Genomic DNA, 60,948 nt, shown 5'->3' with positions numbered 1-60,948 from the left:
TTTATTTGGCTTCAGTTTACTCTTTACGTTCTTTTTGTTTTCTCAGCTTTTTAAATACGGCAGTAACTTAGGGATTTTTTCTCCTTGATCAGTTTTCATAATTCTTGTATTTCTTCCTCTTTGTTCTCACCTTCGATCCCCGGATTTGCTCGGGTAGTTGATGGCCAGAGCACGGGCTTTGCTTCCGCTCTCTGAGTTGACTAGCAGTCCGTTGCAGGGCTGGGCTCTTTCGAGGTCTCATCTCCCATTCAAATGTACACAAACCACCTAGAAAGTTTATTTCTGGGAGCAAAGGCGTTTGTTATCAGTAGGAAAATGCGGAGAGGGTTCATACAGATTGTATGGAGTACTTGAAACAGAACAAGAACTGACAAAGCTGTTGTTTTTGTCATTTAACATTATGTAAAGTGTATTTTTTAATGCTCTTTGTGTCACTGAGTAATTGATGTTACCCAGCTGTATGACAGGGGCGTAGCTTCCATTGTTGCAGCAGGTGCAGTGGCACTGGCGCCCACAGACCTGCGGGACCCACTGAACCCCGATTATTGCGGTATTTTATATTTCAAACATGAATAAGGGGTCCTATTTCCTTGCTTGCCCTAGGGCCCATTTTTTCACCTGAGAGCCATGAAAGGCTGCGTGGATCCTCCCTGATTTGAATCGGTGACAATGAGGTCACGCAAAGAGCTCTTGCGTGGCTGCATCAGCCCAACTGGGCTACATGATCCGGGAAAATTTGTATGCTGCATGCCGACTGAGACACACAACGTACACACAGCCATTTACAGGGCACATATAAAAATCTGTATTGTGGCGCAGCTGCGGCGTAAATGTTACGGCCCTTTTACAATGTGACGCATCTAGGGAGATGCGTCACATTATAAAGCCCTGCATCACATTATACCTGCGTCAGGCATAATGTATGCAGGGTGGGCGTTTCCACGAAAAAAGCCTTGTAGAACTCCCGCACTGAAATCTACAAGATTTCACTGCGTCACTTTACGCCTTCACTGCGGCAAAATCCCTACGCCTGCACAGACCAAGCGTTTGGAATGACTCATGGCTTTTTGCTTCACTTTCATGATCAACTTCAGCAATGCGTCACTTTTGTGCCAACACATGTGTCAGAATTTCTGATGCATCTGTTAATCCTTGCACCATGGAGCACTGTATTGTAAATACAGCACATCCATAGTGGCACAAGGACATTCAGCACTGACGCAAGGAAAAGTATGCATCTATGCAGATGTGTCAGATCCTTGTGAATCTTCCCCTAGAATGTTTTGAAAACCAGGAAACCAGTATATTGTACCCCCTAAAGCTAAAAATGAAATGCAGCAAATGCAACTATGTTGTGCAATGAAATGGCAGACTTCCAGTATGGAAAATGGAAAAATGTAGCTATGATTTATTTTCCTTTAAATTATTGCTGTTCCTCCTCTAGTAAACATTTGAAGACAGTGGGCCCTATGAGGATGCTATTATGAATTTGTACTTCTTATATTTTCCACAACCCATGGCTAGCAGCTTAGATCTCATCTTTGTGTGAAGGGATATCTGTCTGAGCATCAAATCCATACCTAGGGAGGGTGCCGCTTACCTGAAGAGCTATTTAGCATACAATTTCCCAGAATTCTCTGCGTGTGGCTAGCGACGGTTTGGGGCAGAGAGCTGATGGAAATTAGTAAAACAACGCCAACATATGTCTTACATTGCCTGTCAGAAGCAGTGGAGGTGTAGTTATGCATAAATAGATTAAATCTTTTGAAAAGGGTTCATGTTCTTTGTAACATGAGGTACTAGGGCGAGTGGGCATGAAATTCACACTATAATTGGTTAGCTTTGCGCAGTGACAGTATCGTAGCCAATGAGGTTTAACCGAGGCGCGATTATTGCTTATTGAAAACTTTACCCAATACCCCGTCATGGAGACTTGAAATATAGTTGAAATGACAATTTTTGACAGTCTCTTCAGAGACTGGAGAATATGTAATAAAAAAATAAGATAGTTTATTTTTCAATGCGATTTACTTGCATAATTGTTATCTGTGACAAGGAGAAAACTGTGACTTTATTTGGCTTCAGTTTACTCTTTACGTTCTTTTTGTTTTCTCGGCTTTTTAAATACGGCAGTAACTTATGGATTTTTTCTCCTTGATCAGTTTTCATAATTCTTGTATTTCTTCCTCTTTATTCTCACCTTCGATCCCCGGATTCGCTCGGGTAGTTGATGGCCAGAGTACGGGCTTTGTTTCCGCTCTCTGAGTTGACTCGCAGTCCGTTGCAGGGCTGGGCTCTTTCGAGGTCTCATCTCCCATTCAAATGTACACAAACCACCTAGAAAGTTTATTTCTGGGAGCAAAGGCGTTTGTTATCAGTAGGAAAATGCGGAGAGGGTTCATACAGATTGTATGGAGTGCTTGAAACAGAACAAGAACTGACAAAGCTGTTGTTTTTGTCATTTAACATTATGTAAAGTGTATTTTTTAATGCTCTTTGTGTCACTGAGTAATTGATGTTACCCAGCTGTATGACAGGGGCGTAGCTTCCATTGTTGCAGCAGGTGCAGTGGCACTGGCGCCCACAGACCTGCCGGACCCACTGAACCCCGATTATTGCGGTATTTTATATTTCAAACATGAATAAGGGGTCCTATTTCCTTCCTTGCCCTAGGGCCCATTTTTTCACCTGAGAGCCATGAAAGGCTGCGTGGATCCTCCCTGATTTGAATCGGTGACAATGAGGTCACGCAAAGAGCTCTTGCGTGGCTGCATCTGCCCAACTGGGCTACATGATCCGGGAAAATTTGTATGCTGCATGTCGACGGAGACACACAACGTACACACAGCCATTTACAGGGCACATATAAAAATCTGTATTGTGGCGCAGCTGCGGCGTAAATGTTGCGGCCCTTTTACAATGTGACGCATCTAGGGAGATGCGTCACATTATAAAGCCCTGCATCACATTATACCTGCGTCAGGCATAATGTATGCAGGGTGGGCGTTTCCACGAAAAAAAGCCTTGTAGAACTCACGCACTGAAATCTACAAGATTTCACTGCGTCACTTTACGCCTTCACTGCGGCAAAATCCCTACGCCTGCACAGACCAAGCGTTTGGAATGACTCATGGCTTTTTGCTTCACTTTCATGATCAACTTCAGCAATGCGTCACTTTTGTGCCAACACATGTGTCAGAATTTTTGATGCATCTGTTAATCCTTGCACCATGGAGCACTGTATTGTAAATACAGCACATCCATAGTGGCACAAGGACATTCAGCACTGACGCAAGGAAAAGTATGCATCTATGCAGATGCGTCAGATCCTTGTGAATCTTCCCCTAGAATGTTTTGAAAACCAGGGAACCAGTATATTGTACCCCCTAAAGCTAAAAATGAAATGCAGCAAATGCAACTATATAGTGCAATGAAATGGCAGACTTGCAGTATAGAAAATCGAAAAATGTAGCTATGATTCATTTTCCTTTAAATTATTGCTGTTCCTCCTCTAGTATTCATTTGAAGACAGTGGGCCCTATGAGGATGCTATTATGAATTTGTGCTTCTTATATTTTCCACAACCCATGGCTAGCAGCCTAGATCTCATCTTTGTGTGAAGGGATATCTGTCTGAGCATCAAATCCATAACTATGGAGGGTGCTGCTTACCTGAAGAGCTATTTAGCATACACTTTCCCAGAATTCTCTGCGTGTGGCTAGCGACGGTTTGGGGCAGAGAGCTGATGGAAATTAGTAAAACAACGCCAACATATGTCTTACATTGCCTGTCAGAAGCAGTGGAGGTGTAGTTATGCATAAACAGATAAAATCTTTTGAAAAGGGTTCATGTTCTTTGTAACATGAGGTACTAGGGCGAGTGGGCATGAAATTCACACTATACTTGGTTAGCTTTGCGCAGTGGCAGTATCGTAGCCAATGAGGTTTAACCGAGGCGCGATTATTGCTTATTGAAAACTTTACCCAATACCTTGTCATGGAGAATTGAAATATAGTTGAAATGACAGTTTTTGACAGTCTCTTTGGAGACTGGAGAATATGTAATAAAAAAATAAGATAGTTTATTTTTCAATGCGATTTACTTGCATAATTGTTATCTGTGACAAGGAGAAAACTGTGACTTTATTTGGCTTCAGTTTACTCTTTACGTTCTTTTTGTTTTCTCAGCTTTTTAAATACGGCAGTAACTTAGGGATTTTTTCTCCTTGATCAGTTTTCATAATTCTTGTATTTCTTCCTCTTTGTTCTCACCTTCGATCCCCGGATTCGCTCGGGTAGTTGATGGCCAGAGTACGGGCTTTGTTTCCGCTCTCTGAGTTGACTCGCAGTCCGTTGCAGAGCTGGGCTCTTTCGAGGTCTCATCTCCCATTCAAATGTACACAAACCACCTAGAAAGTTTATTTCTGGGAGCAAAGGCGTTTGTTATCAGTAGGAAAATGCGGAGAGGGTTCATACAGATTGTATGGAGTGCTTGAAACAGAACAAGAACTGACAAAGCTGTTGTTTTTGTCATTTAACATTATGTAAAGTGTATTTTTAATGCTCTTTTTGTCACTGAGTAATTGATGTTACCCAGCTGTATGACAGGGGCGTAGCTTCCATTGTTGTAGCAGGTGCAGTGGCACTGGCGCCCACAGACCTGCGGGACCCACTGAACCCCGATTATTGCGGTATTTTATATTTCAAACATGAATAAGGGGTCCTATTTCCTTCCTTGCCCTAGGGCCCATTTTTTCACCTGAGAGCCATGAAAGGCTGCGTGGATCCTCCCTGATTTGAATCGGTGACAATGAGGTCACGCAAAGAGCTCTTGCGTGGCTGCATCAGCCCAACTGGGCTACATGATCCGGGAAAATTTGTATGCTGCATGCCGACGGAGACACACAACGTACACACAGCCATTTACAGGGCACATATAAAAATCTGTATTGTGGCGCAGCTGCGGCGTAAATGTTGCGGCCCTTTTACAATGTGACGCATCTAGGGAGATGCGTCACATTATAAAGCCCTGCATCACATTATACCTGCGTCAGGCATAATGTATGCAGGGTGGGCGTTTCCACGAAAAAAAGCCTTGTAGAACTCACGCACTGAAATCTACAAGATTTCACTGCGTCACTTTACGCCTTCACTGCGGCAAAATCCCTACGCCTGCACAGACCAAGCGTTTGGAATGACTCATGGCTTTTTGCTTCACTTTCATGATCAACTTCAGCAATGCGTCACTTTTGTGCCAACACATGTGTCAGAATTTCTGATGCATCTGTTAATCCTTGCACCATGGAGCACTGTATTGTAAATACAGCACTTCCATAGTGGCACAAGGACATTCAGCACTGACGCAAGGAAAAATATGCATCTATGCAGATGCGTCAGATCCTTGTGAATCTTCCCCTAGAATGTTTTGAAAACCAGGAAACCAGTATATTGTACCCCCTAAAGCTAAAAATGAAATGCAGCAAATGCAACTATGTAGTGCAATGAAATGGCAGACTTGCAGTATGGAAAATGGAAAAATGTAGCTATGATTTATTTTCCTTTAAATTATTGCTGTTCCTCCTCTAGTAAACATTTGAAGACAGTGGGCCCTATGAGGATGCTATTATGAATTTGTGCTTCTTATATTTTCCACAACCCATGGCTAGCAGCCTAGATCTCATCTTTGTGTGAAGGGATATCTGTCTGAGCATCAAATCCATACCTAGGGAGGGTGCTGCTTACCTGAAGAGCTATTTAGCATACAATTTCCCAGAATTCTCTGCGTGTGGCTAGCGACGGTTTGGGGCAGAGAGCTGATGGAAATTAGTAAAACAACGCCAACATATGTCTTACATTGCCTGTCAGAAGCAGTGGAGGTGTAGTTATGCAGAAATAGATAAAATCTTTTGAAAAGGGTTCATGTTCTTTGTAACATGAGGTACTAGGGCGAGTGGGCATGAAATTCACACTATAATTGGTTAGCTTTGCGCAGTGGATGTATCGTAGCCGATGAGGTTTAACCGAGGCGCGATTATTGCTTATTGTAAACTTTACCCAATACCTCGTTATGGAGACTTGAAATATAGTTGAAATGACAATTTTGGACAGTCTCTTCGGAGACTGGAGAATATGTAATAAAAACATAAGATAGTTTATTTTTCAATGCGATTTACTTGCATACTTGTTATCTGTGACAAGGAGAAAACTGTGACTTTATTTGGCTTCAGTTTACTCTTTACGTTCTTTTTGTTTTCTCAGCTTTTTAAATACGGCAGTAACTTAGGGATTTTTTCTCCTTGATCAGTTTTCATAATTCTTGTATTTCTTCCTCTTTGTTCTTACCTTCTATCCCCGGATTCGCGCGGGTAGTTGATGGCCAGAGTACGGGCTTTGTTTCCGCTCTCTGAGTTGAATCGCAGTCCGTTGCAGAGCTGGGCTCTTTCGAGGTCTCATCTCCCATTCAAATGTACACAAACCACCTAGAAAGTTTATTTCTGGGAGCAAAGGCGTTTGTTATCAGTAGGAAAATGCGGAGAGGGTTCATACAGATTGTATGGAGTGCTTGAAACAGAACAAGAACTGACAAAGCTGTTGTTTTTGTCATTTAACATTATGTAAAGTGTATTTTTAATGCTCTTTTTGTCACTGAGTAATTGATGTTACCCAGCTGTATGACAGGGGCGTAGCTTCCATTGTTGCAGCAGGTGCAGTGGCACTGGCGCCCACAGACCTGCGGGACCCACTGAACCCCGATTATTGCGGTATTTTATATTTCAAACATGAATAAGGGGTCCTATTTCCTTCCTTGCCCTAGGGCCCATTTTTTCACCTGAGAGCCATGAAAGGCTGCGTGGATCCTCCCTGATTTGAATCGGTGACAATGAGGTCACGCAAAGAGCTCTTGCGTGGCTGCATCAGCCCAACTGGGCTACATGATCCGGGAAAATTTGTATGCTGCATGCCGACGGAGACACACAACGTACACACAGCCATTTACAGGGCACATATAAAAATCTGTATTGTGGCGCAGCTGCGGCGTAAATGTTGCGGCCCTTTTACAATGTGACGCATCTAGGGAGATGCGTCACATTATAAAGCCCTGCATCACATTATACCTGCGTCAGGCATATTGTATGCAGGGTGGGCGTTTCCACGAAAAAAAGCCTTGTAGAACTCACGCACTGAAATCTACAAGATTTCACTGCGTCACTTTACGCCTTCACTGCGGCAAAATCCCTACGCCTGCACAGACCAAGCGTTTGGAATGACTCATGGCTTTTTGCTTCACTTTCGTGATCAACTTCAGCAATGCGTCAATTTCGTGCCAACACATGTGTCAGAATTTTGGATGCATCTGTTAATCCTTGCACCATGGAGCACTGTATTGTAAATACAGCACATCCATAGTGGCACAAGGACATTCAGCACTGACGCAAGGAAAAGTATGCATCTATGCAGATGCGTCAGATCCTTGTGAATCTTCCCCTACAATGTTTTGAAAACCAGGAAACCAGTATATTGTACCCCCTAAAGCTAAAAATGAAATGCAGCAAATGCAACTATGTAGTGCAATGAAATGGCAGACTTGCAGTATGGAAAATGGAAAAATGTAGCTATGATTTATTTTCCTTTAAATTATTGCTGTTCCTCCTCTAGTAAACATTTGAAGACAGTGGGCCCTATGAGGATGCTATTATGAATTTGTGCTTCTTATATTTTCCACAACCCATGGCTAGCAGCCTAGATCTCATATTTGTGTGAAGGGATATCTGTCTGAGCATCAAATCCATACCTAGGGAGGGTGCTGCTTACCTGAAGAGCTATTTAGCATACAATTTCCCAGAATTCTCTGCGTGTGGCTAGCGACGGTTTGGGGCAGAGAGCTGATGGAAATTAGTAAAACAACGCCAACATATGTCTTACATTGCCTGTCAGAAGCAGTGGAGGTGTAGTTATGCAGAAATAGATAAAATCTTTTGAAAAGGGTTCATGTTCTTTGTAACATGAGGTACTAGGGCGAGTGGGCATGAAATTCACACTATAATTGGTTAGCTTTGCGCAGAGGCAGTATCGTAGCCAATGAGGTTTAACCGAGGCGCGATTATTGCTTATTGAAAACTTTACCCAATACCCCGTCATGGAGACTTGAAATATAGTTGAAATGACAATTTTTGACAGTCTCTTCGGAGACTGGAGAATATGTAATAAAAAAATAAGATAGTTTATTTTTCAATGCGATTTACTTGCATAATTGTTATCTGTGACAAGGAGAAAACTGTGACTTTATTTGGCTTCAGTTTACCCTTTACGTTCTTTTTGTTTTCTCGGCTTTTTAAATACGGCAGTAACTTATGGTTTTTTTCTCCTTGATCAGTTTTCATAATTCTTGTATTTCTTCCTCTTTATTCTCACCTTCGATCCCCGGATTCGCTCGGGTAGTTGATGGCCAGAGTACGGGCTTTGTTTCCGCTCTCTGAGTTGACTCGCAGTCCGTTGCAGGGCTGGGCTCTTTCGAGGTCTCATCTCCCATTCAAATGTACACAAACCACCTAGAAAGGTTATTTCTGGGAGCAAAGGCGTTTGTTATCAGTAGGAAAATGCGGAGAGGGTTCATACAGATTGTATGGAGTGCTTGAAACAGAACAAGAACTGACAAAGCTGTTGTTTTTGTCATTTAACATTATGTAAAGTGTATTTTTTAATGTTCTTTGTGTCACTGAGTAATTGATGTTACCCAGCTGTATGACAGGGGCGTAGCTTCCATTGTTGCAGCAGGTGCAGTGGCACTGGCGCCCACAGACCTGTGGGACCCACTGAACCCCGATTATTGCGGTATTTTATATTTCAAACATGAATAAGGGGTCCTATTTCCTTCCGTGCCCTAGGGCCCATTTTTTCACCTGAGAGCCATGAAAGGCTGCGTGGATCCTCCCTGATTTGAATCGGTGACAATGAGGTCACGCAAAGAGCTCTTGCGTGGCTGCATCTGCCCAACTGGGCTACATGATCCGGGAAAATTTGTATGCTGCATGCCGACGGAGACACACAACGTACACACAGCCATTTACAGGGCACATATAAAAATCTGTATTGTGGCGCAGCTGCGGCGTAAATGTTGCGGCCCTTTTACAATGTGACGCATCTAGGGAGATGCGTCACATTATAAAGCCCTACATCACATTATACCTGCGTCAGGCATAATGTATGCAGGGTGGGCGTTTCCACGAAAAAAAGCCTTGTAGAACTCACGCACTGAAATCTACAAGATTTCACTGCGTCACTTTACGCCTTCACTGCGGCAAAATCCCTACGCCTGCACAGACCAAGCGTTTGGAATGACTCATGGCTTTTTGCTTCACTTTCATGATCAACTTCAGCAATGCGTCACTTTTGTGCCAACACATGTGTCAGAATTTTTGATGCATCTGTTAATCCTTGCACCATGGAGCACTGTATTGTAAATACAGCACATCCATAGTGGCACAAGGACATTCAGCACTGAGGCAAGGAAAAATATGCATCTATGCAGATGCGTCAGATCCTTGTGAATCTTCCCCTAGAATGTTTTGAAAACCAGGAAACCAGTATATTGTACCCCCTAAAGCTAAAAATGAAATGCAGCAAATGCAACTATGTAGTGCAATGAAATGGCAGACTTTCAGTATGGAAAATGGAAAAATGTAGCTATGATTTATTTTCCTTTAAATTATTGCTGTTCCTCCTCTAGTAAACATTTGAAGACAGTGGGCCCTATGAGGATGCTATTATGAATTTGTGCTTCTTATATTTTCCACAACCCATGGCTAGCAGCCTAGATCTCATATTTGTGTGAAGGGATATCTGTCTGAGCATCAAATCCATACCTAGGGAGGGTGCTGCTTACCTGAAGAGCTATTTAGCATACAATTTCCCAGAATTCTCTGCGTGTGGCTAGCGACGGTTTGGGGCAGAGAGCTGATGGAAATTAGTAAAACAACGCCAACATATGTCTTACATTGCCTGTCAGAAGCAGTGGAGGTGTAGTTATGCATAAATAGATAAAATCTTTTGAAAAGGGTTCATGTTCTTTGTAACATGAGGTACTAGGGCGAGTGGGCATGAAATTCACACTATACTTTGTTATCTTTGCGCAGTGGCAGTATCGTAGCCAATGAGGTTTAACTGAGGCGCGATTATTGCTTATTGTAAACTTTACCCAATACCCCGTCATGGAGACTTGAAATATAGTTGAAATGACAATTTTTGACAGTCTCTTCGGAGACTGGAGAATATGTAATAAAAAAATAACATAGTTTATTTTTCAATGCGATTTACTTGCATAATTGTTATCTGTGACAAGGAGAAAACTGTGACTTTATTTGGCTTCAGTTTACTCTTTACGTTCTTTTTGTTTTCTCAGCTTTTTAAATACGGCAGTAACGTAGGGATTTTTTCTCCTTGATCAGTTTTCATAATTCTTGTATTTCTTCCTCTTTGTTCTCACCTTCGATCCCCGGATTCGCTCGGGTAGTTGATGGCCAGAGTACGGGCTTTGTTTCCGCTCTCTCAGTTGACTCGCAGTCCGTTGCAGAGCTGGGCTCTTTCGAGGTCTCATCTCCCATTCAAATGTACACAAACCACCTAGAAAGTTTATTTCTGGGAGCAAAGGCGTTTGTTATCAGTAGGAAAATGCGGAGAGGGTTCATACAGATTGTATGGAGTGCTTGAAACAGAACAAGAACTGACAAAGCTGTTGTTTTTGTCATTTAACATTATGTAAAGTGTATTTTTAATGCTCTTTTTGTCACTGAGTAATTGATGTTACCCAGCTGTATGACAGGGGCGTAGCTTCCATTGTTGCAGCAGGTGCAGTGGCACTGGCGCCCACAGACCTGCGGGACCCACTGAACCCCGATTATTGCGGTATTTTATATTTCAAACATGAATAAGGGGTCCTATTTCCTTCCTTGCCCTAGGGCCCAGTTTTTTCACCTGAGAGCCATGAAAGGCTGCGTGGATCCTCCCTGATTTGAATCGTTGACAATGAGGTCACGCAAAGAGCTCTTGCGTGGCTGCATCAGCCCAACTGGGCTACATGATCCGGGAAAATTTGTATGCTGCATGCCGACGGAGACACACAACGTACACACAGCCATTTACAGGGCACATATAAAAATCTGTATTGTGGCGCAGCTGCGGCGTAAATGTTGCGGCCCTTTTACAATGTGACACATCTAGGGAGATGCGTCACATTATAAAGCCCTGCATCACATTATACCTGCGTCAGGCATAATGTATGCAGAGTGGGCGTTTCCACGAAAAAAAGCCTTGTAGAACTCACGCACTGAAATCTACAAGATTTCACTGCGTCACTTTACGCCTTCACTGCGGCAAAATCCCTACGCCTGCACAGACCAAGCGTTTGGAATGACTCATGGCTTTTTGCTTCACTTTCATGATCAACTTCAGCAATGCGTCACTTTTGTGCCAACACATGTGTCAGAATTTCTGATGCATCTGTTAATCCTTGCACCATGGAGCACTGTATTGTAAATACAGCACATCCATAGTGGCACAAGGACATTCAGCACTGACGCAAGGAAAAATATGCATCTATGCAGATGCGTCAGATCCTTGTGAATCTTCCCCTAGAATGTTTTGAAAACCAGGAAACCAGTATATTGTACCCCCTAAAGCTAAAAATGAAATGCAGCAAATGCAACTATGTAGTGCAATGAAATGGCAGACTTGCAGTATGGAAAATGGAAAAATTTAGCTATGATTTATTTTCCTTTAAATTATTGCTGTTCCTCCTCTAGTAAACATTTGAAGACAGTGGGCCCTATGAGGATGCTATTATGAATTTGTGCTTCTTATATTTTCCACAACCCATGGCTAGCAGCCTAGATCTCATCTTTGTGTGAAGGGATATCTGTCTGAGCATCAAATCCATACCTAGGGAGGGTGCCTCTTACCTGAAGAGCTATTTAGCATACAATTTCCCAGAATTCTCTGCGTGTGGCTAGCAACGGTTTGGGGCAGAGAGCTGATGGAAATTAGTAAAACAACGCCAACATATGTCTTACATTGCCTGTCAGAAGCAGTGGAGGTGTAGTTATGCATAAATAGATAAAATCTTTTGAAAAGGGTTCATGTTCTTTGTAACATGAGGTACTAGGGCGAGTGGGCATGAAATTCACACTATAATTGGTTAGCTTTGCGCAGTGGCAGTATCGTAGCCAATGAGGTTTAACCGAGGCGTGATTATTGCTTATTGAAAACTTTACCCAATACCCCGTCATGGAGACTTGAAATATAGTTGAAATGACAATTTTTGACAGTCTCTTCGGAGACTGGAGAATATGTAATAAAAAATTAAGATAGTTTAATTTTCAATGCGATTTACTTGCATAATTGTTATCCGTGACAAGGAGAAAACTGTGACTTTATTTGGCTTCAGTTTACTCTTTACGTTCTTTTTGTTTTCTCAGCTTTTTAAATACGGCAGTAACTTAGGGATTTTTTCTCCTTGATCAGTTTTCATAATTCTTGTATTTCTTCCTCTTTGTTCTCACCTTCGATCCCCGGATTCGCTCGGGTAGTTGATGGCCAGAGTACGGGCTTTGTTTCCGCTCTCTGAGTTGACGCGCAGTCCGTTGCAGAGCTGGGCTCTTTCGAGGTCTCATCTCCCATTCAAATGTACACAAACCACCTAGAAAGTTTATTTCTGGGAGCAAAGGCGTTTGTTATCAGTAGGAAAATGCGGAGAGGGTTCATACAGATTGTATGGAGTGCTTGAAACAGAACAAGAACTGACAAAGCTGTTGTTTTTGTCATTTAACATTATGTAAAGTGTATTTTTAATTCTCTTTTTGTCACTGAGTAATTGATGTTACCCAGCTGTATGACAGGGGCGTAGCTTCCATTGTTGCAGCAGGTGCAGTGGCACTGGCGCCCACAGACCTGCGGGACCCACTGAACCCCGATTATTGCGGTATTTTATATTTCAAACATGAATAAGGGGTCCTATTTCCTTCCTTGCCCTAGGGCCCATTTTTTCACCTGAGAGCCATGAAAGGCTGCGTGGATCCTCCCTGATTTGAATCGGTGACAATGAGGTCACGCAAAGAGCTCTTGCGTGGCTGCATCAGCCCAACTGGGCTACATGATCCGGGAAAATTTGTATGCTGCATGCCGACGGAGACACACAACGTACACACAGCCATTTACAGGGCACATATAAAAATCTGTATTGTGGCGCAGCTGCGGCGTAAATGTTGCGGCCCTTTTACAATGTGACGCATCTAGGGAGATGCGTCACATTATAAAGCCCTGCATCACATTATACCTGCGCCAGGCATAATGTATGCAGGGTGGGCGTTTCCACGAAAAAAAGCCTTGTAGAACTCACGCACTGAAATCTACAAGATTTCACTGCGTCACTTTACGCCTTCACTGCGGCAAAATCCCTACGCCTGCAGAGACCAAGCGTTTGGAATGACTCATGGCTTTTTGCTTCACTTTCATGATCAACTTCAGCAATGCGTCACTTTTGTGCCAACACATGTGTCAGAATTTTGGATGCATCTGTTAATCCTTGCACCATGGAGCACTGTATTGTAAATACAGCACATCCATAGTGGCACAAGGACATTCAGCACTGACGCAAGGAAAAGTATGCATCTATGCAGATGCGTCAGATCCTTGTGAATCTTCCCCTAGAATGTTTTGAAAACCAGGAAACCAGTATATTGTACCCCCTAAAGCTAAAAATGAAATGCAGCAAATGCAACTATATAGTGCAATGAAATGGCAGACTTGCAGTATGGAAAATGGAAAAATTTAGCTATGATTTATTTTCCTTTAAATTATTGCTGTTCCTCCTCTAGTATACATTTGAAGACAGTGGGCCCTATGAGGATGCTATTATGAATTTGTGCTTCTTATGTTTTCCACAACCCATGGCTAGCAGCCTAGATCTCATCTTTGTGTGAAGGGATATCTGTCTGAGCATCAAATCCATAACTAGGGAGGGTGCTGCTTACCTGAAGAGCTATTTAGCATACAATTTCCCAGAATTCTCTGCGTGTGGCTAGCGATGGTTTGGGGCAGAGAGCTGATGGAAATTAGTAAAACAGTGCCAACATATGTCTTACATTGCCAGTCAGAAGCAGTGGAGGTGTAGTTATGCATAAACAGATAGAATCTTTTGAAAAGGGTTCAAGTTCTTTGTAACATGAGGTACTAGGGCGAGTGGGCATGAAATTCACACTATAATTGGTTAGCTTTGCGCAGTGGCAGTATCGTAGTCAATGAGGTTTAACCGAGGCGCGATTATTGCTTATTGAAAACTTTACCCAATACCCCGTCATGGAGACTTGAAATATAGTTGAAATGACAATTTTTGACAGTCTCTTCGGAGACTGGAGAATATGTAATAAAAAAATAAGATAGTTTATTTTTCAATGCGATTTACTTGCATAATTGTTATCTGTGACAAGGAGAAAACTGTGACTTTATTTGGCTTCAGTTTACTCTTTACGTTTTTTTTGTTTTCTCAGCTTTTTAAATACGGCAGTAACTTAGGGATTTTTTCTCCTTGATCAGTTTTCATAATTCTTGTATTTCTTCCTCTTTGTTCTCACCTTCGATCCCCGGATTCGCTCGGGTAGTTGATGGCCAGAGTACGGGCTTTGTTTCCGCTCTCTGAGTTGACTCGCAGTCCGTTGCAGAGCTGGGCTCTTTCGAGGTCTCATCTCCCATTCAAATGTACACAAACCACCTAGAAAGTTTATTTCTGGGAGCAAAGGCGTTTGTTATCAGTAGGAAAATGCGGAGAGGGTTCATACAGATTGTATGGAGTGCTTGAAACAGAACAAGAACTGACAAAGCTGTTGTTTTTGTCATTTAACATTATGTAAAGTGTATTTTTTAATGCTCTTTGTGTCACTGAGTAATTGATGTTACCCAGCTGTATGACAGGGGCGTAGCTTCCATTGTTGCAGCAGGTGCAGTGGCACTGGCGCCCACAGACCTGTGGGACCCACTGAACCCCGATTATTGCGGTATTTTATATTTCAAACATGAATAAGGGGTCCTATTTCCTTCCTTGCCCTAGGGCCCATTTTTTCACCTGAGAGCCATGAAAGGCTGCGTGGATCCTCCCTGATTTGAATCGGTGACAATGAGGTCACGCAAAGAGCTCTTGCGTGGCTGCATCTGCCCAACTGGGCTACATGATCTGGGAAAATTTGTATGCTGCATGTCGACGGAGACACACAACGTACACACAGCCATTTACAGGGCACATATAAAAATCTGTATTGTGGCGCAGCTGCGGCGTAAATGTTGCGGCCCTTTTACAATGTGACGCATCTAGGGAGATGCGTCACATTATAAAGCCCTGCATCACATTATACCTGCGTCAGGCATAATGTATGCAGGGTGGGCGTTTCCACGAAAAAAAGCCTTGTAGAACTCACTCACTGAAATCTACAAGATTTCACTGCGTCACTTTACGCCTTCACTGCGGCAAAATCCCTACGCCTGCACAGACCAAGCGTTTGGAATGACTCATGGCTTTTTGCTTCACTTTCATGATCAACTTCAGCAATGCGTCACTTTTGTGCCAACACATGTGTCAGAATTTTTGATGCATCTGTTAATCCTTGCACCATGGAGCACTGTATTGTAAATACAGCACATCCATAGTGGCACAAGGACATTCAGCACTGACGCAAGGAAAAGTATGCATCTATGCAGATGCGTCAGATCCTTGTGAATCTTCCCCTAGAATGTTTTGAAAACCAGGGAACCAGTATATTGTACCCCCTAAAGCTAAAAATGAAATGCAGCAAATGCAACTATATAGTGCAATGAAATGGCAGACTTGCAGTATAGAAAATCGAAAAATGTAGCTATGATTCATTTTCCTTTAAATTATTGCTGTTCCTCCTCTAGTATTCATTTGAAGACAGTGGGCCCTATGAGGATGCTATTATGAATTTGTGCTTCTTATATTTTCCACAACCCATGGCTAGCAGCCTAGATCTCATCTTTGTGTGAAGGGATATCTGTCTGAGCATCAAATCCATAACTATGGAGGGTGCTGCTTACCTGAAGAGCTATTTAGCATACACTTTCCCAGAATTCTCTGCGTGTGGCTAGCGACGGTTTGGGGCAGAGAGCTGATGGAAATTAGTAAAACAACGCCAACATATGTCTTACATTGCCTGTCAGAAGCAGTGGAGGTGTAGTTATGCATAAACAGATAAAATCTTTTGAAAAGGGTTCATGTTCTTTGTAACATGAGGTACTAGGGCGAGTGGGCATGAAATTCACACTATACTTGGTTAGCTTTGCGCAGTGGCAGTATCGTAGCCAATGAGGTTTAACCGAGGCGCGATTATTGCTTATTGAAAACTTTACCCAATACCTTGTCATGGAGAATTGAAATATAGTTGAAATGACAGTTTTTGACAGTCTCTTTGGAGACTGGAGAATATGTAATAAAAAAATAAGATAGTTTATTTTTCAATGCGATTTACTTGCATAATTGTTATCTGTGACAAGGAGAAAACTGTGACTTTATTTGGCTTCAGTTTACTCTTTACGTTCTTTTTGTTTTCTCAGCTTTTTAAATACGGCAGTAACTTAGGGATTTTTTCTCCTTGATCAGTTTTCATAATTCTTGTATTTCTTCCTCTTTGTTCTCACCTTCGATCCCCGGATTCGCTCGGGTAGTTGATGGCCAGAGTACGGGCTTTGTTTCCGCTCTCTGAGTTGACTCGCAGTCCGTTGCAGAGCTGGGCTCTTTCGAGGTCTCATCTCCCATTCAAATGTACACAAACCACCTAGAAAGTTTATTTCTGGGAGCAAAGGCGTTTGTTATCAGTAGGAAAATGCGGAGAGGGTTCATACAGATTGTATGGAGTGCTTGAAACAGAACAAGAACTGACAAAGCTGTTGTTTTTGTCATTTAACATTATGTAAAGTGTATTTTTAATGCTCTTTTTGTCACTGAGTAATTGATGTTACCCAGCTGTATGACAGGGGCGTAGCTTCCATTGTTGTAGCAGGTGCAGTGGCACTGGCGCCCACAGACCTGCGGGACCCACTGAACCCCGATTATTGCGGTATTTTATATTTCAAACATGAATAAGGGGTCCTATTTCCTTCCTTGCCCTAGGGCCCATTTTTTCACCTGAGAGCCATGAAAGGCTGCGTGGATCCTCCCTGATTTGAATCGGTGACAATGAGGTCACGCAAAGAGCTCTTGCGTGGCTGCATCAGCCCAACTGGGCTACATGATCCGGGAAAATTTGTATGCTGCATGCCGACGGAGACACACAACGTACACACAGCCATTTACAGGGCACATATAAAAATCTGTATTGTGGCGCAGCTGCGGCGTAAATGTTGCGGCCCTTTTACAATGTGACGCATCTAGGGAGATGCGTCACATTATAAAGCCCTGCATCACATTATACCTGCGTCAGGCATAATGTATGCAGGGTGGGCGTTTCCACGAAAAAAAGCCTTGTAGAACTCACGCACTGAAATCTACAAGATTTCACTGCGTCACTTTACGCCTTCACTGCGGCAAAATCCCTACGCCTGCACAGACCAAGCGTTTGGAATGACTCATGGCTTTTTGCTTCACTTTCATGATCAACTTCAGCAATGCGTCACTTTTGTGCCAACACATGTGTCAGAATTTCTGATGCATCTGTTAATCCTTGCACCATGGAGCACTGTATTGTAAATACAGCACATCCATAGTGGCACAAGGACATTCAGCACTGACGCAAGGAAAAATATGCATCTATGCAGATGCGTCAGATCCTTGTGAATCTTCCCCTAGAATGTTTTGAAAACCAGGGAACCAGTATATTGTACCCCCTAAAGCTAAAAATGAAATGCAGCAAATGCAACTATATAGTGCAATGAAATGGCAGACTTGCAGTATGGAAAATGGAAAAATGTAGCTATGATTTATTTTCCTTTAAATTATTGCTGTTCCTCCTCTAGTAAACATTTGAAGACAGTGGGCCCTATGAGGATGCTATTATGAATTTGTGCTTCTTATATTTTCCACAACCCATGGCTAGCAGCCTAGATCTCATCTTTGTGTGAAGGGATATCTGTCTGAGCATCAAATCCATACCTAGGGAGGGTGCTGCTTACCTGAAGAGCTATTTAGCATACAATTTCCCAGAATTCTCTGCGTGTGGCTAGCGACGGTTTGGGGCAGAGAGCTGATGGAAATTAGTAAAACAACGCCAACATATGTCTTACATTGCCTGTCAGAAGCAGTGGAGGTATAGTTATGCATAAATAGATAAAATCTTTTGAAAAGGGTTCATGTTCTTTGTAACATGAGGTACTAGGGCGAGTGGGCATGAAATTCACACTATAATTAGTTAGCTTTGCGCAGTGGCAGTATTGTAGCAAATGAGGTTTAACCGAGGCGCGATTATTGCTTATTGAAAACTTTACCCAATACCCCGTCATGGAGACTTGAAATATAGTTGAAATGACAATTTTTGACAGTCTCGTCGGAGACTGGAGAATATGTAATAAAAAAATAAGATAGTTTATTTTTCAATGCGATTTACTTGCATAATTGTTATCTGTGACAAGGAGAAAACTGTGACTTTATTTGGCTTCAGTTTACTCTTTACGTTCTTTTTGTTTTCTCAGCTTTTTAAATACGGCAGTAACTTAGGGATTTTTTCTCCTTGATCAGTTACATAATTCTTGTATTTCTTCCTCTTTGTTCTCACCTTCGATCCCTGGATTCGCTCGGGTAGTTGATGGCCAGAGTACGGGCTTTGTTTCCGCTCTCTGAGTTGACTCGCAGTCCGTTGCAGAGCTGGGCTCTTTCGAGGTCTCATCTCCCATTCAAATGTACACAAACCACCTAGAAAGTTTATTTCTGGTGGCAAAGGCGTTTGTTATCAGTAGGAAAATGCGGAGAGGGTTCATACAGATTGTATGGAGTGCTTGAAACAGAACAAGAACTGACAAAGCTGTTGTTTTTGTCATTTAACATTATGTAAAGTGTATTTTTAATGCTCTTTTAGTCACTGAGTAATTGATGTTACCCAGCTGTATGACAGGGGCGTAGCTTCCATTGTTGCAGCAGGTGCAGTGGCACTGGCGCCCACAGACCTGCGGGACCCACTGAACCCCGATTATTGCGGTATTTTATATTTCAAACATGAATAAGGGGTCCTATTTCCTTCCTTGCCCTAGGGCCCATTTTTTCACCTGAGAGCCATGAAAGGCTGCGTGGATCCTCCCTGATTTGAATCGGTGACAATGAGGTCACGCAAAGAGCTCTTGCGTGGCTGCATCAGCCCAACTGGGCTACATGATCCGGGAAAATTTGTATGCTGCATGCCGACGGAGACACACAACGTACACACAGCCATTTACAGGGCACATATAAAAATCTGTATTGTGGCGCAGCTGCGGCGTAAATGTTGCGGCCCTTTTACAATGTGACGCATCTAGGGAGATGCGTCACATTATAAAGCCCTGCATCACATTATACCTGCGTCAGGCATAATGTATGCAGGGTGGGCGTTTCCACGAAAAAAAGCCTTGTAGAACTCACGCACTGAAATCTACAAGATTTCACTGCGTCACTTTACGCCTTCACTGCGGCAAAATCCCTACGCCTGCACAGACCAAGCGTTTGGAATGACTCATGGCTTTTTGCTTCACTTTCATGATCAACTTCAGCAATGCGTCACTTTTGTGCCAACACATGTGTCAGAATTTTTGATGCATCTGTTAATCCTTGCACCATGGAGCACTGTATTGTAAATACAGCACATCCATAGTGGCACAAGGACATTCAGCACTGACGCAAGGAAAAGTATGCATCTATGCAGATGCGTCAGATCCTTGTGAATCTTCCCCTGGAATGTTTTGAAAACCAGGAAACCAGTATATTGTACCCCCTAAAGCTAAAAATGAAATGCAGCAAATGCAACTATGTAGTGCAATGAAATGGCAGACTTGCAGTATGGAAAATGGAAAAATGTAGCTATGATTTATTTTCCTTTAAATTATTGCTGTTCCTCCTCTAGTAAACATTTGAAGACAGTGGGCCCTATGAGGATGCTATTATGAATTTGTGCTTCTTATATTTTCCACAACCCATGGCTAGCAGCCTAGATCTCATCTTTCTGTGAAGGGATATCTGTCTGAGCATCAAATCCATACCTAGGGAGGGTGCTGCTTACCTGAAGAGCTATTTAGCATACAATTTCCCAGAATTCTCTGCGTGTGGCTAGCGACGGTTTGGGGCAGAGAGCTGATGGAAATTAGTAAAACAACGCCAACATATGTCTTACATTGCCTGTCAGAAGCAGTGGAGGTGTAGTTATGCATAAATAGATAAAATCTTTTGAAAAGGGTTCATGTTCTTTGTAACATGAGGTGCTAGGGCGAGTGGGCATGAAATTCACACTATAATTGGTTAGCTTTGCGCAGTGGCAGTATCGTAGCCAATGAGGTTTAACCGAGGCGTGATTATTGCTTATTGAAAACTTTACCCAATACCCCGTCATGGAGACTTGAAATATAGTTGAAATGACAATTTTTGACAGTCTCTTCGGAGACTGGAGAATATGTAATAAAAAAATAAGATAGTTTATTTTTCAATGCGATTTACTTGCATAATTGATATCTGTGACAAGGAGAAAACTGTGACTTTATTTGGCTTCAGTTTACTCTTTACGTTCTTTTTGTTTTCTCAGCTTTTTAAATACGGCAGTAACTTAGGGATTTTTTCTCCTTGATCAGTTTTCATAATTCTTGTATTTCTTCCTCTTTGTTCTCACCTTCGATCCCCGGATTCGCTCGGGTAGTTGATGGCCAGAGTACGGGCTTTGTTTCCGCTCTCTGAGTTGACTCGCAGTCCGTTGCAGAGCTGGGCTCTTACGAGGTCTCATCTCCCATTCAAATGTGCACAAACCACCTAGAAAGTTTATTTCTGGGAGCAAAGGCGTTTGTTATCAGTAGGAAAATGCGGAGAGGGTTCATACAGATTGTATGGAGTGCTTGAAACAGAACAAGAACTGACAAAGCTGTTGTTTTTGTCATTTAACATTATGTAAAGTGTATTTTTAATGCTCTTTTTGTCACTGAGTAATTGATGTTACCCAGCTGTATGACAGGGGCGTAGCTTCCATTGTTGCAGCAGGTGCAGTGGCACTGGCGCCCACAGACCTGCGGGACCCACTGAACCCCGATTATTGCGGTATTTTATATTTCAAACATGAATAAGGGGTCCTATTTCCTTCCTTGCCCTAGGGGCCATTTTTTCACCTGAGAGCCATGAAAGGCTGCGTGGATCCTCCCTGATTTGAATCGGTGACAATGAGGTCACGCAAAGAGCTTTTGCGTGGCTGCATCAGCCCAACTGGGCTACATGATCCGGGAAAATTTGTATGCTGCATGCCGACCGAGACACACAACGTACACACAGCCATTTACAGGGCACATATAAAAATCTGTATTGTGGCGCAGCTGCGGCGTAAATGTTGCGGCCCTTTTACAATGTGACGCATCTAGGGAGATGCGTCACATTATAAAGCCCTGCATCACATTATACCTGCGTCAGGCATAATGTATGCAGGGTGGGCGTTTCCACGAAAAAAAGCCTTGTAGAACTCACGCACTGAAATCTACAAGATTTCACTGCGTCACTTTACGCCTTCACTGCGGCAAAATCCCTACGCCTGCACAGACCAAGCGTTTGGAATGACTCATGGCTTTTTGCTTCACTTTCATGATCAACTTCAGCAATGCGTCACTTTTGTGCCAACACATGTGTCAGAATTTTGGATGCATCTGTTAATCCTTGCACCATGGAGCACTGTATTGTAAATACAGCACATCCATAGTGGCACAAGGACATTCAGCACTGACGCAAGGAAAAGTATGCATCTATGCAGATGCGTCAGATCCTTGTGAATCTTCCCCTAGAATGTTTTGAAAACCAGGAAACCAGTATATTGTACCCCCTAAAGCTAAAAATGAAATGCAGCAAATGCAACTATATAGTGCAATGAAATGGCAGACTTGCAGTATGGAAAATGGAAAAATGTAGCTATGATTTATTTTCCTTTAAATTATTGCTGTTCCTCCTCTAGTATACATTTGAAGACAGTGGGCCCTATGAGGATGCTATTATGAATTTGTGCTTCTTATATTTTCCACAACCCATGGCTAGCAGCCTAGATCTCATCTTTGTGTGAAGGGATATCTGTCTGAGCATCAAATCCATAACTAGGGAGGGTGCTGCTTACCTGAAGAGCTATTTAGCACACAATTTCCCAGAATTCTCTGCGTGTGGCTAGCGACGGTTTGGGGCAGAGAGCTGATGGAAATTAGTAAAACAACGCCAACATATGTCTTACATTGCCTGTCAGAAGCAGTGGAGGTGTAGTTATGCATAAACAGATAAAATCTTTTGAAAAGGGTTCAAGTTCTTTGTAACATGAGGTACTAGGGCGAGTGGGCATGAAATTCACACTATAATTGGTTAGCTTTGCGCAGTGGCAGTATCGTAGCCAATGAGGTTCAACCGAGGCGCGATTATTGCTTATTGAAAACTTTACCCAATACCTCGTCATGGAGACTTGAAATATAGTTGAAATGACAATTTTTGACAGTCTCTTCGGAGACTGGAGAATATGTAATAAAAAAATAAGATAGTTTATTTTTCAATGCGATTTACTTGCATAATTGTTATCTGTGACAAGGTGAAAACTGTGACTTTATTTGGCTTCAGTTTACTCTTTACGTTCTTTTTGTTTTCTCAGCTTTTTAAATACGGCAGTAACTTAGGGATTTTTTCTCCTTGATCAGTTTTCATAATTCTTGTATTTCTTCCTCTTTGTTCTCACCTTCGATCCCCGGATTCGCTCGGGTAGTTGATGGCCAGAGTACGGGCTTTGTTTCCGCTCTCTGAGTTGACTCGCAGTCCGTTGCAGAGCTGGGCTCTTTTGAGGTCTCATCTCCCATTCAAATGTACACAAACCACCTAGAAAGTTTATTTGTGGGAGCAAAGGCGTTTGTTATCAGTAGGAAAATGCGGAGAGGGTTCATACAGATTGTATGGAGTGCTTGAAACAGAACAAGAACTGACAAAGCTGTTGTTTTTGTCATTTAACATTATGTAAAGTGTATTTTTAATGCTCTTTTTGTCACTGAGTAATTGATGTTACCCAGCTGTATGACAGGGGCGTAGCTTCCATTGTTGCAGCAGGTGCAGTGGCACTGGCGCCCACAGACCAGCGGGACCCACTGAACCCCGATTATTGCTGTATTTTATATTTCAAACATGAATAAGGGGTCCTATTTCCTTCCTTGCCCTAGGGCCATTTTTTTTCCTGAGAGCCATGAAAGGCTGCGTGGATCCTCCCTGATTTGCATCGGTGACAATGATGTCACGCAAAGAGCTCTTGCGTGGCTGCATCAGCCCAACTGGGCTACATGATCCGGGAAAATTTGTATGCTGCATGCCGACGGAGACACACAACGTACACACAGCCATTTACAGGGCACATATAAAAATCTGTATTGTGGCGCAGCTGCGGCGTAAATGTTGCGGCCCTTTTACAATGTGACGCATCTAGGGAGATGTGTCACATTATAAAGCCCTGCATCACATTATACCTGCGTCAGGCATAATGTATGCAGGGTGGGCGTTTCCACGAAAAAAAGCCTTGTAGAAATCACGCACTGAAATCTACAAGATTTCACTGCGTCACTTTACGCCTTCACTGCGGCAAAATCCCTACGCCTGCACAGACCAAGCATTTGGAATGACTCATGGCTTTTTGCTTCACTTTCATGATCAACTTCAGCAATGCGTCACTTTTGTGCCAACACATGTGTCAGAATTTCTGATGCATCTGTTAATCCTTGCACCATGGAGCACTGTATTGTAAATACAGCACATCCATAGTGGCACAAGGACATTCAGCACTGACGCAAGGAAAAATATGCATCTATGCAGATGCGTCAGATCCTTGTGAATCTTCCCCTAGAATGTTTTGAAAACCAGGAAACCAGTATATTGTACCCCCTAAAGCTAAAAATGAAATGCAGCAAATGCAACTATGTAGTGCAATGAAATGGCAGACTTGCAGTATGGAAAATGGAAAAATGTAGCTATGATTTATTTTCCTTTAAATTATTGCTGTTCCTCCTCTAGTAAACATTTGAAGACAGTGGGCCCTATGAGGATGCTATTATGAATTTGTGCTTCTTATATTTTCCACAACCCATGGCTAGCAGCCTAGATCTCATCTTTGTGTGAAGGGATATCTGTCTGAGCATCAAATCCATAACTAGGGAGGGTGCTGCTTACCTGAAGAGCTATTTAGCATACAATTTCCCAGAATTCTCTGCGTGTGGCTAGCGACGGTTTGGGGCAGAGAGCTGATGGAAATTAGTAAAACAACGCCAACATATGTCTTACATTGCCTGTCAGAAGCAGTGGAGGTGTAGTTATGCATAAATAGATAAAATCTTTTGAAAAGGGTTCATGTTCTTTGTAACATGAGGTACTAGGGCGAGTGGGCATGAAATTCACACTATAATTGGTTAGCTTTGCGCAGTGGCAGTATCGTAGCCAATGAGGTTTAACCGAGGCGCGAATATTGCTTATTGAAATCTTTACCCAATACCCCGTCATGGAGACTTGAAATATAGTTGAAATGACAATTTTTGACAGTCTCTTCGGAGACTGGAGAATATGTAATAAAAAATAAGATAGTTTATTTTTCAATGCGATTTACTTGCATAATTGTTATCTGTGACAAGGAGAAAACTGTGACTTTATTTGGCTTCAGTTTACTCTACGTTCTTTTTGTTTTCTCAGCTTTTTAAATACGGCAGTAACTTAGGGATTTTTTCTCCTTGATCAGTTTTCATAATTCTTGTATTTCTTCCTCTTTGTTCTCACCTTCGATCCCCGTATTCGCTCGGGTAGTTGATGGCCAGAGTACGGGCTTTGTTTCCGCTCTCTGAGTTGACTCGCAGTCCGTTGCAGGGCTGGGCTCTTTCGAGGTCTCATCTCCCATTCAAATGTACACAAACCACCTAGAAAGTTTATTTCTGGTGGCAAAGGCGTTTGTTATCAGTAGGAAAATGCGGAGAGGGTTCATACAGATTGTATGGAGTGCTTGAAACAGAACAAGAACTGACAAAGCTGTTGTTTTTGTCATTTAACATTATGTAAAGTGTATTTTTAATGCTCTTTTAGTCACTGAGTAATTGATGTTACCCAGCTGTATGACAGGGGCGTAGCTTCCATTGTTGCAGCAGGTGCAGTGGCACTGGCGCCCACAGACCTGCGGGACCCACTGAACCCCGATTATTGCGGTATTTTATATTTCAAACATGAATAAGGGGTCCTATTTCCTTCCTTGCCCTAGGGCCCATTTTTTCACCTGAGAGCCATGAAAGGCTGCGTGGATCCTCCCTGATTTGAATCGGTGACAATGAGGTCACGCAAAGAGCTCTTGCGTGGCTGCATCAGCCCAACTGGGCTACATGATCCGGGAAAATTTGTATGCTGCATGCCGACGGAGACACACAACGTACACACAGCCATTTACAGGGCACATATAAAAATCTGTATTGTGGCGCAGCTGCGGCGTAAATGTTGCGGCCCTTTTACAATGTGACGCATCTAGGGAGATGCGTCACATTATAAAGCCCTGCATCACATTATACCTGCGTCAGGCATAATGTATGCAGGGTGGGCGTTTCCACGAAAAAAAGCCTTGTAGAACTCACGCACTGAAATCTACAAGATTTCACTGCGTCACTTTACGCCTTCACTGCGGCAAAATCCCTACGCCTGCACAGACCAAGCGTTTGGAATGACTCATGGCTTTTTGCTTCACTTTCATGATCAACTTCAGCAATGCGTCACTTTTGTGCCAACACATGTGTCAGAATTTTTGATGCATCTGTTAATCCTTGCACCATGGAGCACTGTATTGTAAATACAGCACATCCATAGTGGCACAAGGACATTCAGCACTGACGCAAGGAAAAGTATGCATCTATGCAGATGCGTCAGATCCTTGTGAATCTTCCCCTGGAATGTTTTGAAAACCAGGAAACCAGTATATTGTACCCCCTAAAGCTAAAAATGAAATGCAGCAAATGCAACTATGTAGTGCAATGAAATGGCAGACTTGCAGTATGGAAAATGGAAAAATGTAGCTATGATTTATTTTCCTTTAAATTATTGCTGTTCCTCCTCTAGTAAACATTTGAAGACAGTGGGCCCTATGAGGATGCTATTATGAATTTGTGCTTCTTATATTTTCCACAACCCATGGCTAGCAGCCTAGATCTCATCTTTGTGTGAAGGGATATCTGTCTGAGCATCAAATCCATACCTAGGGAGGGTGCTGCTTACCTGAAGAGCTATTTAGCATACAATTTCCCAGAATTCTCTGCGTGTGGCTAGCGACGGTTTGGGGCAGAGAGCTGATGGAAATTAGTAAAACAACGCCAACATATGTCTTACATTGCCTGTCAGAAGCAGTGGAGGTGTAGTTATGCATAAATAGATAAAATCTTTTGAAAAGGGTTCATGTTCTTTGTAACATGAGGTGCTAGGGCGAGTGGGCATGAAATTCACACTATAATTGGTTAGCTTTGCGCAGTGGCAGTATCGTAGCCAATGAGGTTTAACCGAGGCGTGATTATTGCTTATTGAAAACTTTACCCAATACCCCGTCATGGAGACTTGAAATATAGTTGAAATGACAATTTTTGACAGTCTCTTCGGAGACTGGAGAATATGTAATAAAAAAATAAGATAGTTTATTTTTCAATGCGATTTACTTGCATAATTGATATCTGTGACAAGGAGAAAACTGTGACTTTATTTGGCTTCAGTTTACTCTTTACGTTCTTTTTGTTTTCTCAGCTTTTTAAATACGGCAGTAACTTAGGGATTTTTTCTCCTTGATCAGTTTTCATAATTCTTGTATTTCTTCCTCTTTGTTCTCACCTTCGATCCCCGGATTCGCTCGGGTAGTTGATGGCCAGAGTACGGGCTTTGTTTCCGCTCTCTGAGTTGACTCGCAGTCCGTTGCAGAGCTGGGCTCTTTTGAGGTCTCATCTCCCATTCAAATGTACACAAACCACCTAGAAAGTTTATTTGTGGGAGCAAAGGCGTTTGTTATCAGTAGGAAAATGCGGAGAGGGTTCATACAGATTGTATGGAGTGCTTGAAACAGAACAAGAACTGACAAAGCTGTTGTTTTTGTCATTTAACATTATGTAAAGTGTATTTTTAATGCTCTTTTTGTCACTGAGTAATTGATGTTACCCAGCTGTATGACAGGGGCGTAGCTTCCATTGTTGCAGCAGGTGCAGTGGCACTGGCGCCCACAGACCTGCGGGACCCACTGAACCCCGATTATTGCTGTATTTTATATTTCAAACATGAATAAGGGGTCCTATTTCCTTCCTTGCCCTAGGGCCATTTTTTTTCCTGAGAGCCATGAAAGGCTGCGTGGATCCTCCCTGATTTGCATCGGTGACAATGATGTCACGCAAAGAGCTCTTGCGTGGCTGCATCAGCCCAACTGGGCTACATGATCCGGGAAAATTTGTATGCTGCATGCCGACGGAGACACACAACGTACACACAGCCATTTACAGGGCACATATAAAAATCTGTATTGTGGCGCAGCTGCGGCGTAAATGTTGCGGCCCTTTTACAATGTGACGCATCTAGGGAGATGTGTCACATTATAAAGCCCTGCATCACATTATACCTGCGTCAGGCATAATGTATGCAGGGTGGGCGTTTCCACGAAAAAAAGCCTTGTAGAAATCACGCACTGAAATCTACAAGATTTCACTGCGTCACTTTACGCCTTCACTGCGGCAAAATCCCTACGCCTGCACAGACCAAGCATTTGGAATGACTCATGGCTTTTTGCTTCACTTTCATGATCAACTTCAGCAATGCGTCACTTTTGTGCCAACACATGTGTCAGAATTTCTGATGCATCTGTTAATCCTTGCACCATGGAGCACTGTATTGTAAATACAGCACATCCATAGTGGCACAAGGACATTCAGCACTGACGCAAGGAAAAATATGCATCTATGCAGATGCGTCAGATCCTTGTGAATCTTCCCCTAGAATGTTTTGAAAACCAGGAAACCAGTATATTGTACCCCCTAAAGCTAAAAATGAAATGCAGCAAATGCAACTATGTAGTGCAATGAAATGGCAGACTTGCAGTATGGAAAATGGAAAAATGTAGCTATGATTTATTTTCCTTTAAATTATTGCTGTTCCTCCTCTAGTAAACATTTGAAGACAGTGGGCCCTATGAGGATGCTATTATGAATTTGTGCTTCTTATATTTTCCACAACCCATGGCTAGCAGCCTAGATCTCATCTTTGTGTGAAGGGATATCTGTCTGAGCATCAAATCCATAACTAGGGAGGGTGCTGCTTACCTGAAGAGCTATTTAGCATACAATTTCCCAGAATTCTCTGCGTGTGGCTAGCGACGGTTTGGGGCAGAGAGCTGATGGAAATTAGTAAAACAACGCCAACATATGTCTTACATTGCCTGTCAGAAGCAGTGGAGGTGTAGTTATGCATAAATAGATAAAATCTTTTGAAAAGGGTTCATGTTCTTTGTAACATGAGGTACTAGGGCGAGTGGGCATGAAATTCACACTATAATTGGTTAGCTTTGCGCAGTGGCAGTATCGTAGCCAATGAGGTTTAACCGAGGCGCGAATATTGCTTATTGAAATCTTTACCCAATACCCCGTCATGGAGACTTGAAATATAGTTGAAATGACAATTTTTGACAGTCTCTTCGGAGACTGGAGAATATGTAATAAAAAATAAGATAGTTTATTTTTCAATGCGATTTACTTGCATAATTGTTATCTGTGACAAGGAGAAAACTGTGACTTTATTTGGCTTCAGTTTACTCTTTACGTTCTTTTTGTTTTCTCAGCTTTTTAAATACGGCAGTAACTTAGGGATTTTTTCTCCTTGATCAGTTTTCATAATTCTTGTATTTCTTCCTCTTTGTTCTCACCTTCGATCCCCGGATTCGCTCGGGTAGTTGATGGCCAGAGTACGGGCTTTGTTTCCGCTCTCTGAGTTGACTCGCAGTCCGTTGCAGGGCTGGGCTCTTTCGAGGTCTCATCTCCCATTCAAATGTACACAAACCACCTAGAAAGTTTATTTCTGAGAGCAAAGGCGTTTGTTATCAGTAGGAAAATGCGGAGAGGGTTCATACAGATTGTATGGAGTGCTTGAAACAGAACAAGAACTGACAAAGCTGTTGTTTTTGTCATTTAACATTATGTAAAGTGTATTTTTTAATGCTCTTTGTGCCACTGAGTAATTGATGTTACCCAGCTGTATGACAGGGGCGTAGCTTCCATTGTTGCAGCAGGTGCAGTGGCACTGGCGCCCACAGACCTGTGGGACCCACTGAACCCCGATTATTGCGGTATTTTATATTTCAAACATGAATAAGGGGTCCTATTTCCTTCCTTGCCCTAGGGCCCATTTTTTCACCTGAGAGCCATGAAAGGCTGCGTGGATCCTCCCTGATTTGAATCGGTGACAATGAGGTCACGCAAAGAGCTCTTGCGTGGCTGCATCAGCCCAACTGGGCTACATGATCCGGGAAAATTTGTATGCTGCATGCCGACGGAGACACACAACGTACACACAGCCATTTACAGGGCACATATAAAAATCTGTATTGTGGCGCAGCTGCGGCGTAAATGTTGCGGCCCTTTTACAATGTGACGCATCTAGGGAGATGCGTCACATTATAAAGCCCTGCATCACATTATACCTGCGTCAGGCATAATGTATGCAGGGTGGGCGTTTCCACGAAAAAAAGCCTTGTAGAACTCACGCACTGAAATCTACAAGATTTCACTGCGTCACTTTACGCCTTCACTGCGGCAAAATCCCTACGCCTGCACAGACCAAGCGTTTGGAATGACTCATGGCTTTTTGCTTCACTTTCATGATCAACTTCAGCAATGCATCACTTTTGTGCCAACACATGTGTCAGAATTTTTGATGCATCTGTTAATCCTTGCACCATGGAGCACTGTATTGTAAATACAGCACATCCATAGTGGCACAAGGACATTCAGCACTGACGCAAGGAAAAGTATGCATCTATGCAGATGCGTCAGATCCTTGTGAATCTTCCCCTAGAATGTTTTGAAAACCAGGAAACCAGTATATTGTACCCCCTAAAGCTAAAAATGAAATGCAGCAAATGCAACTATGTAGTGCAATGAAATGGCAGACTTGCAGTATGGAAAATGGAAAAATGTAGCTATGATTTATTTTCCTTTAAATTATTGCTGTTCCTCCTCTAGTAAACATTTGAAGACAGTGGGCCCTATGAGGATGCTATTATGAATTTGTGCTTCTTATATTTTCCACAACCCATGGCTAGCAGCCTAGATCTCATCTTTGTGTGAAGGGATATCTGTCTGATCATCAAATCCATACCTAGGGAGGGTGCTGCTTACCTGAAGAGCTATTTAGCATACAATTTCCCAGAATTCTCTGCGTGTGGCTAGCGACGGTTTGGGGCAGAGAGCTGATGGAAATTAGTAAAACAACGCCAACATATGTCTTACATTGCCTGTCAGAAGCAGTGGAGGTGTAGTTATGCATAAATAGATAAAATCTTTTGAAAAGGGTTCATGTTCTTTGTAACATGAGGTGCTAGGGCGAGTGGGCATGAAATTCACACTATAATTGGTTAGCTTTGCGCAGTGGCAGTATCGTAGCCAATGAGGTTTAACCGAGGCGTGATTATTGCTTATTGAAAACTTTACCCAATACCCCGTCATGGAGACTTGAAATATAGTTGAAATGACAATTTTTGACAGTCTCTTCGGAGACTGGAGAATATGTAATAAAAAAATAAGATAGTTTATTTTTCAATGCGATTTACTTGCATAATTGTTATCTGTGACAAGGAGAAAACTGTGACTTTATTTGGCTTCAGTTTACTCTTTACGTTCTTTTTGTTTTCTCAGCTTTTTAAATACGGCAGTAACTTAGGGATTTTTTCTCCTTGATCAGTTTTCATAATTCTTGTATTTCTTCCTCTTTGTTCTCACCTTCGATCCCCGGATTTGCTCGGGTAGTTGATGACCATAGTACGGGCTTTGTTTCCGCTCTCTGAGTTGACTCGCAGTCCGTTGCAGAGCTGGGCTCTTTCGAGGTCTCATCTCCCATTCAAATGTACACAAACCACCTAGAAAGTTTATTTCTGGGAGCTAAGGCGTTTGTTATCAGTAGGAAAATGCGGAGAGGGTTCATACAGATTGTATGGAGTGCTTGAAACAGAACAAGAACTGACAAAGCTGTTGTTTTTGTCATTTAACATTATGTAAAGTGTATTTTTAATGCTCTTTTTGTCACTGAGTAATTGATGTTACCCAGCTGTATGACAGGGGCGTAGCTTCCATTGTTGCAGCAGGTGCAGTGGCACTGGCGCCCACAGACCTGCGAGACCCACTGAACCCCGATTATTGCGGTATTTTATATTTCAAACATGAATAAGGGGTCCTATTTCCTTCCTTGCCCTAGGGGCCATTTTTTCACCTGAGAGCCATGAAAGGCTGCGTGGATCCTCCCTGATTTGAATCGGTGACAATGAGGTCACGCAAAGAGCTCTTGCGTGGCTGCATCAGCCCAACTGGGCTACATGATCCGGGAAAATTTGTATGCTGCATGCCGACGGAGACACACAACGTACACACAGCCATTTACAGGGCACATATAAAAATCTGTATTGTGGCGCAGCTGCGGCGTAAATGTTGCGGCCCTTTTACAATGTGACGCATCTAGGGAGATGCGTCACATTATAAAGCCCTGCATCACATTATACCTGCGTCAGGCATAATGTATGCAGGGTGGGCGTTTCCACGAAAAAAAGCCTTGTAGAACTCACGCACTGAAATCTACAAGATTTCACTGCGTCACTTTACGCCTTCACTGCGGCAAAATCCCTACGCCTGCACAGACCAAGCGTTTGGAATGACTCATGGCTTTTTGCTTCACTTTCATGATCAACTTCAGCAATGCGTCACTTTTGTGCCAACACATGTGTCAGAATTTTGGATGCATCTGTTAATCCTTGCACCATGGAGCACTGTATTGTAAATACAGCACATCCATAGTGGCACAAGGACATTCAGCACTGACGCAAGGAAAAGTATGCATCTATGCAGATGCGTCAGATCCTTGTGAATCTTCCCCTAGAATGTTTTGAAAACCAGGAAACCAGTATATTGTACCCCCTAAAGCTAAAAATGAAATGCAGCAAATGCAACTATATAGTGCAATGAAATGGCAGACTTGCAGTATGGAAAATGGAAAAATGTAGCTATGATTTATTTTCCTTTAAATTATTGCTGTTCCTCCTCTAGTATACATTTGAAGACAGTGGGCCCTATGAGGATGCTATTATGAATTTGTGCTTCTTATATTTTCCACAACCCATGGCTAGCAGCCTAGATCTCATCTTTGTGTGAAGGGATATCTGTCTGAGCATCAAATCCATAACTAGGGAGGGTGCTGCTTACCTGAAGAGCTATTTAGCATACAATTTCCCAGAATTCTCTGCGTGTGGCTAGCGACGGTTTGGGGCAGAGAGCTGATGGAAATTAGTAAAACAACGCCAACATATGTCTTACATTGCCTGTCAGAAGCAGTGGAGGTGTAGTTATGCATAAACTGATAAAATCTTTTGAAAAGGGTTCAAGTTCTTTGTAACATGAGGTACTAGGGCGAGTGGGCATGAAATTCACACTATAATTGGTTAGCTTTGCGCAGTGGCAGTATCGTAGCCAATGAGGTTTAACCGAGGCGCGATTATTGCTTATTGAAAACTTTACCCAATACCTCGTCATGGAGACTTGAAATATAGTTGAAATGACAATTTTTGACAGTCTCTTCGGAGACTGGAGAATATGTAATAAAAAAATAAGATAGTTTATTTTTCAATGCGATTTACTTGCATAATTGTTATCTGTGACAAGGAGAAAACTGTGACTTTATTTGGCTTCAGTTTACTCTTTACGTTCTTTTTGTTTTCTCAGCTTTTTAAATACGGCAGTAACTTAGGGATTTTTTCTCCTTGATCAGTTTTCATAATTCTTGTATTTCTTCCTCTTTGTTCTCACCTTCGATCCCCGGATTCGCTCGGGTAGTTGATGGCCAGAGTATGGGCTTTGTTTCCGCTCTCTGAGTTGACTCGCAGTCCGTTGCAGAGCTGGGCTCTTTTGAGGTCTCATCTCTCATTCAAATGTACACAAACCACCTAGAAAGTTTATTTGTGGGAGCAAAGGCGTTTGTTATCAGTAGGAAAATGCGGAGAGGGTTCATACAGATTGTATGGAGTGCTTGAAACAGAACAAGAACTGACAAAGCTGTTGTTTTTGTCATTTAACATTATGTAAAGTGTATTTTTAATGCTCTTTTTGTCACTGAGTAATTGATGTTACCCAGCTGTATGACAGGGGCGTAGCTTCCATTGTTGCAGCAGGTGCAGTGGCACTGGCGCCCACAGACCTGCGGGACCCACTGAACCCCGATTATTGCGGTATTTTATATTTCAAACATGAATAAGGGGTCCTATTTCCTTCCTTGCCCTAGGGCCCATTTTTTAACCTGAGAGCCATGAAAGGCTGCGTGGATCCTCCATGATTTGAATCGGTGACAATGAGGTCACGCAAAGAGCTCTTGCATGGCTGCATCAGCCCAACTGGGCTACATGATCCGGCAAAATTTGTATGCTGCATGCCGACGGAGACACACAACGTACACACAGCCATTTACAGGGCACATATAAAAATCTGTATTGTGGCGCAGCTGCGGCGTAAATGTTGCGGCCCTTTTACAATGTGACGCATCTAGGGAGATGCGTCACATTATAAAGCCCTGCATCACATTATACCTGCGTCAGGCATAATGTATGCAGGGTGGGCGTTTCCACGAAAAAAAGCCTTGTAGAACTCACGCACTGAAATCTACAAGATTTCACTGCGTCACTTTACGCCTTCACTGCGGCAAAATCCCTACGCCTGCACAGACCAAGCGTTTGGAATGACTCATGGCTTTTTGCTTCACTTTCATGATCAACTTCAGCAATGCGTCACTTTTGTGCCAACACATGTGTCAGAATTTTGGATGCATCTGTTAATCCTTGCACCATGGAGCACTGTATTGTAAATACAGCACATCCATAGTGGCACAAGGACATTCAGCACTGACGCAAGGAAAAGTATGCATCTATGCAGATGCGTCAGATCCTTGTGAATCTTCCCCTAGAATGTTTTGAAAACCAGGAAACCAGTATATTGTACCCCCTAAAGCTAAAAATGAAATGCAGCAAATGCAACTATATAGTGCAACTAGCGGCCCGTCCCGACGTTGTCCGGGTAAAAAAAGGCTAGGCAGCAATGGTTTTAGTATCATTGTACATTCGTCCCACATGATAAGAGACACATTTTGAAGCAGTGTCCCCAAAGGTCCGTTTTTCCGAATAGAGCATATTGAATCCATTTCAAGGGAAACTGTTAGAGGCAGTTCAAAGGTAGAATGTGCTGTTTTCCCAGCTGTTAGCAAAGTGGCAGCTATTCCAGATGAAGCAACAGCTAGAGCCAAATTCCCAGAAGATCGAACTTTGGCAAGTATGAGGTTGATTAGGTAAGTCTTTCCTGTGCCACCGGGGGCGTCTATGAACAATAGTTTGCCTTGCTTCTTTTCAACACTATCAACTATGGTGTTGTAGGTGAGTTGTTGATCGGGAACTAAGTTAGGCAAGTGTTAAGCAAGGTAGTTATTTAGCTCTGGAATATTGTGTGCGGTAGCGATATTGTGGTATCCAGTTAGGTTAGTTCGGACCGCTGGCGGCAGGCTGAAATCTTGTAAGGACTTCTCGCTTAATAGATACAGTGAGTCTTCGATTTCTATAAGTCCTTGGTTTATGATTTCATTGTTGATAGCAGCCCGTGCCGACGTTGTCCGGGTATGAATTGCTGCCGGCCAGTAGTATATTGTTTTGTAGGATTTCGTTTTGATAGCATTTCTTATCTGTGAAAGGCCTGTGAAACGCTCCGATTCACAGTGCACTGCTGATGCACTTAAGAGTGCGCGTTCAGTAGTGTGTGAACTCGAGTTTCCCTACTTTATATTTCTTTGCAATATTATATAGCGCAAACTCGACAACATGGCATGAGCACAATTTACATTACAGAAGAACACATTCATTTGTGGTAGGCACGGGGAGACAAAGCGATTTGCCTGGAATCACAGGATGTTGAGCTGATGCCTAGATTCGAACGTTGCTCCCCAGCTCCAAAGTTCGCAATTCTAGAACTTGTGGCGGGAGGTGTGTCTAAAAGTGTATGTTGGTGCTGGCCATCAATTAGAGAGACCTGTGCATTTTTCAAATGGGTGGTGAAAAAATATGAGTATGTTGCTGGAGATGTGGGCCGCCATGCCACCAATGTACTTACCGGGGAAGGGTAAACACCGATTATTCCACAACTTTCTTTCCGCATACCGTCACTCCGCATACTTTCATTACTTTTATTAATACTTTTACTACGCGTACATTTACAACGAAATTCGATGTAAATGCATGAATGGTAAAAGCATGTTTTTTTAATATTTGGATAAGGTAAGTATGGGTATAGGGGTATATGTTTTGGGGTACTGAGGTATATCTTTTGGGGTGTTTTAAGGGTTCAGATATAGTTTTGGGTTATGGGGTACAGGGGTAGTTTTAGGGTTTAGGGATAGGTATGGGTTTTGGGGTACAGGGGTATTTTTAGGGTTCAGGGCTAGGTTTGGGTTTTGGGGTAAAGAGGTATTTGTAGGGTTCAGGGGTAGGTTTGGGTTTTGGGGTACAGGGGTATTTTAAGGGTTCAGGGCTAGGTTTGGGTTTTGGGGTACAAGGGTATTTTTAGGGTTCAGGGCTAGGTTTGGGTTTTGGGGTACAGAGGTATTTTAGGGTTCAGGGGTAGGTTTGGGTTTTGGGGTACAGGGGTATTTTTAGGGTTCAGGGCTAGGTTTGGGTTTTGGGGTACAGGGGTATTTTTAGGGTTCAGGGGTAGGTTTGGGTTTTGGGGTACAGGGAAATTAAGGGTTCAGGGCTAGGTTTGTGTTTTGGGGTACAGGGGTATTTTAGGGTTCAGGGGTAGGTTTGGGTTTTGGGGTACAGTGGTATTTTTAGAGTTCATGGCTAGGTTTGGGTTTTGGGGTACAGGGGTATTTTTAGGGTTCAGGGGTAGGTTTGGGTTTTGGGGTACAGGGGTATTTTAAGGGTTCAGATATCGTTTTGGGTTTGGGGTGTAGGGGTATTTTTAGGGTTCAGGGGTAGGTTTGGGTTTTGGGGTACAGGGGTATTTTAAGGGTTCAGGGCTAAGTTTGGGTTTTGGGGTACAGGGGTATTTTTAGGGTTCAGGGCTAGGTTTGGGTTTTGGGGTACAGAGGTATTTTAGGGTTCAGGGGTAGGTTTGGGTTTTGGGGTACAAAGGGTATTTTTAGGGCTCAGGGCTAGGTTTGGGTTTTGGGGTACAGGGGTATTTTTAGGGTTCAGGTGTAGGTTTGGGTTTTGGGGTACAGGGGTATTTTAAGGGTTCAGGGCTAGGTTTGTGTTTTGGGGTACAGGGGTATTTTAGGGTTCAGGGGTAGGTTTGGGTTTTGGGGTACAGTGGTATTTTTAGGGTTCAGGGCTAGGTTTGGGTTTTGGGGTACAGGGGCATTTTTAGGGTTCAGGGGTAGGTTTGGGTTTTGAGGTACAGGGGTATTTATAGGGTTTAGGGATAGGTTTGGGTTTTGGGGTACAGGGTATATTTATAGGGTTAAGATGGGTAAGTGTTTAAGGACGTTGGGGTATTTTAAGGAGTAAGGGTGGGTTATGATCATGGGGTGCAGGGGTATTTAAAGGGAGCAGGGTGGGATTAGCACACAATATGAGACATGGCATGAAGGGTGGAATGTACCACACGCCCCCAGTGTTTGTCACGCCCTCAGCACACGCCCCCAGCACACGCCCACAGCACACCGCAGACACGCCCACAAGGGACTACTTTGCTGGCACTGTTCTTTTACCTTTTAAATGTATATGGTGGGAGTCTGTATAGCCTATGTCCTTCTGCTGCAACTGCCCTTTCCAACGCTGTATTGGGTGTTGTGATTGGTGCTGTGGTTCCTGAGATTACCCGCCTCAAAGGTTTGGGCTCTCTCTTTATATTATTAGTATGGATGAAATGGCAGACTTGCAGTATGGAAAATGGAAAAATGTAGCTATGATTTATTTTCCTTTAAATTATTGCTGTTCCTCCTCTAGTATACATTTGAAGACAGTGGGCCCTATGAGGATGCTATTATGAATTTGTGCTTCTTATATTTTCCACAACCCATGGCTAGCAGCCTAGATCTCATCTTTGTGTGAAGGGATATCTGTCTGAGCATCAAATCCATAACTAGGGAGGGTGCTGCTTACCTGAAGAGCTATTTAGCATACAATTTCCCAGAATTCTCTGCGTGTGGCTAGCGACGGTTTGGGGCAGAGAGCTGATGGAAATTAGTAAAACAACGCCAACATATGTCTTACATTGCCTGTCAGAAGCAGTGGAGGTGTAGTTATGCATAAACAGATAAAATCTTTTGAAAAGGGTTCAAGTTCTTTGTAACATGAGGTACTAGGGCGAGTGGGCATGAAATTCACACTATAATTGGTTAGCTTTGCGCAGTGGCAGTATCGTAGCCAATGAGGTTTAACCGAGGCGCGATTATTGCTTATTGAAAACTTTACCCAATACCTCGTCATGGAGACTTGAAATATAGTTGAAATGACAATTTTTGACAGTCTCTTCAGAGACTGGAGAATATGTAATAAAAAAATAAGATAGTTTATTTTTCAATGCAATTTACTTGCATAATTGTTATCTGTGACAAGGAGAAAACTGTGACTTTATTTGGCTTCAGTTTACTCTTTACGTTCTTTTTGTTTTCTCAGCTTTTTAAATACGGCAGTAACTTAGGGATTTTTTCTCCTTGATCAGTTTTCATAATTCTTGTATTTCTTCCTCTTTGTTCTCACCTTCGATCCCCGGATTCGCTCGGGTAGTTGATGGCCAGAGTACGGGCTTTGTTTCCGCTCTCTGAGTTGACTCGCAGTCCGTTGCAGAGCTGGGCTCTTTTGAGGTCTCATCTCCCATTCAAATGTACACAAACCACCTAGAAAGTTTATTTGTGGGAGCAAAGGCGTTTGTTATCAGTAGGAAAATGCGGAGAGGGTTCATACAGATTGTATGGAGTGCTTGAAACAGAACAAGAACTGACAAAGCTGTTGTTTTTGTCATTTAACATTATTTAAAGTGTATTTTTAATGCTCTTTTTGTCACTGAGTAATTGATGTTACCCAGCTGTATGACAGGGGCGTAGCTTCCATTGTTGCAGCAGGTGCAGTGGCACTGGCGCCCACAGACCTGTGGGACCCACTGAACCCCGATTATTGCGGTATTTTATATTTCAAACATGAATAAGGGGTCCTATTTCCTTCCTTGCCCTAGGGCCCATTTTTTCACCTGAGAGCCATGAAAGGCTGCGTGGATCCTCCCTGATTTGAATCGGTGACAATGAGGTCACGCAAAGAGCTCTTGCGTGGCTGCATCTGCCCAACTGGGCTACATGATCCGGGAAAATTTGTATGCTGCATGCCAACGGAGACACACAACGTACACACAGCCATTTACAGGGCACATATAAAAATCTGTATTGTGGCGCAGCTGCAGCGTAAATGTTGCGGCCCTTTTACAATGTGACGCATCTAGGGAGATGCGTCACATTATAAAGCCCTGCATCACATTATACCTGCGTCAGGCATAATGTATGCAGGGTGGGCGTTTCCACGAATAAAAGCCTTGTAGAACTCACGCACTGAAATCTACAAGATTTCACTGCGTCACTTTACGCCTTCACTGCGGCAAAATCCCTACGCCTGCACAGACCAAGCGTTTGGAATGACTCATGGCTTTTTGCTTCACTTTCATGATCAACTTCAGCAATGCGTCACTTTTGTGCCAACACATGTGTCAGAATTTTTGATGCATCTGTTAATCCTTGCACCATGGAGCACTGTATTGTAAATACAGCACATCCATAGTGGCACAAGGACATTCAGCACTGACGCAAGGAAAAGTATGCATCTATGCAGATGCGTCAGATCCTTGTGAATCTTCCCCTAGAATGTTTTGAAAACCAGGGAACCAGTATATTGTACCCCCTAAAGCTAAAAATGAAATGCAGCAAATGCAACTATATAGTGCAATGAAATGGCAGACTTGCTGTATAGAAAATCGAAAAATGTAGCTATGATTCATTTTCCTTTAAATTATTGCTGTTCCTCCTCTAGTATTCATTTGAAGACAGTGGGCCCTATGAGGATGCTATTATGAATTTGTGCTTCTTATATTTTCCACAACCCATGGCTAGCAGCCTAGATCTCATCTTTGTGTGAAGGGATATCTGTCTGAGCATCAAATCCATAACTAGGGAGGGTGCTGCTTACCTGAAGAGCTATTTAGCATACAATTTCCCAGAATTCTCTGCGTGTGGCTAGCGACGGTTTGGGGCAGAGAGCTGATGGAAATTAGTAAAACAACGCCAACATATGTCTTACATTGCCTGTCAGAAGCAGTGGAGGTGTAGTTATGCATAAACAGATAAAATCTTTTGAAAAGGGTTCATGTTCTTTGTAACATGAGGTACTAGGGCGAGTGGGCATGAAATTCACACTATACTTGGTTAGCTTTGCGCAGTGGCAGTATCGTAGCCAATGAGGTTTAACCGAGGCGCGATTATTGCTTATTGAAAACTTTACCCAATACCTTGTCATGGAGAATTGAAATATAGTTGAAATGACAATTTTTGACAGTCTCTTTGGAGACTGGAGAATATGTAATAAAAAAATAAGATAGTTTATTTTTCAATGCAATTTACTTGCATAATTGTTATCTGTGACAAGGAGAAAACTGTGACTTTATTTGGCTTCAGTTTACTCTTTACGTTCTTTTTGTTTTCTCAGCTTTTTAAATACGGCAGTAACTTAGGGATTTTTTCTCCTTGATCAGTTTTCATAATTCTTGTATTTCTTCCTCTTTGTTCTCACCTTCGATCCCCGGATTCGCTCGGGTAGTTGATGGCCAGAGTACGGGCTTTGTTTCCGCTCTCTGAGTTGACTCGCAGTCCGTTGCAGAGCTGGGCTCTTTTGAGGTCTCATCTCCCATTCAAATGTACACAAACCACCTAGAAAGTTTATTTCTGGGAGCAAAGGCGTTTGTTATCAGTAGGAAAATGCGGAGAGGGTTCATACAGATTGTATGGAGTGCTTGAAACAGAACAAGAACTGACAAAGCTGTTGTTTTTGTCATTTAACATTATGTAAAGTGTATTTTTAATGCTCTTTTTGTCACTGAGTAATTGATGTTACCCAGCTGTATGACAGGGGCGTAGCTTCCATTGTTGCAGCAGGTGCAGTGGCACTGGCGCCCACAGACCTGCGGGACCCACTGAACCCCGATTATTGCGGTATTTTATATTTCAAACATGAATAAGGGGTCCTATTTCCTTCCTTGCCCTAGGGCCCATTTTTTCACCTGAGAGCCATGAAAGGCTGCGTGGATCCTCCCTGATTTGAATCGGTGACAATGAGGTCACGCAAAGAGCTCTTGCGTGGCTGCATCAGCCCAACTGGGCTACATGATCCGGGAAAATTTGTATGCTGCATGCCGACGGAGACACACAACGTACACACAGCCATTTACAGGGCACATATAAAAATCTGTATTGTGGCGCAGCTGCGGCGTAAATGTTGCGGCCCTTTTACAATGTGACGCATCTAGGGAGATGCGTCACATTATAAAGCCCTGCATCACATTATACCTGCGTCAGGCATAATGTATGCAGGGTGGGCGTTTCCACGAAAAAAAGCCTTGTAGAACTCACGCACTGAAATCTACAAGATTTCACTGCGTCACTTTACGCCTTCACTGCAGCAAAATCCCTACGCCTGCACAGACCAAGCGTTTGGAATGACTCATGGCTTTTTGCTTCACTTTCATGATCAACTTCAGCAATGCGTCACTTTTGTGCCAACACATGTGTCAGAATTTCTGATGCATCTGTTAATCCTTGCACCATGGAGCACTGTATTGTAAATACAGCACATCCATAGTGGCACAAGGACATTCAGCACTGACGCAAGGAAAAATATGCATCTATGCAGATGCGTCAGATCCTTGTGAATCTTCCCCTAGAATGTTTTGAAAACCAGGAAACCAGTATATTGTACCCCCTAAAGCTAAAAATGAAATGCAGCAAATGCAACTATGTAGTGCAATGAAATGGCAGACTTGCAGTATGGAAAATGGAAAAATGTAGCTATGATTTATTTTCCTTTAAATTATTGCTGTTCCTCCTCTAGTAAACATTTGAAGACAGTGGGCCCTATGAGGATGCTATTATGAATTTGTGCTTCTTATATTTTCCACAACCCATGGCTAGCAGCCTAGATCTCATCTTTGTGTGAAGGGATATCTGTCTGAGCATCAAATCCATACCTAGGGAGGGTGCTGCTTACCTGAAGAGCTATTTAGCATACAATTTCCCAGAATTCTCTGCGTGTGGCTAGCGACGGTTTGGGGCAGAGAGCTGATGGAAATTAGTAAAACAACGCCAACATATGTCTTACATTGCCTGTCAGAAGCAGTGGAGGTGTAGTTATGCATAAATAGATAAAATCTTTTGAAAAGGGTTCATGTTCTTTGTAACATGAGGTACTAGGGCGAGTGGGCATGAAATTCACACTATAATTGGTTAGCTTTGCGCAGTGGATGTATCGTAGCCAATGAGGTTTAACCGAGGCGCGATTATTGCTTATTGAAAACTTTACCCAATACCTCGCTATGGAGACTTGAAATATAGTTGAAATGACAATTTTGGACAGTCTCTTCGGAGACTGGAGAATATGTAATAAAAAAATAAGATAGTTTATTTTTCAATGCGATTTACTTGCATAATTGTTATCTGTGACAAGGAGAAAACTGTGACTTTATTTGGCTTCAGTTTACTCTTTACGTTCTTTTTGTTTTCTCAGCTTTTTAAATACGGCAGTAACTTAGGGATTTTTTCTCCTTGATCAGTTTTCATAATTCTTGTATTTCTTCCTCTTTGTTCTCACCTTCGATCCCCGGATTCGCTCGGGTAGTTGATGGCCAGAGTATGGGCTTTGTTTCCGCTCTCTGAGTTGACTCGCAGTCCGTTGCAGAGCTGGGCTCTTTCGAGGTCTCATCTCCCATTCAAATGTACACAAACCACCTAGAAAGTTTATTTCTGGGAGCAAAGGCGTTTGTTATCAGTAGGAAAATGCGGAGAGGGTTCATACAGATTGTATGGAGTTCTTGAAACAGAACAAGAACTGACAAAGCTGTTGTTTTTGTCATTTAACATTATGTAAAGTGTATTTTTAATGCTCTTTTTGTCACTGAGTAATTGATGTTACCCAGCTGTATGACAGGGGCGTAGCTTCCATTGTTGCAGCAGGTGCAGTGGCACTGGCGCCCACAGACCTGCGGGACCCACTGAACCCCGATTATTGCGGTATTTTATATTTCAAACATGAATAAGGGGTCCTATTTCCTTCCTTGCCCTAGGGCCCATTTTTTCACCTGAGAGCCATGAAAGGCTGCGTGGATCCTCCCTGATTTGAATCGGTGACAATGAGGTCACGCAAAGAGCTCTTGCGTGGCTGCATCAGCCCAACTGGGCTACATGATCCGGGAAAATTTGTATGCTGCATGCCGACGGAGACACACAACGTACACACAGCCATTTACAGGGCACATATAAAAATCTGTATTGTGGCGCAGCTGCGGCGTAAATGTTGCGGCCCTTTTACAATGTGACGCATCTAGGGAGATGCGTCACATTATAAAGCCCTGCATCACATTATACCTGCGTCAGGCATAATGTATGCAGGGTGGGCGTTTCCACGAAAAAAAGCCTTGTAGAAATCACGCACTGAAATCTACAAGATTTCACTGCGTCACTTTACGCCTTCACTGCGGCAAAATCCCTACGCCTGCACAGACCAAGCGTTTTGGAATGACTCATGGCTTTTTGCTTCACTTTCATGATCAACTTCAGCAATGCGTCACTTTTGTGCCAACACATGTGTCAGAATTTTTGATGCATCTGTTAATCCTTGCACCATGGAGCACTGTATTGTAAATACAGCACATCCATAGTGGCACAAGGACATTCAGCACTGACGCAAGGAAAAGTATGCATCTATGCAGATGCGTCAGATCCAGATGCTATTATGAATTTGTGCTTCTTATATTTTCCACAACCCATGGCTAGCAGCCTAGATCTCATCTTTGTGTGAAGGGATATCTGTCTGAGCATCAAATCCATACCTAGGGAGGGTGCTGCTTACCTGAAGAGCTATTTAGCATACAATTTCCCAGAATTCTCTGCGTGTGGCTAGCGACGGTTTGGGGCAGAGAGCTGATGGAAATTAGTAAAACAACGCCAACATATGTCTTACATTGCCTGTCAGAAGCAGTGGAGGTGTAGTTATGCATAAATAGATAAAATCTTTTGAAAAGGGTTCATGTTCTTTGTAACATGAGGTGCTAGGGCGAGTGGGCATGAAATTCACACTATAATTGGTTAGCTTTGCGCAGTGGCAGTATCGTAGCCAATGAGGTTTAACCGAGGCGTGATTATTGCTTATTGAAAACTTTACCCAATACCCCGTCATGGAGACTTGAAATATAGTTGAAATGACAATTTTTGACAGTCTCTTCGGAGACTGGAGAATATGTAATAAAAAAATAAGATAGTTTATTTTTCAATGCGATTTACTTGCATAATTGGTATCTGTGACAAGGAGAAAACTGTGACTTTATTTGGCTTCAGTTTACTCTTTACGTTCTTTTTGTTTTCTCAGCTTTTTAAATACGGCAGTAACTTAGGGATTTTTTCTCCTTGATCAGTTTTCATATGGCTGAGATACCCGCCACCCCCTCTCAACACAATCCCCAAGGATGGGAAACCGGAAACAGTTCTGAAGTTTTTGGAAGACGGGAGGGAGTGACCCTCCCGGCCGTATTTATTAAAATATGAAACAAAATTAAAACATTAAATAAACAGTTTCATATTATGTACAATTTCATTACCACATTGCGATGTTTGGCTAACCTTAACAGATTCTCTAATACAAAGTTTCTCCTAGCCGAACTAACATCCTACAAAACATTTACTTGAAATTTTGAAATTGTACATCCTAACGTTTAAGGGCCAACGGCAAGGTCGTAACCGGTGTCAAGATCCCTAACCCAGAAATATCGCCCTCACTTGCGAGGGGCGGCCCAGAGGCGTACCTCAAGTGCAATTACCAATTTCCCTTGGACTTGACGGGGGCCCCAATAAAACTCGACGCCACTTAGAGGTCGTACGAGGACTCGTGTGAGGTATCTAGAAGGTAACGTAGACCCCCCCCAAACCCCACACAACTTACCACACCTGCCGTCGCAGACGTCCTGGCCCCGGGAAATTCCCCAGGAGGGGGCTGTAACCCCTCCTACCCAGGAAGGGGCCTTGACCGCCTTTCCTTTTCTTTCGGCGACCCATCCTTAGAAGGGACCGCCTCCCCGTTGAGGGGCCAATGGCCACCTCCCCCGAGCGCTCCCATCCGTGCTGGGTGACGCCCACTCATAGGGATCTTCCAATTAGTGCTCACCGATCATGACCTTACCGCCCGACCAAAATAAATACGACAATGCTAACTAAATTACTAAACTAAAAAAGACAGTAGCAACTACAATTTTATTACAAGCATGCTTACCAATGAACACTAAAGCAGAATTTCTTTATTTGCGAAACGTAACACAAATCGACCATTCTTTATTACATACTCAAAATCATCACGATAATACCACAACCTGTAAACGAAAATCAGAGTTATCCATCAACTTTATTCAAAAAAAACACTTGCTGTCCTCAGGGGCTGGTGGGTGGGTCAAAATTGGCTCTTCGTTCCGTCTCGAGCTCACGTGCAGCGAGGAGGTGCAGCTTCAGAGCACAGGAACAAGAGGATGCCTTCTGATCTTGCTTCGCCTTTTATCCGTCTTCAGGGCGGGCGTAAACCCGCCCCTGCCTGCCCCAAGGGCGTGGCCAGCCGCGTCAGTGTCTAGGCCAACCCACTCTAGGGCGGGAAAAGGCGCGCCCCGGCTACGCCGCTTCGGGCATACCAGCCGAGACTCGCCTCCCGCCCAAGATGGCTTCCCGGGGGGATCGTGGTACTCCGCCATACGTTCGGGGGGACCGAGTGGTCGCCCCTTTCCATATGGCTGAGATACCCGCCACCCCCTCTCAACACAATCCCCAAGGATGGGAAACCGGAAACAGTTCTGAAGTTTTTGGAAGACGGGAGGGAGTGACCCTCCCGGCCGTATTTATTAAAATATGAAACAAAATTAAAACATTAAATAAACAGTTTCATATTATGTACAATTTCATTACCACATTGCGATGTTTGGCTAACCTTAACAGATTCTCTAATACAAAGGTTCTCCTAGCCGAACTAACATCCTACAAAACATTTACTTGAAATTTTGAAATTGTACATCCTAACGTTTAAGGGCCAACGGCAAGGTCGTAACCGGTGTCAAGATCCCTAACCCAGAAATATCGCCCTTACTTGTGAGGGGCGGCCCAGAGGCGTACCTCAAGTGCAATTACCAATTTCCCTTGACTTGACGGGGGCCCCAATAAAACTCGACGCCACTTAGAGGTCGTACGAGGACTCGTGTGAGGTATCTAGAAGGTAACGTAGACCCCCCCCCCAAACCCCACACAACTTACCACATCTGCCGTCGCAGACGTCCTGGCCCCGGGAAATTCCCCAGGAGGGGGCTGTAACCCCTCCTACCCAGGAAGGGGCCTTGACCGCCTTTCCTTTTCTTTCGGCGACCCATCCTTAGAAGGGACCGCCTCCCCGTTGAGGGGCCAATGGCCACCTCCCCCGAGCGCTCCCATCCGTGCTGGGTGACGCCCACTCATAGGGATCTTCCAATTAGTGCTCACCGATCATGACCTTACCGCCACAGGCCGGATAGTTGACCGGCTATCCGGACCCCCCACAACACTCCTACCTAAAGGTCATGGTATAACATTTTTAGCCATGCTAAGAAGTCTCCTATGAGTAACTCATTCCCCACCCGAGACAAATGCACTCCATCCCCCAAATACATACTGTCATCATTAATACACCCATGCGAAATAGAATGCAGTGTCTTGGAACGGAACAACCTACTCACTTTGTTATTAAGCTTTCTAACAGAATGATTTAAAGCAGGAACCGAAATAGCCCCCCGCCACACTTTTCGTGGGATCATATGGGACCACGCAATTGTGCACCCTGGAACTCTCCTTGCCAACCAACTTACTGTGGAAAGCATCGCCTCAAGAAGAAGTCGTCTACCAGTGGTGACCAAATCATTACCCCCAAGATGTACTATGACTACAGACGGCGGTGACCTCGTCCGCCCTAGCAAACCCTCAAAAAATGATTGAAACTGGTCAATACAGAGACCGCCTCTTCCGTAGAAGGACACACTGTACCCGTATTCCCCAGCTACGTGAATCATGTCACCTGCCTTGAATACGTCTGCGGCACGTCTCACGTATGAGTGGCCCACGACCCACACTTCCTTTTTCACAGCCGGTAATGTCTGACCGCTGGCCCGGTGTTGGGTCGACTGCAAAGTCCGCCCCGCCTCGTAGGCTTGCGCAACTGAAAACCAAACAAAAACAAGAAGCGTGAGTACATCGTTACAGCTTCACAACATGTGCAACCGCACATACCTTTTATAACAATTGGAGGACCAACGCCCCACCCGTTTAACTTGTTCCACATTCAGACCCCTGGCTGTAGCTTCTGTAGCAGCCCCTATCCGAAAGGAATGGGTCCCAAACTCGCCCGGGTTCAAGCCCGCAGCGGCAATCGACATCGCAAGCACCCGCTGAAACTGAAACTTTGTCAGTGGGGTGGCGTCAGCGTGTCTCAACAAGGTCCCCCCCCATGATGCCACCCTTCGTGCTAAATAATCTTCTAAACACTTTACCGGGCACATGGAGGACCCGGGAATCCTGCGTATGATTACGCAGTCGCCCATCCCACTTTGATCGGTCTTGGACCTGACAAATGAGACCGTCATTGTCTCCCCTCTGATCTGGACGTGCTCCTGGCACAATCCTCCTGTCACATCCTGCTTGTTCCTCGCCACTAGTTCGCTTACCCGCATAGCCCCATGGAATGCCAGCGTAAAAGCGGCTCGGAATAACACTGTCTCAAACTGAGATGAACACGTAGCAGGGAGTCTGGATAATAACTGGGCCAGCCTATCCAAACCTATCGGGCGCCTATCGTCTACTCTGCGACCCTCAAGGCGTTGCCACCCCCGTAGCGCTTTCTGTACTACGAAAGACGCTGTCGGGTCATGGAGCCCATGAGCCCTAGCAACAAAGGAAATGGCAGCCCGGTGCCTCTGAGCCGTGGCCACCGATTTCCCGACCAGATGTAAGGACATCAGAAAATTTACCACCCACTCCTCCTGGCCCCAAAGCTCCTCTCTATCAGTCCCCAAAAAGGCTAAATAGGACCGGAACGCCCCTTCATATGCCTTCCTCGTCCTGGGTGCTAAACTCTCTCCCACGAGGTTACGAAGTTCGGGGCACCGAGAGACCAGAGAGCTTCGGGAAAGGGTGCCGGCTCCGGGTCCGCTGTGGGAAGAAAACCCCAGAAAGCCTGCATACGAAAACGAGACAGTGCATCAGCCGCCTGGTTCATTACCCCTGGGACATGTCTTGCTCTGAATAGCACATTCAATTGCATACACAGTAAAACAATTTCCTTGAGCAGTCTCAAAATCCATTTGCATCGTGCTGCCTGGCTATTGATACACTCGACCACGGTCATATTGTCAGACCAAAATACCACAGAGTGATCTTTGAACCCTTCGGGCCAAGTTCTCAGGGCCACTAAAATGGGGAAAAGTTCCAGGAAAGCAATGTTACTTGTCAGTCCATTGTCATGCCACCATGTCGGCCACTTTTGTGCAGACCATCTTGTGCCGAAGATGGCACCAAAACCTATGCTCCCTGCCGAATCTGTCCACAGCCCCAGCTCCTCAGAGGACACGGCCGGTTTGTTCCAGACGACTCGACCATTGAAATCCGCCAGAAATGCCAACCAAATGCGCATGTCCTGGCGGACCTCTGCCGAGAGCCTTGTGCGATGATGGCCCTCCTTCAGGCCGACCATGGCTTGAGCAATCGAACGGGAAAAGGGGCGGGCCATTGGTATAACCCTCAGGGCAAAATTCAACTGGCCAACTAACTGCTGTAATTGATGCAGCTTAACTTTAGGTCCCCTTATACACATTTGCAGGGATGTCCTGAATTTTAACACTTTGTCAGCTGGTAAACGAAAACAACCTTCTCCGGAGTCTAACTCGATCCCCAGAAACTCGAGGCAAGTGGAAGGCCCCACAGTCTTACCTGGTGCCAATGGCACGCCAAACTGCTTCATCAAGACACAAAATTGCGCCAAAGACTGCCCACATTCCGGATCCCCGGCTGCCCCCAGGAACAAAAAATCATCAAGGTAATGCATCACATGCTGGAAACCCGTCTTCCTTGTGAAGACCCATTGTAGAAAACTACTGAATTTTTCGAAATAGGCACAAGATATAGAGCACCCCATCGGCATACACCTATCCATGTAATAATGACCCTGAAACATGAAACCAAGGAGACGCTGATCGTCTGGATGTACCGGGAGCAACCGGAACGCTGACTCGATATCAGATTTTGCCATCAGCGCCCCGGGCCCCAGGCGATTCAAAATGGCTACGGCCTCATCGAAGGATGCGTACCGCACCGAACACACTTCCGGGTCTATCGCTTCGTTTACGGAAAGACCACGTGGGGCTGATAAATTATGTATCAGCCGAAACTCACCCGGGTCCTTCTTTGGGACCACACCTAACGGGGAACAAACAAAGTTAAGAACCGGTGGTACACTAAACGGACCGGCGACTCGACCCCGAGTAACCTCCTTCCTGATCTTATCCTGTACCACGGTCGTATGCTGGAAGACCGATAGCTGATTTTTACATTTCTCTACACCTTGAAAGTCCCCCACTGGGATGTGGAAACCATAGGAAAACCCGTTCCGCAACACCCCAGCAGAAGTACGATCCGGGTATTCACTGAGCCAGGGAATCATTGCCAAGGTATCAATCGGGGTAGGTAAAGGCGCCCCTCGGACTATGTTAGACCTGTTTGGCGCCTCCTCTACCCCCGTTATCACCCGTTTTGGCTCTGCACGTGGACTCAGGATGGGATGATTGCCCACACCCACTACATTCGTGTCTAAATTTGCACGATCCCTGGGGCCTAGTACATTTACCCCTGTTGAAGTTCCAACAAACCCCCCTTTTTCCTGTATTGCCGGCAGGCCTCGAGTAATTGTCGGTACCCGCACCTGATCGAAAGGGCGTCCCCGCATACTGGCGGGAGGATTCGCCAACGTTACTCCCTACTAACGGCAATTTTAACATACCAGTATCCTCCATTTTGGACCATGACACAGAATCATAACAGTCCCACGTTAAGTTTTTATCATGTTCTTTAGCCTTTCTAAACAGATTATCATAGCAGAACCAATGATTACCCTCGTGTGATACCGAGTACCCCATGATTCGTGACTGATAAATCGGCAATTCGGGTAACAGATCGGGCCTTCGTTCCCCCAAGATCGATGTAAAAACCCCCCACGCTTTGCCCCAATTGCCAATGTTTTCATTTACCTTAAAGGCGGCCATTTTTGCGCGCCAAACACTCGGATGCATGAGATCCTTCTGGCCCTTAACATGCTCCATCTCATAGTGATCAGTAAGCAACGAGAAGATGTTTACGTACTCCCCTGCCCATATCTTCTCTTTAATAGCCAAAGGAACATGCTGACCCAACTTTTCCCTACGAGAGGGTGCTGACTCATCCCTCGCAATCGGCAATGGCCGCTTACCTGAACCGGACGCTGCCTCTGCTACTGAACCCGTCCCCTGTGGCTTCTCTACAGCTGCAGCCGGCGTGGACACCTTCGCTGCTTCCCGTGACTCACGCAGTTGCTTCATCAGCACCTGTGCGTCGACAGCCGTGGCGCCCTCGCTACCTTTACCCAACCACGCTGCTAATTGTGCTGCCAGCTCGGGCGGCATATCTTCCCCGGACACGGGGGTGACCACAACGGGAATCGGATTCCCTTCCTCCGGCACGGGAGTGGGTGCCTCGAGCGGGGTACTGGGACCCGGGATGTCCTCCCCAGCTGCTCCCCTCCTGGGCCTCTTGTTTTTCCCTCCCGGGGCTGCTCCCGCCAAAGGACGTTTCGGTCCCCCTTCCTCGTTTTTATCCATTCGCCTCTTTAGTTCGGTCATCTCTTTCATGAGAACGCGCAGCATCTGGTCAGTAGTCATGCGCTTTCCCGCCTTCTTCGGCATTCTCCAACAGAGTATCTGAAAAACAAACAAGAACGATTACAACGCTCAAAATTGGCTCTTCGTTCCGTCTCGAGCTCACCTGCAGCGAGGAGGTGCAGCTTCAGAGCACAGGAACAAGAGGATGCCTTCTGATCTTGCTTCGCCTTTTATCCGTCTTCAGGGCGGGCGTAAACCCGCCCCTGCCTGCCCCAAGGGCGTGGCCAGCCGCGTCAGTGTCTAGGCCAACCCACTCTAGGGCGGGAAAAGGCGCGCCCCGGCTACGCCGCTTCGGGCATACCAGCCGAGACTCGCCTCCCGCCCAAGATGGCTTCCCGGGGGGATCGTGGTACTCCGCCATACGTTCGGGGGGAACGAGTGGTCGCCCCTTTCCATAATTCTTGTATTTCTTCCTCTTTGTTCTCACCTTCGATCCCCGGATTCGCTCGGGTAGTTGATGGCCAGAGTACGGGCTTTGTTTCCGCTCTCTGAGTTGACTCGCAGTCCGTTGCAGAGCTGGGCTCTTACGAGGTCTCATCTCCCATTCAAATGTACACAAACCACCTAGAAAGTTTATTTCTGGGAGCAAAGGCGTTTGTTATCAGTAGGAAAATGCGGAGAGGGTTCATACAGATTGTATGGAGTGCTTGAAACAGAACAAGAACTGACAAAGCTGTTGTTTTTGTCATTTAACATTATGTAAAGTGTATTTTTAATGCTCTTTTTGTCACTGAGTAATTGATGTTACCCAGCTGTATGACAGGGGCGTAGCTTCCATTGTTGCAGCAGGTGCAGTGGCACTGGCGCCCACAGACCTGCGGGACCCACTGAACCCCGATTATTGCGGTATTTTATATTTCAAACATGAATAAGGGGTCCTATTTCCTTCCTTGCGCTAGGGGCCATTTTTTCACCTGAGAGCCATGAAAGGCTGCGTGGATCCTCCCTGATTTGAATCGGTGACAATGAGGTCACGCAAAGAGCTCTTGCGTGGCTGCATCAGCCCAACTGGGCTACATGATCCGGGAAAATTTGTATGCTGCATGCCGACGGAGACACACAACGTACACACAGCCATTTACAGGGCACATATAAAAATCTGTATTGTGGCGCAGCTGCGGCGTAAATGTTGCGGCCCTTTTACAATGTGACGCATCTAGGGAGATGTGTCACATTATAAAGCCCTGCATCACATTATACCTGCGTCAGGCATAATGTATGCAGGGTGGGCGTTTCCACGAAAAAAAGCCTTGTAGAAATCACGCACTGAAATCTACAAGATTTCACTGCGTCACTTTACGCCTTCACTGCGGCAAAATCCCTACGCCTGCACAGACCAAGCATTTGGAATGACTCATGGCTTTTTGCTTCACTTTCATGATCAACTTCAGCAATGCGTCACTTTTGTGCCAACACATTTGTCAGAATTTCTGATGCATCTGTTAATCCTTGCACCATGGAGCACTGTATTGTAAATACAGCACATCCATAGTGGCACAAGGACATTCAGCACTGACGCAAGGAAAAATATGCATCTATGCAGATGCGTCAGATCCTTGTGAATCTTCCCCTAGAATGTTTTGAAAACCAGGAAACCAGTATATTGTACCCCCTAAAGCTAAAAATGAAATGCAGCAAATGCAACTATGTAGTGCAATGAAATGGCAGACTTGCAGTATGGAAAATGGAAAAATGTAGCTATGATTTATTTTCCTTTAAATTATTGCTGTTCCTCCTCTAGTAAACATTTGAAGACAGTGGGCCCTATGAGGATGCTATTATGAATTTGTGCTTCTTATATTTTCCACAACCCATGGCTAGCAGCCTAGATCTCATCTTTGTGTGAAGGGATATCTGTCTGAGAATCAAATCCATAACTAGGGAGGGTGCTGCTTACCTGAAGAGCTATTTAGCATACAATTTCCCAGAATTCTCTGCGTGTGGCTAGCGACGGTTTGGGGCAGAGAGCTGATGGAAATTAGTAAAACAACGCCAACATATGTCTTACATTGCCTGTCAGAAGCAGTGGAGGTGTAGTTATGCATAAATAGATAAAATCTTTTGAAAAGGGTTCATGTTCTTTGTAACATGAGGTACTAGGGCGAGTGGGCATGAAATTCACACTATAATTGGTTAGCTTTGCGCAGTGGCAGTATCGTAGCCAATGAGGTTTAACCGAGGCGCGATTATTGCTTATTGAAAACTTTACCCAATACCCCGTCATGGAGACTTGAAATATAGTTGAAATGACAATTTTTGACAGTCTCTTCGGAGACTGGAGAATATGTAATAAAAAAATAAGATAGTTTATTTTTCAATGCGATTTACTTGCATAATTGTTATCTGTGACAAGGAGAAAACTGTGACTTTATTTGGCTTCAGTTTACTCTTTACGTTCTTTTTGTTTTCTCAGCTTTTTAAATACGGCAGTAACTTAGGGATTTTTTCTCCTTGATCAGTTTTCATAATTCTTGTATTTCTTCCTCTTTGTTCTCACCTTCGATCCCCGGATTCGCTCGGGTAGTTGATGGCCAGAGTACGGGCTTTGTTTCCGCTCTCTGAGTTGACTCGCAGTCCGTTGCAGGGCTGGGCTCTTTCGAGGTCTCATCTCCCATTCAAATGTACACAAACCACCTAGAAAGTTTATTTCTGAGAGCAAAGGCGTTTGTTATCAGTAGGAAAATGCGGAGAGGGTTCATACAGATTGTATGGAGTGCTTGAAACAGAACAAGAACTGACAAAGCTGTTGTTTTTGTCATTTAACATTATGTAAAGTGTATTTTTAATGCTCTTTTTGTCACTGAGTAATTGATGTTACCCAGCTGTATGACAGGGGCGTAGCTTCCATTGTTGCAGCAGGTGCAGTGGCACTGGCGCCCACAGACCTGCGGGACCCACTGAACCCCGATTATTGCGGTATTTTATATTTCAAACATGAATAAGGGGTCCTATTTCCTTCCTTGCCCTAGGGCCCAGTTTTTTCACCTGAGAGCCATGAAAGGCTGCGTGGATCCTCCCTGATTTGAATCGGTGACAATGAGGTCACGCAAAGAGCTCTTGCGTGGCTGCATCAGCCCAACTGGGCTACATGATCCGGGAAAATTTGTATGCTGCATGCCGACGGAGACACACAACGTACACACAGCCATTTACAGGGCACATATAAAAATCTGTATTGTGGCGCAGCTGCGGCGTAAATGTTGCGGCCCTTTTACAATGTGACGCATCTAGGGAGATGCGTCACATTATAAAGCCCTGCATCACATTATACCTGCGTCAGGCATAATGTATGCAGGGTGGGCGTTTCCACGAAAAAAAGCCTTGTAGAACTCACGCACTGAAATCTACAAGATTTCACTGCGTCACTTTACGCCTTCACTGCGGCAAAATCCCTACGCCTGCACAGACCAAGCGTTTGGAATGACTCATGGCTTTTTGCTTCACTTTCATGATCAACTTCAGCAATGCGTCACTTTTGTGCCAACACATGTGTCAGAATTTTGGATGCATCTGTTAATCCTTGCACCATGGAGCACTGTATTGTAAATACAGCACATCCATAGTGGCACAAGGACATTCAGCACTGACGCAAGGAAAAGTATGCATCTATGCAGATGCGTCAGATCCTTGTGAATCTTCCCCTAGAATGTTTTGAAAACCAGGAAACCAGTATATTGTACCCCCTAAAGCTAAAAATGAAATGCAGCAAATGCAACTATATAGTGCAATGAAATGGCAGACTTGCAGTATGGAAAATGGAAAAATGTAGCTATGATTTATTTTCCTTTAAATTATTGCTGTTCCTCCTCTAGTATACATTTGAAGACAGTGGGCCCTATGAGGATGCTATTATGAATTTGTGCTTCTTATGTTTTCCACAACCCATGGCTAGCAGCCTAGATCTCATCTTTGTGTGAAGGGATATCTGTCTGAGCATCAAATCCATAACTAGGGAGGGTGCTGCTTACCTGAAGAGCTATTTAGCATACAATTTCCCAGAATTCTCTGCGTGTGGCTAGCGATGGTTTGGGGCAGAGAGCTGATGGAAATTAGTAAAACAGTACCAACATATGTCTTACATTGCCTGTCAGAAGCAGTGGAGGTGTAGTTATGCATAAACAGATAGAATCTTTTGAAAAGGGTTCAAGTTCTTTGTAACATGAGGTACTAGGGCGAGTGGGCATGAAATTCACACTATAATTGGTTAGCTTTGCGCAGTGGCAGTATCGTAGTCAATGAGGTTTAACCGAGGCGCGATTATTGCTTATTGAAAACTTTACCCAATACCCCGTCATGGAGACTTGAAATATAGTTGAAATGACAATTTTTGACAGTCTCTTCGGAGACTGGAGAATATGTAATAAAAAAATAAGATAGTTTATTTTTCAATGCGATTTACTTGCATAATTGTTATCTGTGACAAGGAGAAAACTGTGACTTTATTTGGCTTCAGTTTACTCTTTACGTTTTTTTTGTTTTCTCAGCTTTTTAAATACGGCAGTAACTTAGGGATTTTTTCTCCTTGATCAGTTTTCATAATTCTTGTATTTCTTCCTCTTTGTTCTCACCTTCGATCCCCGGATTCGCTCGGGTAGTTGATGGCCAGAGTACGGGCTTTGTTTACGCTCTCTGAGTTGACTCGCAGTCCGTTGCAGAGCTGGGCTCTTTCGAGGTCTCATCTCCCATTCAAATGTACACAAACCACCTAGAAAGTTTATTTTTGGGAGCAAAGGCGTTTGTTATCAGTAGGAAAATGCGGAGAGGGTTCATACAGATTGTATGGAGTGCTTGAAACAGAACAAGAACTGGCAAAGCTGTTGTTTTTGTCATTTAACATTATGTAAAGTGTATTTTTAATGCTCTTTTTGTCAATGAGTACTTGATGTTACCCAGCTGTATGACAGGGGCGTAGCTTCCATTGTTGCAGCAGGTGCAGTGGCACTGGTGCCCACAGGCCTGCGGGACCCACTGAACCCCGATTATTGCGGTATTTTATATTTCAAACATGAATAAGGGGTCCTATTTCCTTCCTTGCCCTAGGGCCCATTTTTTCACCTGAGAGCCATGAAAGGCTGCGTGGATCCTCCCTGATTTGAATCGGTGACAATGAGGTCACGCAAAGAGCTCTTGCGTGGCTGCATCAGCCCAACTGGGCTACATGATCCGGGAAAATTTGTATGCTGCATGCCGATGGAGACACACAACGTACACACAGCCATTTACAGGGCACATATAAAAATCTGTATTGTGGCGCAGCTGCGGCGTAAATGTTGCGGCCCTTTTACAATGTGACGCATCTAGGGAGATGCATCACATTATAAAGCCCTGCATCACATTATACCTGCGTCAGGCATAATGTATGCAGGGTGGGCGTTTCCACGAAAAAAAGCCTTGTAGAAATCACGCACTGAAATCTACAAGATTTCACTGCGTCACTTTACGCCTTCACTGCGACAAAATCCCTACGCCTGCACAGACCAAGCGTTTGGAATGACTCATGGCTTTTTGCTTCACTTTCATGATCAACTTCAGCAATGCGTCACTTTTGTGCCAACACATGTGTCAGAATTTCTGATGCATCTGTTAATCCTTGCACCATGGAGCACTGTATTGTAAATACAGCACATCCATAGTGGCACAAGGACATTCAGCACTGACGCAAGGAAAAATATGCATCTATGCAGATGCGTCAGATCCTTGTGAATCTTACCCTAGAATGTTTTGAAAACCAGGAAACCAGTATATTGTACCCCCTAAAGCTAAAAATGAAATGCAGCAAATGCAACTATGTAGTGCAATGAAATGGCAGACTTGCAGTATGGAAAATGGAAAAATGTAGCTATGATTTATTTTCCTTTAAATTATTGCTGTTCCTCCTCTAGTAAACATTTGAAGGCAGTGGGCCCTATGAGGATGCTATTATGAATTTGTGCTTCTTATATTTTCCACAACCCATGGCTAGCAGCCTAGATCTCATCTTTGTGTGAAGGGATATCCGTCTGAGCATCAAATCCATACCTAGGGAGGGTGCTGCTTACCTGAAGAGCTATTTAGCATACAATTTCCCAGAATTCTCTGCGTGTGGCTAGCGACGGTTTGGGGCAGAGAGCTGATAGAAATTAGTAAAACAACGCCAACATATGTCTTACATTGCCTGTCAGAAGCAGTGGAGGTGTAGTTATGCATAAATAGATAAAATCTTTTGAAAAGGGTTCATGTTCTTTGTAACATGAGGTACTAGGGCGAGTGGGCATGAAATTCACACTATAATTGGTTAGCTTTGCGCAGTGGCAGTATCGTAGCCAATGAGGTTTAACCGAGGCGCGATTATTGCTTATTGAAAACTTTACCCAATACCCCGTCATGGAGACTTGAAATATAGTTGAAATGACAATTTTTGACAGTCTCTTCGGAGACTGGAGAATATGTAATAAAAAAATAAGATAGTTTATTTTTCAATGCGATTTACTTGCATAATTGTTATCTGTGACAAGGAGAAAACTGTGACTTTATTTGGCTTCAGTTTACCCTTTACGTTCTTTTTGTTTTCTCGGCTTTTTAAATACGGCAGTAACTTATGGATTTTTTCTCCTTGATCAGTTTTCATAATTCTTGTATTTCTTCCTCTTTGTTCTCACCTTCGATCCCCGGATTCGCTTGGGTAGTTGATGGCCAGAGTACGGGCTTTGTTTCCGCTCTCTGAGTTGACTCGCAGTCCGTTGCAGGGCTGGGCTCTTTCGAGGTCTCATCTCCCATTCAAATGTACACAAACCACCTAGAAAGTTTATTTCTGGGAGCAAAGGCGTTTGTTATCAGTAGGAAAATGCGGAGAGGGTTCATACAGATTGTATGGAGTGCTTGAAACAGAACAAGAACTGACAAAGCTGTTGTTTTTGTCATTTAACATTATGTAAAGTGTATTTTTAATGCTCTTTTTGTCACTGAGTAATTGATGTTACCCAGCTGTATGACAGGGGCGTAGCTTCCATTGTTGCAGCAGGTGCAGTGGCACTGGCGCCCACAGACCTGCGGGACCCACTGAACCCCGATTATTGCGGTATTTTATATTTCAAACATGAATAAGGGGTCCTATTTCCTTCCTTGCCCTAGGGCCCATTTTTTCACCTGAGAGCCATGAAAGGCTGCGTGGATCCTCCCTGATTTGAATCGGTGACAATGAGGTCACGCAAAGAGCTCTTGCGTGGCTGCATCAGCCCAACTGGGCTACATGATCCGGGAAAATTTGTATGCTGCATGCCCACGGAGACACACAACGTACACACAGCCATTTACAGGGCACATATAAAAATCTGTATTGTGGCGCAGCTGCGGCGTAAATGTTGCGGCCCTTTTACAATGTGACGCATCTAGGGAGATGCGTCACATTATAAAGCCCTGCATCACATTATACCTGCGTCAGGCATAATGTATGCAGGGTGGGCGTTTCCACGAAAAAAAGCCTTGTAGAACTCACGCACTGAAATCTACAAGATTTCACTGCGTCACTTTACGCCTTCACTGCGGCAAAATCCCTACGCCTGCACAGACCAAGCGTTTGGAATGACTCATGGCTTTTTGCTTCACTTTCATGATCAACTTCAGCAATGCGTCACTTTTGTGCCAACACATGTGTCAGAATTTCTGATGCATCTGTTAATCCTTGCACCATGGAGCACTGTATTGTAAATACAGCACTTCCATAGTGGCACAAGGACATTCAGCACTGACGCAAGGAAAAATATGCATCTATGCAGATGCGTCAGATCCTTGTGAATCTTCCCCTAGAATGTTTTGAAAACCAGGAAACCAGTATATTGTACCCCCTAAAGCTAAAAATGAAATGCAGCAAATGCAACTATGTAGTGCAATGAAATGGCAGACTTGCAGTATGGAAAATGGAAAAATGTAGCTATGATTTATTTTCCTTTAAATTATTGCTGTTCCTCCTCTAGTAAACATTTGAAGACAGTGGGCCCTATGAGGATGCTATTATGAATTTGTGCTTCTTATATTTTCCACAACCCATGGCTAGCAGCCTAGATCTCATCTTTGTGTGAAGGGATATCTGTCTGAGCATCAAATCCATACCTAGGGAGGGTGCTGCTTACCTGAAGAGCTATTTAGCATACAATTTCCCAGAATTCTCTGCGTGTGGCTAGCGACGGTTTGGGGCAGAGAGCTGATGGAAATTAGTAAAACAACGCCAACATATGTCTTACATTGCCTGTCAGAAGCAGTGGAGGTGTAGTTATGCAGAAATAGATAAAATCTTTTGAAAAGGGTTCATGTTCTTTGTAACATGAGGTACTAGGGCGAGTGGGCATGAAATTCACACTATAAATGGTTAGCTTTGCGCAGTGGATGTATCGTAGCCAATGAGGTTTAACCGAGGCGCGATTATTGCTTATTGAAAACTTTACCCAATACCTCGTTATGGAGACTTGAACTATAGTTGAAATGACAATTTTGGACAGTCTCTTCGGAGACTGGAGAATATGTAATAAAAAAATAAGATAGTTTATTTTTCAATGCGATTTACTTGCATAATTGTTATCTGTGACAAGGAGAAAACTGTGACTTTATTTGGCTTCAGTTTACTCTTTACGTTCTTTTTGTTTTCTCAGCTTTTTAAATACGGCAGTAACTTAGGGATTTTTTCTCCTTGATCAGTTTTCATAATTCTTGTATTTCTTCCTCTTTGTTCTCACCTTCGATCCCCAGATTCGCTCGGGTAGTTGATGGCCAGAGTACGGGCTTTGTTTCTGCTCTCTGAGTTGACTCGCAGTCCGTTGCAGAGCTGGGCTCTTTCGAGGTCTCATCTCCCATTCAAATGTACACAAACCACCTAGAAAGTTTATTTCTGGGAGCAAAGGCGTTTGTTATCAGTAGGAAAATGCGGAGAGGGTTCATACAGATTGTATGGAGTGCTTGAAACAGAACAAGAACTGACAAAGCTGTTGTTTTTGTCATTTAACATTATGTAAAGTGTATTTTTAATGCTCTTTTTGTCACTGAGTAATTGATGTTACCCAGCTGTATGACATGGGCGTAGCTTCCATTGTTGCAGCAGGTGCAGTGGCACTGGCGCCCACAGACCTGCGGGACCCACTGAACCCCGATTATTGCGGTATTTTATATTTCAAACATGAATAAGGGGTCCTATTTCCTTCCTTGCCCTAGGGCCCATTTTTTCACCTGAGAGCCATGAAAGGCTGCGTGGATCCTCCCTGATTTGAATCAGTGACAATGAGGTCACGCAAAGAGCTCTTGCGTGGCTGCATCAGCCCAACTGGGCTACATGATCCGGGAAAATTTGTATGCTGCATGCCGACGGAGACAAACAACGTACACACAGACATTTACAGGGCACATATAAAAATCTGTATTGTGGCGCAGCTGCGGCGTAAATGTTGCGGCCCTTTTACAATGTGACCCATCTAGGGAGATGCGTCACATTATAAAGCCCTGCATCACATTATACCTGCGTCAGGCATAATGTATGCAGGGTGGGCGTTTCCACGAAAAAAAGCCTTGTAGAAATCACGCACTGAAATCTACAAGATTTCACTGCGTCACTTTACGCCTTCACTGCGGCGAAATCCCTACGCCTGCACAGACCAAGCGTTTGGAATGACTCATGGCTTTTTGCTTCACTTTCATGATCAACTTCAGCAATGCGTCACTTTTGTGCCAACACATGTGTCAGAATTTCTGATGCATCTGTTAATCCTTGCACCATGGAGCACTGTATTGTAAATACAGCACATCCATAGTGGCACAAGGACATTCAGCACTGACGCAAGGAAAAGCATGCATCTATGCAGATGCGTCAGATCCTTGTGAATCTTCCCCTAGAATGTTTTGAAAACCAGGGAACCAGTATATTGTACCCCCTAAAGCTAAAAATGAAATGCAGCAAATGCAACTATATAGTGCAATGAAATGGCAGACTTGCAGTATTGAAAATGGAAAAATGTAGCTATGATTTATTTTCCTTTAAATTATTGCTGTTCCTCCTCTAGTATACATTTGAAGACAGTGGGCCCTATGAGGATGCTATTATGAATTTGTGCTTCTTATATTTTCCACAACCAATGGCTAGCAGCCTAGATCTCATCTTTGTGTGAAGGGATATCTGTCTGAGCATCAAATCCATACCTAGGGAGGGTGCTGCTTACCTGAAGAGCTATTTAGCATACAATTTCCCAGAATTCTCTGCGTGTGGCTAGCGACGGTTTGGGGCAGAGAGCTGATGGAAATTAGT

At 43.8% G+C, this 60,948-nt stretch overlaps 24 non-coding genes across 24 annotated transcripts; all 24 read left to right on the top strand.

Moving 5' to 3' along the window:
* The first annotated feature begins 1,838 nt into the window (after positions 1-1,838).
* On the top strand, positions 1,839-1,978 carry LOC147679260 (U4 spliceosomal RNA). The gene has a single exon (XR_015301732.1). It is a non-coding gene; the product is annotated as a U4 spliceosomal RNA (small nuclear RNA).
* A 1,931-nt stretch (positions 1,979-3,909) lies between these two features.
* Positions 3,910-4,049, top strand: LOC147679259 (U4 spliceosomal RNA). Its single transcript, XR_015301853.1, has one exon. It is a non-coding gene; the product is annotated as a U4 spliceosomal RNA (small nuclear RNA).
* Positions 4,050-5,979: 1,930 nt separating this feature from the next.
* Positions 5,980-6,119, top strand: LOC147679258 (U4 spliceosomal RNA). The gene has a single exon (XR_015301874.1). It is a non-coding gene; the product is annotated as a U4 spliceosomal RNA (small nuclear RNA).
* Positions 6,120-8,049: 1,930 nt separating this feature from the next.
* On the top strand, positions 8,050-8,189 carry LOC147679257 (U4 spliceosomal RNA). The gene has a single exon (XR_015301686.1). It is a non-coding gene; the product is annotated as a U4 spliceosomal RNA (small nuclear RNA).
* Positions 8,190-10,120: 1,931 nt separating this feature from the next.
* LOC147679256 (U4 spliceosomal RNA) lies at positions 10,121-10,260 on the top strand. The gene has a single exon (XR_015301764.1). It is a non-coding gene; the product is annotated as a U4 spliceosomal RNA (small nuclear RNA).
* Positions 10,261-12,191: 1,931 nt separating this feature from the next.
* Positions 12,192-12,331, top strand: LOC147679255 (U4 spliceosomal RNA). Its single transcript, XR_015301726.1, has one exon. It is a non-coding gene; the product is annotated as a U4 spliceosomal RNA (small nuclear RNA).
* A 1,930-nt stretch (positions 12,332-14,261) lies between these two features.
* Positions 14,262-14,401, top strand: LOC147679254 (U4 spliceosomal RNA). The gene has a single exon (XR_015301728.1). It is a non-coding gene; the product is annotated as a U4 spliceosomal RNA (small nuclear RNA).
* Positions 14,402-16,332: 1,931 nt separating this feature from the next.
* Positions 16,333-16,472, top strand: LOC147679253 (U4 spliceosomal RNA). Its single transcript, XR_015301852.1, has one exon. It is a non-coding gene; the product is annotated as a U4 spliceosomal RNA (small nuclear RNA).
* A 1,930-nt stretch (positions 16,473-18,402) lies between these two features.
* LOC147679252 (U4 spliceosomal RNA) lies at positions 18,403-18,542 on the top strand. The gene has a single exon (XR_015301832.1). It is a non-coding gene; the product is annotated as a U4 spliceosomal RNA (small nuclear RNA).
* A 1,929-nt stretch (positions 18,543-20,471) lies between these two features.
* On the top strand, positions 20,472-20,611 carry LOC147679251 (U4 spliceosomal RNA). Its single transcript, XR_015301725.1, has one exon. It is a non-coding gene; the product is annotated as a U4 spliceosomal RNA (small nuclear RNA).
* A 1,930-nt stretch (positions 20,612-22,541) lies between these two features.
* On the top strand, positions 22,542-22,681 carry LOC147679250 (U4 spliceosomal RNA). Its single transcript, XR_015301705.1, has one exon. It is a non-coding gene; the product is annotated as a U4 spliceosomal RNA (small nuclear RNA).
* Positions 22,682-24,610: 1,929 nt separating this feature from the next.
* Positions 24,611-24,750, top strand: LOC147679249 (U4 spliceosomal RNA). The gene has a single exon (XR_015301808.1). It is a non-coding gene; the product is annotated as a U4 spliceosomal RNA (small nuclear RNA).
* A 1,927-nt stretch (positions 24,751-26,677) lies between these two features.
* LOC147679248 (U4 spliceosomal RNA) lies at positions 26,678-26,817 on the top strand. The gene has a single exon (XR_015301724.1). It is a non-coding gene; the product is annotated as a U4 spliceosomal RNA (small nuclear RNA).
* A 1,929-nt stretch (positions 26,818-28,746) lies between these two features.
* LOC147679247 (U4 spliceosomal RNA) lies at positions 28,747-28,886 on the top strand. Its single transcript, XR_015301807.1, has one exon. It is a non-coding gene; the product is annotated as a U4 spliceosomal RNA (small nuclear RNA).
* A 1,930-nt stretch (positions 28,887-30,816) lies between these two features.
* On the top strand, positions 30,817-30,956 carry LOC147679246 (U4 spliceosomal RNA). Its single transcript, XR_015301723.1, has one exon. It is a non-coding gene; the product is annotated as a U4 spliceosomal RNA (small nuclear RNA).
* A 1,930-nt stretch (positions 30,957-32,886) lies between these two features.
* On the top strand, positions 32,887-33,026 carry LOC147679245 (U4 spliceosomal RNA). The gene has a single exon (XR_015301694.1). It is a non-coding gene; the product is annotated as a U4 spliceosomal RNA (small nuclear RNA).
* Positions 33,027-37,817: 4,791 nt separating this feature from the next.
* LOC147679244 (U4 spliceosomal RNA) lies at positions 37,818-37,957 on the top strand. Its single transcript, XR_015301684.1, has one exon. It is a non-coding gene; the product is annotated as a U4 spliceosomal RNA (small nuclear RNA).
* A 1,930-nt stretch (positions 37,958-39,887) lies between these two features.
* Positions 39,888-40,027, top strand: LOC147679243 (U4 spliceosomal RNA). The gene has a single exon (XR_015301794.1). It is a non-coding gene; the product is annotated as a U4 spliceosomal RNA (small nuclear RNA).
* Positions 40,028-41,957: 1,930 nt separating this feature from the next.
* Positions 41,958-42,097, top strand: LOC147679242 (U4 spliceosomal RNA). The gene has a single exon (XR_015301867.1). It is a non-coding gene; the product is annotated as a U4 spliceosomal RNA (small nuclear RNA).
* Positions 42,098-43,814: 1,717 nt separating this feature from the next.
* On the top strand, positions 43,815-43,954 carry LOC147679241 (U4 spliceosomal RNA). Its single transcript, XR_015301722.1, has one exon. It is a non-coding gene; the product is annotated as a U4 spliceosomal RNA (small nuclear RNA).
* Positions 43,955-52,819: 8,865 nt separating this feature from the next.
* Positions 52,820-52,959, top strand: LOC147679240 (U4 spliceosomal RNA). The gene has a single exon (XR_015301664.1). It is a non-coding gene; the product is annotated as a U4 spliceosomal RNA (small nuclear RNA).
* Positions 52,960-54,890: 1,931 nt separating this feature from the next.
* Positions 54,891-55,030, top strand: LOC147679239 (U4 spliceosomal RNA). The gene has a single exon (XR_015301727.1). It is a non-coding gene; the product is annotated as a U4 spliceosomal RNA (small nuclear RNA).
* A 1,930-nt stretch (positions 55,031-56,960) lies between these two features.
* On the top strand, positions 56,961-57,100 carry LOC147679238 (U4 spliceosomal RNA). Its single transcript, XR_015301662.1, has one exon. It is a non-coding gene; the product is annotated as a U4 spliceosomal RNA (small nuclear RNA).
* Positions 57,101-59,030: 1,930 nt separating this feature from the next.
* LOC147679237 (U4 spliceosomal RNA) lies at positions 59,031-59,170 on the top strand. The gene has a single exon (XR_015301847.1). It is a non-coding gene; the product is annotated as a U4 spliceosomal RNA (small nuclear RNA).
* The last annotated feature ends 1,778 nt before the right edge of the window (positions 59,171-60,948 follow it).

The sequence above is a fragment of the Lissotriton vulgaris genome, chromosome 11 (assembly GCF_964263255.1).
Source record: "Lissotriton vulgaris chromosome 11, aLisVul1.2, whole genome shotgun sequence".
NCBI classification, from domain to species: Eukaryota; Metazoa; Chordata; class Amphibia; order Caudata; family Salamandridae; genus Lissotriton; species Lissotriton vulgaris.
Note: the sequence above shows the minus strand (reverse complement) of the source record. Positions and strands in the feature narration are given on the sequence as shown.